We start from the raw sequence: 72,089 nt of genomic DNA, 5'->3' as shown, positions 1-72,089 counted from the left end.
CTGATTGCTGGAAATAAGTCATAAGTAGCAAAGTTGAAAAGGAAATAAAATAACTAACTCCCTTTGCTAACCTCCTGGACTATCAAGCACAATAACTTAACGGAGGTCAGTACTACCGGAACTACCCAACTTAACAGGCTCAATGCTTCAACATCTGCACCTTGAGACAAACCAAAGGTTAACATTTTTTTCTCTGTCAATGGGTTTTCTCACTTCTCTATTTGAATTTCTATGTACATGTGTTTAATTAGAACACCTTATCTTCCACCTCGGATTCCTACAACCACATAGCATCAACATTGACTTCACCAGTTTCCAAATTTCCCTTTCTCCCACCTCATCGTAGATCCAACCCTCCAACTCGGCACTGCACTCTGCATCCACCTGTCACCTTCCCACCTACATTCCCCAAGCCACACGCCTGCCTTCCTATTTATCTCTCAGCCCCCTACCCTGCCCCTCCACATTCCTGATGAAGGTCTTATACCCAAAACATTCGTTCTCCTACTCCTCGGATGCTGCCTGACCTGCTGTGCTCTTCCAGCACCACATGTTTTGATTCTCACTCTCTAGCATCTGCAGTCCTCACTTTCTCCTGTTTAATTAGTATGTTCCATACATATTTGCAATGATAAACACCCTCTTTTCTGGCTCCTTGGAAAACATAAATACATAAGAAATGGGAAAGGTATGCATGAGGGAAAGGATCACTGCTCTTGAGTTAGCTTCCTGCAAATAACCAAGATTGAGGGGTGAGAGTGTAGAATAAAGACAGGGAGCCAGTTCCTTCCTGCTCACCTGGTGTATAACAATTTGTGCATTGCTCCGACCAGATTCACACAAACTGAGAACCCTTACTTGGGGACTGCTCAAAGCAACTGAGAGCGATTAAAACAGAAAGTGTAAATGCACACTCCAGTTTTCAGTCAGCTGTAGCCTCTTCTGTCTCTTCTTTAATTAATTTAAGTAGATATCAGTTTGATATAGATCTCATAAAAGGAATATGTAGAACATAAATTTTCACAGTATATCTTAATGGAACCACATTGCACATTTCACAATGCATGATTTCTACCATTATTAATATTGTTATATCTTTTCAAATATTAATATGTTAATTATTATCCTAATTCTGTGTAGTCCATATTGTAATACTTAATTAATCCAGTGTTTAAATCACTAACCTGTGATGTTACTACATTTTTTAAACAGTCCCAAGTATTTTACTATGATAAATACATATAGATAAATTACTTTTAAACGCACTTCTTTGATCTATATGCTTCTGAAGGACATCCTACACAATCAGCTGCCATCTGCTTGGAATGCCTATAATCAGCCAAACACAGAGAATGCTGGAGCAACTCAGCAGAACTGGCAGCATCTGTGGAGAAAGACACGGAGTTAATGTTTCACGTTTGGCACAACTCTACTTCAGAACTCTGTCTCAGAGCTTTGGAATAAGAGTCATTACAGAATCAAAATATTAAATCCATTTCTCACTCAACAGCTGCTATCAGACATGTTGAGCTTCTCCAGCACTCTCTGTGCTTATTCCAACATCTGCAGGATCTTGCCTTTCTTCAAGTTCATGCTTTGAATCATGCTTTGGAATTTGTTTATTATCAGTGCAGTCCATCACAGTAAGAGAACTGGCAATAACATCATGTTAGCATTTGGCTACAAACAAATCAGATTTGGAGTTAAAAATTGCACAAGGTCACATTTTAACAAACATTGTTTTTGTCTCATGATCTGTATTTGACACAGTGAGTGATTAAATTCACCAACAAATACAGGGGTGCTGCAAAGTTCCTTTGTGTTTCACTCTGAACAGTGAATACATACTTTGTTTCTCTGGTTCTCCTCTCATACCTGGTTCCAGTCAACTTTCCTTTGTTGAATCTGTTGAGTGGTGTAATCTAGGGGATGTAGCCAGGAGATGGTGTGCAATGCAGTTTGGTGATTGGGGATTGGAGAGAGATCATGAAAGAGGAACTCCACAGCTGGTAGTGGCAGGTGGCCTCACTCCGCCAACTGATCATTCTAAATATACCTTGGGTTTGTTCAATGAACAATTGAACATCATAATGAGAGAGCCATTGTGCCAATAATATAGATATTGCTGATCTGTCTGACCTTTACTCATTCATGACATTTCTGACATTCTGTTTTTCTCATTCAGTGTTGAGAATAATGATCATTTATGTGAATCCTGATTAGTTCTTCTTTTCCTTTGTTTAAGCTCTTTTGGATCTGCTGGACTGAGCATTCAACTTTAGCCTGTATGACTGAGATTTACATTTCAACACCAGTTCATTGCTTGAAACTGCAAGTTCTCAGTTTTACATATTTGTATAAGTGTATGTTTGTGCATGTTGTTCAACAAAGTAATGGTTTGAAGGGGCTAAAGTTCATTGGCTCTTGCAATTTTTCTGGTGTCACATGAGACTGTTAGTAGAGACAAAATGTTCTACTCCAGCTTTTGGAGGGGGCAGATGTATGTATACAAAATCTCTTAGCTCCTAGCAATTACATGTGACCAAATGAATCCACGCTTATTGCTCTGATGCAATAATCTTTCCTGTTCTCCAAAAAAATGCCTCTTTTGTAGATGCTGTTCAGTGGTTTATCCACTGTCACCATTTATTAGATAGGCCCAAGACAAAGCAAAGTCAAAGGAAGAGCAAATTACTGCAGATGCTGGAAACTGAACTGAAAACAACAAGTGCTGGAGATCACAGTGGGTCAGGCAGCATCCAGGGAGAGACAGAAAGCAAATGTTTCAAATCTAAATGACTCTTCATCACAGCTGAAGTGAACTGTGGAGGGAGCAGCATTTATGCTGTAGTTGGGGGGGATAGTGGAAAGCTGTGGGAGAAAGGATGCTGATCAGAATGTAAGGATGGCAGAACAATGATGTTCCCAACTGCCAGATTGGAAAGAACAGACAGTTCCACTGGAGTGGGGGCAGGGGAGAGAGGACAGTGAATGTAACCAGCAAAACTAAAAGAAAGGGAAGGAATGGGTTCACAACCTGAAAGTGTTGAACTCAAAGTTGAGCCCTAAATGTTGTAAAGTGCCCAGTCTGAAGTTGCAATGTTGCTCCTCAGGTTATCACTGTGATCTGCTGGAGCATTGCAGCAGGGCAAGGACTGACATGTGGGCACAAGAGCGGGACGCTGTGCTAAAATGACTGGCTATGGGAAGGTCGGGATCATGCTTGCGCATGGACCGTAGATTTTCTGCAAAGCGGTCACAAGGTCTGCGTTTGATTTCTCCAATGTAGACTAGGTCACCTTCATCGCACCCAATGTGGCCTACTCTACATTGGAGAAACTGAACACAGACTGGTTTTGTAGAACACCTCCCATCCGTGTGCAAGGACGTTCCCAACATTCCCGCAGGCGGTCATTTTAACATAGCGTCCTGCTCACATGCCACTTGTCTGTCCTTGGCATGCTGCAATGGCTTAGCAAATCACGGTGAAAACCTGAGGAGCAGTATCTTATCTTCAGACTGGGCACTTTACAACATTCTGGGCTCAATGTTGAGTTCAAGACCTTCAGATTGTGAATCCATTCTTTCCCTTTCTTTTAGCTTTGCTTGTTACATTCTCTCTCACCACCTCCTATCTCCCCTACCCATACTCAAGTGGGACTGTCTGTTTTTTTCCAGTCTGGCAGTTAGACACACCATTGTTCTGCCAAAGTCAAAGGAGGTTTGGTGGTGGTGACCTACATTAGACAATCCCTGCCCAGTAGCATTTGCTTATATAGTTGGCAAATAACATAAGATATTAAGAGTAGTCATCCGGGAAAATACCACATGTGTGTTTGTCTTTGTATTTGCGCGTGCACTTTGATATATGTGGGTATGTTTGTGTGTATCTCAAAACTGGTGCCAACTTGGATTTTTCACTTTACTGTCAATGAGAGCAGACAAATGTGGAATAACTCTGGTAATGTCCTTCAGTTCTGGTTCATTAATGTCCTCCAGAGAAGAAAATCTGCCATTCTCATTTGATCTGGCCTACATGTGACTCCAGACCTACAGAAATGTGGTTGACTCTCAATTGCCATCTGAAATGGCCGAACAAGCCATTCAGTTGTATCAATCGCTAAAAAATCTCAACGAAAGGAAACCAGACGGATCATCCGGCATCAACCTCCGCACCGGAAAAGGTGGAAACAGCACTGTCAACCCTACAAGGTCCTCCTCACTAACATCTGAGAGCTAGTGCCAAAACTGGGAGAGCTGTTTTACAGATTCGTCAAGCAATAGCCTGACATAGTCATGCTCACGGAATCATATCTTACAGACAATGTCCCAGACACTGCCATCATCATGTGTGGATATGTCCTGTCTCACCAGCAAAATAGACCCACCAGAGGTGGTGGTATCACAGTGGTATATAATCAGGATGGAGTTGCTCTTGGATTCCTCAACATTGACTCTGGACATCATAAAGTCTCATGGCTTCAGGTTAACCAGGGACAAGGCAACCTCCTACTGATTACCATGAACTGTCCTTCCTCAGCTGTTGAATTGGTACTCCTCCATGTTGAACAACACTTAGAGGAAGCACTGAGGATGACAAGGGCATAAAATGTACTCTGGGTGGGGGATTTCAATGTCCATCACCGAGTGTGGCTTGGCAACAGCCTAAAGGACAAATCTGCTGGATTGGGTGTGCGGCAGGTGGCGAGGAAACCAACAAGGGACCGAAACATGTTTGATGTCATCCTTATCAATCTGACAGCTGCAGGAACATCTGTCCATGACAGTTTTGGTAAGAGCGACAACCGCACAGTTCGTGAGGAAACGATGTCTCATCATCACATTGAAAATAATTTTCATCTTGTTGTGTGACACTATCACCATGCTAAATGGGACAGACTTCAAACAGATCTAAAAACTCAAGACTGTGCAGCCATGAGGCACTGTGGGCCATCAACAGCAGCAGAATTGTACTCCAGCACAATCTGTAACCTCATGGCCCAGCGTACTCCCACTCAACCATAACCATCAAGCCAGGGGATCAACTCTGGTTCAATGGAGAGTATGTTAGGGGCAGCACTATATGTACGTGAAGATGAGGTGTCAATCTGGTGAAGCCACCAAACAGGACTACTTGCATGCCAACAGTATAAGCAATCCCACATCCAAAGCATCAGATCTAAGCTCTGCAGTCCTGCTACATCCACTCATGAATGGTTGTGGATGACTAAACAACTCAGTGGAGGAGGAGGCTCTACAAATATCTCCATCCCCAATGATGGAAGAGCCCAGCCCATCAGTGCAAAAGATAAGGCTGAAGCTTTCGCAGCAATCGTCAGCTAGAAATGCCAAGTAGATAATCCATTTCAGCCTCCTCCAGTGGTCCCCAGCATTACAGATACCAGACTTCAACCAATTTGATTCACTCCATGTGATATCAAGAAACAGTTGGAGGCAGTGGACAGTGCCAAGGCTACAGGCCCTGACAATATTCCGGCAATAGTATTGAAGACTTGTGCTCCAGAGTTACAATTGCATCCTCTCTTTGAGGATCCAAAATTAATTGAGATTGTGTAACTTCAATCCAACATGCAATGAGCAAGACACTTACAACACAGCACAGACTGCAATTCAAGCAAAGTTCATTGTCAATTGGAAATCTTCCTTTGAAAAGTCCTATGAATGTCCAGCATAAAACATTGAACTCTTCTAACCGAAGACCTTTGGATCTCAACACAGGTAAATTTGTCTTGAGTCTGATCACCCTACAGCTCAGTGTGAAATGCTTAATATAGATCCTATTCAAAGCAAACATCATGAATGTTAATTAACAAATAAGTTTGTCAGAATTTATGAATTAACATGTAATTATGTTGATCGGGGGGTAGGGGAGGGGTGTCAATAAGTGGCCCTCCAGTCTTTAAGAAATAAGCAGTCTCACTGTTCGAGATGAGAGCTGCTGGATGTAGGTATGAGGATGTGGGTGCTTCAAGATTTTCCATGCTGTACATCTCTATGACTCTATGACTCTAACTGGATGATATTACAACTGACCAATGGCTTCACAGTGGGGGCTCAAAGGCATTTCTCATACCAAGATTTCAGAGATCCCTGAGATGATGTGGTTTCCCAACACTGAGTCTTTCCTTGGAGTCATTGATGTTGCTTTTCATTGAGTAGCTAACTTACAACTGTCTGATCTGGCGTGTTCCAAAATGACCCTCATAACTGCAGCCTCTGAAATTTTGATAACTTGGTGAATTTTTTGCTGCATCTTTTCTCTGGTATTGATATTTAGCAATTTATAGAGTCCCAAGTTATGCTGAACTCTTATCAGTCTATGATTTCACTTGGAGAATTTAGTCCAAAACTGACCACCCAGACTCTGAAGCCTTGGAAAGGGTATCGGGAGAATTGCTTCTTATTGCACACGAAATAATACACAGGTGATTGACATAATGCTGCTTATTAGAGAAGATTAGAACATTGCAATTTTACCATCAATATCACAGATTATGAAACAGCATCTGGACATGGAATATAGAACATAGAACTGTGCAGCACAGAAACCATGATGTTGTGTTGAACATGACGCCAAGTTAAGCTAATCCCTTCTGCCTGCCCTTGGTCCATATCGCTCCATTCCTTGCATATTCATGTGCTTATCTAAAAGACATGCTTCATGTTGACCAAAAAGGGGAACAAAACAGAATCAGAATTTAACTCCATGGCTCAAATTTTACAGCACTGTCACTTATAACTAATGTGGGAAGCTTAAAATCAGTGCTTGTGCCTTATCTACAGGAACCTGATACACTGGGTGTATTCATAAGGGAGGTGCTGGGTGAGTTTTCTTACTGAACTAAGGAATCTGCAAGTGTTTAAAAGTACATGTTTGAGTTTATAAACCTTAAGAGGTTCTGGTCAGTCTAATCCACCTTCACTTAACAATTTTCAACACTGGAGCAGACAGCTGCCTCCACAGTTCATTTATTTTCAGAAATTGTACATCTACCAGCTTGTCAAATGGGAAAGCACGTCTCAGAAAGAAATGCTCTGTACACTGCCCTGATGTACACTCCAGACATGCTCCAGCCAACTGTCTCTGAAAATCAAATAATGCAAGGAAAGAGAACCCAGCTGAATTATCTTGTTTCAATTACAGGGAAATTGAGAAAAGGATGTTTATTTAACAATCCCCCATTTGCAATCCACACCTCCCCCCCCCCCCCCCCCCAACCACCCCGACCCCCACAAAGAAAACAATAATATTTGCACAGACTTTTCGTATATCCTCTACAGAAACCACAAAACAACCACTGACATTTCACTTGGCAGGACAAAATGCTTTGAGCAACAGATTTATTGGCTCTGACTGAAAGAATCCAAAACAAGCAGTGTCTGTCCAGTGTATCATTAGCTTAAATGTAAAACAAAGATTGTATTATATATCCTTATCTGCAATGATTTTCAAAGCGCTGTTATTCTTGGATTGCTGCCAGAGCATGGATTTGTACTTTTTTTTTCAATAATCAAAGTATTTTGTGATGAAGGTCACAAGCCCAATGGGACTGTTGCAGAATTTGCTATTGACCCAGCATGAAGAGAGTATATCCAATGTCTTTGCCGTGAGATCTCAGTTTTTAGTTCCACAAATGATGATGGCTAAGTGCCTTGTGAACAATAATTTCATGTGAGATAATGGAAGAAAGTGGATATCTATTATCATCCATGTCCTATTCCCATGACAACAGCCATCAAATTTGATAAAAGTAGGAATATTGTGGGAACACTGTCACCTGCAATTTCCCTTTGGATTGCACAGCACACTGATTTAGAATAATATTGCTATTGTTTCCTTGTCACTGTATCAGAGTCTGAACACAACAGTGAGAGAATGCAGTAGTTTAAGAAGGCTCGAAAATAGAAATTGCTGAAAAAGCTCAGCAGATCTGGCAGTATCTGTGAAGTCATGATGTGGAAGTGCCGGTGAAAGACTGTGACGAACAAAATTATAGATCACACAAAACCAGGTTATAGTCCAACAAGTTTATTTGGAAGTATAAGCTTCGGTGCACTGCTCCTTCACCAGGTAGCTAGTGTGGCAGGATCATCGGACACAAAATTTATGATAAATAAATTTACTATAAATTCTGTGTCTTTTGATCTTGCCCCACTAGCTACCTGTTGAAGGAGCAGTGCTCCAAAAGCTTCTACTTTGAAATATACTTGTTGGACTATAAGCTGGTGCTGTGTGATTTTTAACAGTGTTTGTGAAGGGAAATCAGAGTCAATGTTCTGGGTCTGGTGAACCTTCCACAATTTAAGAGGGTTGTCCATCATCTTCCTTTCAGAGCAAATAGAGGTGGAAGGAAATACAATATGATGAATATCTTATGAACAAACGTTGCTAAAAATAGGAATGGTTGGTATATGTATGAGCCATATTAGATCATATATATCATATGCGAGACATATGAATTTGAAAGAATTTGATTTAATCTCAGGTACATGGAGGTTTAAATCTTCTTATTAGTCCAGTAACTCTACTATTATACTACCATCCTCTTCTCATATTTGTGTCTGTCCCAAAACACCATTAGGTTTAAAATACCTGCAATTTGACATTAAGGTCCACTTTGCTACTGTCGCTACACTTCTCAAATTACAGAGGATGAACCAATACTTTAGACAAGTGCGCTCAAACCTCACAATGGCTGGGGAATTTAAATGGCTTTAATGATTATGAATAGTAGTCTCATTGACAATGTTCGTTGCCATGCACCAATATAATCTGAGCTTCAAACAGCTTTTCATATCTCAAAACTTAGCACAAATGCCTGAAAAATCTCCTAACTTCTTTTGTGGATTGAAAGCACTTAAGGAGTAGCAAGAAAAAGAGCACTTCATTGGTGCAAATCCAAAGGGGCAACATCTGATTGAATAGGTCATTCAAGAATAAAAGATTATTAATTATCAAGACAGGATTCACATTCAGCATGCTCAGCCACTTAGAGTCATAGAGATGTCCAGCACGGAAACAGACCCTTTGGTCCAGCCCTTCCATGCTGAGCAGACATCCTAAATTAATCTAGTCCCATTTGCTAGCATTTGGCCCATATCCCTCTAAACCCTTCCTACAAATGCCTTTTATATGTTGTAATTGTACCAGTCTCCACCAACTACTTTGACAGTTCATTCACTTGGTTTAGAAAAGGACTTGTAAAAGGGCATATGAAGATTTAGCTATGTTTTCTGTTTGTTAGTACAATTAGCAAACAAAAGTGATTAAACCAACTACAATTCATCAAACTAGCTTCATTAATTAACAGCAGTGCCTTATAAATGGGAGATTCTAATAGAGATGAGGACTTTCAAATTTAAGTTTACCTGAGAAACAACCATCTAGAAATTCAGCCATATGAAGCTTCAAAGCCTGCTGAGGCTCTTCATCTTGCAAAACCTTCTCTTGGACTTTCAACTTCATTCAAAGAGCCAAGCATGCTTCTTGGGAAAGGAAGACTGTAATGCAGGGACGCAACCATGTATGCAATTGAATTTCTACCTTTTCCTGTGATCAATCTTTTAGTGTGTGAATGTGCATGTGGGAATGAGTGTGTGAGATATTGTATTTTAAATCTATGGAAGGGGGTGAGAATAAGTACAATTCTTTATTTTAAAATTTACATATACTTGCTGCTGGAACTAATTAGTTGGGAGATACACACCGATGATAAGAAAACTCACCCCTTCAATACACAACATGAAATTTACAGGCAGTAGGGGAGCAAATTCTGTCATTGGTTTACGAATTCACGTCAGTGAAAGGTAATCCTACCTTTATTCTTGAATGACTGCTTTTATTCTTGAACTGCTATCCTTATCATAGCTACATTGACATGCTAATGGGTGGCACGGTGGCACAGTGGTTAGCACTGCTGCCTCACAGCACCAGAGACCCCGGTTCAATCCCCGCCTCAGACGGCTCTCTGTGTGGAGTTTGCATGTTCTCCCCGTGTCTGCGTGGGTTTCCTCTGGGTGCTCTGGTTTCCTCCCACAATCCAAAAAAAGTGTGCAGGTTAGGTGAATTGGCCATGCTAAATTGCCTGTAGTTTTAGGTGTAGAGGAATGGGTCTGGGTGGGTTACGCTTCGGTGGATCAGTGTGGATTTGTTGGGCCGAAGGGCCTGTTTCCACACTGTAAGTAATCTAATCTAAATACCAGACCCATAGCAATATAGTTGGCATTTAGCTACGTTCTGAAATAGGCGAAAGTGGGTACTGCAGATGCTGGAGGTTAGGGTCAAGATTAGAGCAGTGCTGGAAAAGCACAGCAAGTCAGGCAGCATCCGAAGAGCAGGAAAATTGATGTTTCAGGCAAAAGCCCTTCATCAGGAATGCTCATTTCTGATGAAGGGCTTTTGCCCGAAACATCAATTTTCCTGCTCTTCGGATGCTGCCTGACTTGCTGTGCTTTTCCAGCACTGCTCTAATCTACGTTCTAAAATAGATGAACAAGCAAATCAGTTGCATCAAATTGCCACAGGGGCAAAAAAAACCACTAGGTACAGTATCTGCAACAATTCATCACTATGCCCTTCTGACAAATAAATGCTATCTTTTCAAACAATGCTCACATCCCAAGAACAAATTCCAAAAGATGGGATTGCTGCAGCTTAAAGAGAAGACATATCATCATGGTTTCAGAGTGAGCAATCAATGTGGTCTTGCCTTCTTCTGAGAACAATTATTTTTAAAAGTTGGTGAATATTGAATTAGGCTTCTCATGCCTCATTGCTATCCAAAAGTATTGCAGAGAAATGTTTCATGGAGGTATGCAACCCAGTAGCATCATATGCCTAGATTCACACATAGAATCCCTAAAATGTGGAAACAGGCCATGCAATCCATTGAATTCACAGTGACTCTCTATAGCGCATCCCACTCAGACCAACCCCCTACCCGATTGCCTGTAACCCTCATGGTTAATCCACTATGCACAATTTAGCATGGCCAATCCACCTAATCTGTCCATCTTTGGAGTGTGGAAGGAAACTGGAGTACCCAGAGGAAAGCCAGGCAAACAGGGGGAAAATATGCAAACTCCACCCAGTGCTAGAATTGAACCCAGGTCCCTGGTACTTTGAGGCAGCAGTGTTAAACATTGAGCCATGATGAACAGTGACTTAGTGCATGGTGACCAGTGCCCATAGAAACATGCCTGGCATGATTCAGTGCCTAGAGAAGTAGAGAGAATAACATTGATAGAGAAATGAAAAACCTGTTGATAAAGTGGAATATGTTATCTGCAAAGTAGTGAAATTCTGGGAAGGGGGTTTCTCCCAGATTAGTTTTGACATTTTATTTAAACGTTGGATGTTATAACTTTTGTGTATTCTTGTTTAGAGTTTTAGTGAAAACTAATGTAAGCTAATATTACTGCCCACAGATTAGGATTTTCATAGTTTTGTATAGATGTAGGAGCAGAAGTAGACCATTCAACCCTGCTCCGTCATGCAACAATACCATGGCTAATCATTTAATTCCCACCACTGCGTTCCTGCCTTTTCCATAACCCTTCATTAAAAGTTAGTCTATTTCAGCTTGGAACATTCTTAACTACCCAGCCTCCACAGCTCTCTGCAATAAAGGATTGCACAGGCTCACTACCCTCTGAGAGAAGAAATTCCTCCTTATCTCTCTCGTAAATAGGTGACCCCTTACTTTGAGGTTATGTCCTCGAATCGTAGACTCTCCTACAAGTGAAAAACAAAGGTCTGCTTCTACCCTGCTAAGGCCCCGAATAATCTTGTTTGTTTCAATTAAGTTTTCTAAACACCAATGAATACAGGCCCAACCACCTCTCCTGATCAGTCAATCCCTCTATACCTGGGATCAACTGTCTCTGGACTGTCTCACATTCCAGATTATATTTCTTAGACAGGAGAACAATAGCTGGTCATTGTATTCTAGATGTGGTCTGACCTGTGCTTTGTATTGTTTATAGCAAAAATTTCCTGGTTTCATACTCCATTACCTTTGAAATTAAGACCAACATTTCATTTGTCTTCTCTGTTATTCACTGAACTTGGATACCAATTTATTGCATGAATTTTATACAGGGGACTTCCTGAAATTCATCTATGCCACAATTCACTGGAAAGGCAGAGGTTGAGGGGTGACCTGATGAGGTCTACAAAATTATGAGAGGCATAGAGAGGGTGGATAGTCAAAGGCTTTTGCCCAAGGTAGCAAGGTCAACTATGGGAGTCAACAGTTTTGAGGCAAGAGGGGCAAGGTTTGGGGGAGAAGTATGGGAAAAATTTGCCAGGAACACAACGCCAGTGGAGGTGGTGGAAGCAGGCACATTAGCAACTTTTAAGGCACATATTGATAGACACATAAACGGGAAGTGAACAGAGGGATAGAAACCATGCATGGGTTTCAGTAGCGAGTCTCAGAAAGGATTAGAATTAGTGTGGGCTTGGTGGGTCGAAGGGCCTGTTCCTGTGCTGTAATGTATTATAAAGTAACTTTTGTGGATAAATGATATTTCTCTATAAACACAAAAAATATATGTACAAATACAGCACTTACACATGCTAGTAACTTCATAATATTTCTTATTTATGTCTCCTGAATGGTTGATGGATACAAAGAGAATTTAATGCAGAATTGCTGTAGTCCTTTTTTGTAAAAAAATAAATTATAACGTATTTGGAACAGAAAATCATTGACTTTGTTTAAACTTCTAATTCAATTCAATGGCTCCCATTTAATGAGATGTAGCTTATTTTGTTCAAAATTTGATCATAGTTTTCAAGAGACCACACTAGAGTATGGTAATACTTCATTTACAAAATTTTAACAAGAAATGCTCCCTCTTCTCAGATCACCCAGTCTTTGCTGTCCCACTGCTCCTTCCCCACACACTCCTCAGGAAGTATTACATAGGAACCAACCACTTGTGGTGGGCAAAGGTTTGCAAGTGAAACTGGATGTGTTTGAGATTTTTCTCCTTGCATTCAGGGGCATGCTCCATGTCACTGTACAATGCATTTGCAATGAGAAAGTACTTATTGGTTGAAACCTAGGAATCCTTAGATTCCTAGGCTACTGCACTACCTATCTTTTCACATGGGTAAAATATTGCCATTAATCTCTGTCTCTCTCTTCTCAGTATAAACATATCTTGCTGATACCATACATCTGTTCAAAAGTTATAATGGGAAATCAGCCACTTTCTTTTTTATCCATTTGCTATGTCTCACTTCTGTTACAGACAGGGGAGGAGAGATAAACTGAAACTCCCCAACTCCCTTCCCTGCTGGCGTAATCTGTCTGGTTTAGTTTTGAAAAGGTCAATGAGTGCGTTTTTAAACTCGCATTAGTGTATGGTCAGTTTAAAAAAAATCAGCAGTAAATGTTTGTGGGTTTAAACAAAGAAGATTATTTATTCATAAACTCACCTTGAAAGAGTGAATGTTACATCAGTCACACACCACAAAACCAGGAAATGTAGAAGTAAAGGATTAAACCAGAGGAATCACGTACCTATGACAGTTCTGAAAAGAAAAAAAACCTTTTTCTCAATTCTGGAATTATACATTAGATAGTTTCCAATGGCTGGGGTCAAATATCAGAGCTACTTAACAGAGAAGAATATTCAATAGGTCAAGAAACCAGGTAGCTCATGGCTATTGTATCAGTACAGGTGAATTTCGACCTTTTAATCAGGCGAGGACATTTGTAAAATACTTTTAAGCCTTCAAAGGCAACCTTTCTCTGAAGATAACTCATGTCAATTCTGCATTTTGGGATAGAAAGATTTCAGTACCAGATAACCAGGTTCAATTACAATCTGCAGTTTTTTTGTCCCTCTTAATGACATGATCAGCTGGTTGTTTTTTCCCCTGTATCAGAGATCAAGTTTCAGGAAATTAGTCAAAAGCCATTAATATTCAATGGAAAGTGGTCTTTCACACTTGTGGATAATTGGTCTTGTCACCTGTCCTTTATTTCTTTGCAAGCCTGGTGAAAATGTCTAGGAGTCCATCAAATGTATTTTGGCATAAACCTCGAAGAATTGCAGGCATGAATTCCATGAGGAATTTAGTATATCCTTTCAAACAGGAGATCCCCACCAATATGGTTCAGTCAGAAATATTCCAGAAGCATGATAGCCAGGGCTGCGTTTATGCCCTGAAGAGAAAATTTAGTAAATGTTGGAGTTTTTTGATTTCACATCGAATACTACATTTTTTAGATTTAAAAGTATATAAAGATTACTATCTTTAACACTGACAAAATGCAGATCAAGACTTCCCCTCTACCATGAGGCTGTTTAAGAGAATCAGCCTCTGATAGTCATGTGATCATATATCATTTCCCAATGATGATATACTATTCATAGAGGGTGTGCAGCAAAGATTCACTGGACTGATTCCTGGGATGGAGGATTGGTTGTATAAGAAGAGATTGGGTCAATTGGGCTTATATTCACTGGAGTTTAGAAGACTGACAGGAATTTTTGGAGAAACATATAGAGTTCTGCCAGGGCTGGATACCAGGATGGTGTTTCTTCAGGCTGGCAGGAGTTCAGAACAGGGAATCATAATCTCAGTGCATGGGATAGGCCATTTCAGTTGAGATGAGAAATCTCTTCACTCAGAGGGTGGTGAATCTTGTGGAATTCTCAAGCACTGAAGTCTCTGGAAGCTAAGCCACTGAAGATATTTAAGAGTGAAATAGATTCATAGAATCCCTACAGTGCAAAAAGGGGTCATTTGGCCCAGCAGGTCTGCACTGACCCTCCAAAGAGTACACCCTCAGCCTATCCCTGTAACCTCTCCTATTTACCATGGATAATCCACCTAGTCTGCACATCCCAAGTCACTACAGGGCAATTTAGCATCGTCATTCCATCTAACCTGCACATCTTTGGATTGTGGAAGGAAACCAGAGCACTCAACGGAAACCAACACAGACACAGGGAGAATGTACAAACTGCACACAGAGAACTGCCCAGGCAATGGAACCTGGGTCCCTGGCGAAGTGAAGCAGCAGTGCTAACAACAATTGGTAGATACATTTCTAGAGGTCAAAGTGTTAAGGAGTAGTGGGTAAAGCAGGTATCTGTATATGGTTTTGAGATAGAGGATCAGTAATGATTATGCCGAAGGGCAGAACAGACTCGATGATAGAAATGATAAACTCCAGCTTCGGTTTCCTTTGTTGCAACATTTATTTCTCTATGTTGTAAATTATCATTTAGAGTTCATATTTACCTTTAACTTGACATCTCCACCAAGTTTCTGCCTTCATTTCAGATTCACATTAATATTCATTGTGATGGTTGTACTAATCTACTCAACATTGTTCTTTTCTCTCTGAGGAGATTGAAAATTTGGGCTTTCCATGTTTTCTTTTGAACTCTATTAGGCAGATTGACAATCAACAGATGATACCAGTTTATCACTCAGTCTGTCTTCCAGGTTTTCTGATGAACTAGTTAACTGTCTAAGAGGTTATCTCCTTGTAGGAATACATGCTTCCTGTTTCTTTGCACGATCACATTTTCTGTCTTCATTAGATAGTATTGTGAATGTAACGTTATCTTAACAACTTGGTTTTTATCACAAATTTACACTGATTCTCCAGCCTGGAGAGCAGAGGTCTGTCTCATAACATATGTAGCTTCCAATGTATAACACACTGCAAGCCTGATTGATAACCTTAAACTGGTTGTCAGAATGATTCTTAGCACACGCAGGATTATTTACCAGACTGAATGTACATGTGGACACACTGTGCTCTTTCAATTCAATAAAACAGGCATCGGCAATTCTCTGATTCATTTCTCAGAGCAGAACCAACCAATCAGAGAAATCCTGAGAGAAGAAATTCCACTTTATCAACAAAATCTACAGAATCTATTCAGTTTATAAAGTACTAAACCTCAAGAAACACTTGTGATAAACCAGCATAGAGTAGACCAGACAGCAGATACCGAATGTCAATGCTGTGAAACAAGAAAAACTCACAAGTACTAACAGTACTACTGACACAAAGATACTAAATGATGGTCAGACATGTATGACATATACATCAGACACTGAAGCAGTCATATTCAAATGCAACAAGATGTGGCCAATATCCCAGCTTGAGCTGACAAGTGGAAAGGAAAATTTGCTCAACAGAAATGCCAAGCAATGACTATCTCCAGTAAGACACAATCTAACTACTGCCCTTTGACATTCAATAATGTTACTATCATGGAGTCCTCCACTATCAACATTCTGGAATTGCCATTGACCAGAAACTCAACTGGGTTCATCATACAAGAGCAGATCAAAGGCTAGGAGTGTTACAGCAATGCACAAGTCCCAAGTATAATGGAATGTTCCCCACTTGCCTGGACAAGTGCAGCTTCAACAACGCTCAAGAAGCTTGACACCATCCAGGAGAAGGGAGCCTAATTGATTCACATCACATCCACTCCCTCCACTACCAATGCTCAGTAACAGCAATATGCATTCTCTACAAGAAGCACTGCAGAAATTCACCAAAGATCCTCAGGCAGCACCTTCCAAATCCATGACCACTTCCACCTAGAAGGACAAGGGCAACGGATACATGGGAAGACCTCCACCTGCAAATTCCCATCCAAGCCACTCCCCACCCTTACTTAGAAATATATCACCATTTTTTAGTGTTGCTAGGTCAAATCCTGACATTCTCTCCCAAAGTGTATTGTGGGTCTTCCTTCAGCACATGGACTTCAGTGGTTCAAGAAGGCAGCTCACCACCAACTTCTCAAGGGCAAACAGGGACAGGCAATAAATGCTGGTCAGCCAATGGTGCCCACATAGAGTCATAGAGTCATAGAGTCATAGAGCTGTATAGAATGGAAACAGACCCTTCGGTCCAACTCGTCCATGCCGGCCAGATATCCTAAACTAATCTAATCCCATTTGCCAGCATTTGGCTCATATCCCTCTAAACCCTTCCTATTCATTACTCATCCAGATGCTTTTTAAAGGTTGTAGTTGTACCAGCCTCCACGACTTCCTCTGACAGCTCCTTCCAAACATGCACCACCCTCTGCATGAAAATGTTACCCATTAGGTCCTTCTTAAATTTTTCCTCTCTCACCCAAAACCTATGCCCTCTAGTTCTGGACTCCCCCACCCCAGAAAAAAAGACCTCATCTTTTTACCCCATCCATAGAACATAGAACATTGCAGTGCAGTACAGACCCTTCGGCCCTCGATTTTGCACCAACCTGTGAAACCAATCTGAAGCCCATCTAACCTACATTATTCCATTATCAGCCATATGTTTATCCAATGGCCATTGAAATGCCCTTAATGTTGGCGAGTCTACTACTGTTGCAGGCAGGGCATTCCACACCCTTACTACTCTCTGAGTAAAGAACCTACCTCTGACATTTGTCCTATATCTATTATCCCTTAATTTAAAGCTATGTCCCCTTGTGCTAGCCATTACCATCCAAGGAAAAAGGCTCTCACTGTCCACCTTAGCTAATCCTCTGATCATCTTGTATGCCTCTATTAAGTTACTTATGAACTTTCACTCTAATGAAAACATGCTCAATTCCCTCAGTCTTTCCTCATAAGACATTCCCTCCATACCAGGCAACATCCTGGTAAATCACCTTTGCGCCTTTTCCAATGCTTCCGCATCCTTCCTACAATTCGGAGATCCATGCCCTTCATGATTATATAAATATCTATAAGGTTAGCCCTCTCCCTCCATGCTCATCCCACAAGGGATGAGATAAATGAGATAGAGAATACTGCATTATAAAAGACATATGATGCATTCCTGAGCAAAATTGCTGATCTAAACAATTCAGTTTGGCAAGAAGTGATTCATGTCATGGACATCTCATTCATTTTTAGCATGGTACCAAAGCAAGTGATGTATTATTATCAGATCATATATAATGGAGAAAGGTTACAGTGTACAACAATGAAATTATATGGCACAGGGGAAATAGATTTAACATATTCTACAAATAACTCTGCATCACAAGTTGTGTAAGAGAGGAGAAATGTATACCTACTTGTAAACAAGGATTCTCACACTTGAGCATGAATGGATTCATTGACCTCAACTTTACTCAAATCGTAGAGGAATTTAACTAGTTATAATCAACAACGAAAAGGTTATAAGGCAACCACTCATGTCAAGCCTGTTCAAAGAGACATCAGTCAGAAACAATTGGTCAAAGAGCAGGCAATAATGGGACCACAGGTCAAGCAAATATTAATCACTGAACAAGCAATTCTGAACCACAGGTTAAGGGACAGCCAGTCGAAGATTTCATTGGGTTTCCTAGTCTCATGGTTGATTCCAAAAAGAACACAGAATTCTCTGACATTACCTATGTTAGTTTAAGAGAATTGTTTCATATGCAAAATTCTGTTACTTCACAGGTTGGCAGAAATGTTTTCTAATTTTATTAATACCAAAGAGAGTTTGGGTCACAAAAATCAGCAATAGTTGCGAGAAAGCGTAAGTGATGGGAAAGATTATGAGTGTTAAGAGACATTTGAGCTTGATAATAAAACATTGAAACTGTTTCAGCAGAAACGGAACGTGAACGTCTGATAATGAAATAAAACAATTTCATGAGGAACATTTCAATTCCTAATATTTCAAGGAATCAGTACCAGTGACAGATCTTGCTGAGTAAGCAACAATCGTCAAGTAGCATGATTGCAGCCTGTTGGTTCAACCATGGAAGGCAAATTAAAGTGTCCAATCTACTCAGCACATCAAAATACAGAGTCTACATCCTTTTGCATAGATTGTTTGTCAGATGAGGAATGAAGATTTGCTTGTTAGATTGAAGATGAGCTACATAAGACCCCATGGCAGCCATCACTGAGGTTGAATGACCAATGTTTAGGGTGTAGGTTTGCTAGCTGAGCTGTAGGTTTGATATCCAGACGTTTCATTACCTGGCTAGGTAACATCATCAGTGGCGACCTCCAAGTGAAGCTTCATTTGGAGGTCACCACTGATAATGTTACCTAGCCAGGTAATGAAACGTCTGGATATCAAACCTACAGCTCAGTGAGCAAACCTACACCCTAAACCTCAACCTGAGCTACAAACCTTCACAAACCTTGCAATGACCAACGTGCACAGATTCAAGACGTGGTCAAAAAGAAACTATCTGACAGCAATATCCAGAATACTGTCAAGAAGCAATAGCCTAGCGGAGAGATCGAAGAGACTGAGAAAGAAGGAAGTAAGCATTTCATCTAAGAAGCAAGCTTCCAAGGAGAAAATTCAGTAGATGAAGAGTCCACCAGATGATGTAATAGACCAATTGCCTGGTTTAGCAGGAACAATCATGTCTGTAAAGGACATCTAAGAGGCAAGGTTTAGAACAGGATCAAGGTCAACAGTTGTCAGGTCAAAGACCTTCACAATCTCAAAGTCAGAAGATAATATATTCTGCAACAATTATAAAACATTTAAAACATAAATGATTTGGAAGAAAATATTGCTATGCAAATGAATTGAAGGAAAACGTGGCTGGTCTAATTAGTAAGTTTGCGGACAATATAGACTTGTGGATAGTGAGGAGGATTGTCAGAGGATACAGCAGGATATAAGTCATTTGGAGGCATGGGCAGAAAAATAGCAGATGACGTTTAATTTGGACAAATGTAAGGTGGTGAATTTTGGATGGTCAAGTACAGGTGGAAATTATACAGTGAATGGCAGAACCCTTAGGAGTATTGATATGCAGAGGAATCTGGGTGTGCAGGTCCACAGATCACTGAAGGTGACAGCGCAGATACGTAAGGTCGTAAAAAAGGCCTATGGCATGCTTGCCTTCACTGGAAGGGGCATTAATTATAAGGATAGACAAGTTATGCTGCAGTTTTATAAAAACTTTAGTTAGGCTAAACTTGGAATATTGCATACAATTCTAGTCACCACACTACCAAAAGTTTATGAATGCTTTGGAGAGAGTATAGAAAAGGTTTACCAGGATGGTGCCTGTTATGGGGAATTTTAGTTATGAAGAAAGGTTGGATAGACTGGATTTATTTTCATTGGAATGCAGGAGTTTGAGGGGCAACCGAATAGAAGTTTATAAGATTGTGAATGATATGGATAAAGTGGAAAGTATGAGGCTTTTTCCCAGGGTGGAAGGGTCAATTACTAGGGGACACAGGTTCAAGGTGCAAGGGGGGAAGTTTAAAAGAGGAATGTTTTTTACACAAAGGGTGGCGAGTGCCTGGAACATGTTGCAAGAGGAGGTGCTCGTATCTGATACAATCGCAGCATTTAAGAAACATCTGGACAAATATATGAAAAACAAGGGAATAGTGGGATACGGATCCTGTAAGTGGAGACAGTTTTAGTATGGCAGGTCAAAATGTGTCAATGCAGGTGTGGAGGGCTGAAGGGCCTGTTCCTGTGCTGTGCTGATTGTTCTTTGTTCTTGTTCTCTAAACACCTGGTGACATTGGGACTTGACATGAGTTGGGGTAGTGGTAAATGGAAGTATATGCATGAATGCATGCATTTTAATATGGAAAAAATATTGGGAAGAGATCATTGTTGAAGATTGTATTAAGCTCTTCCTAATCTAAATGGCTTGGTTGGGGAAATAGCAGAATGTAGAACATGTTACCCTATGTCTCCTGAAAGTTATGGTAATAATGCAACTTGTATTTGATTGTCATCATACAATAAAACTGTACCTTATTTTAAACAAAAGCCTCTTCACATTTGCCAATCTAGTGGTTTTCCTCTCGCACTTGAGACCAAATAGGCCCTGCATCCCCAGTCAGAGAACAAGCATAATCTACATAGACACATATCAGCAGTGATTAACATTGCATGTCACACAATAAATGTTTCACTTAGAGTCATAGAGTCATAGAGATGTACAGCACAGAAACAGACCCTTCGGTCCAACTCATCCATGCCGCCCAGATATCCCAACCCAATCTAGTCCCACCTGCCAGTATCCGGCCCATATCCCTCCAAGCCCTTCCTATTCATATACCCATCCTGATGGCTTTTAAATGTTGCAATTGTACTTGCCTCCACAGATTCCTCTGGCAGCCCATTCCAAAGACGCACCACCCTCTGCGTGAAAAAATTCCTCCTTAGATCTCTTTTCTTATCTCTCCCCTCTCACCCTAAACCTATGCTTTCTAGTTCTGGACACCCCCACCCAGGGAAAAGACCTTGTCTATTTACCCTATTCATGCCTCTCATGATTTTATAAACCTCTATAAGGTCACATCTCAGCCTCCGATGCTCCAGGGAAAACAGCACCAGCCTGTTCAGCCTCTCCCCATAGCTTTGTTCAGCAAACTCCCGAGGACCTGACCATTAAGTGTAAAAGTCCTGCTAAGATTTGCTTTCCCAAAATGCAGCACCTCACCTTATCTAAGTTAAACTCCATCTGTCACTCCTCAGCCCATTAGTCCATCTGAGCAAGATCCCATTGTAATCCAAGGTAACCTTCTTCGCTGTCCACAACACCTTCAATTTTGGTGTCATCTGCAAACTTACTAACTATACCTTTTATGCTCATATCCAAATCATTTATATAAATGATGAAAAGAAGTTGACCCAGCACCGATCCTTGTGGCATTGCACTGGTCACAGGCCTCCAGTCTGCAAAACAACCCTCCACCACCACCCTCTGTCTTCTACCTTTGAGCCAGTTCTGTATCCAAATTGCTCATTCTCTTTGTATTCCATGAGATTTAACCTTGTTAACCAATCTCCCATGGGGAACCTTGCCGAATGTCTTACTGAAGTCGATATAGATCACATCTACTGCTCTGTCCTCATCAATCCTCATTTTTACTTCTTCAAAAAACTCAATTAAGTTTATGAGACATGATTTCCCACCCACAAAGCCATGCTGACTATCGCTAATCAGTCCTTGCCTTTCCAAATACATGTACATCCTGTCCCTCAGAATTCCCTCCAATAACTTTGCCACCACCGACATCAGGCTCACTGATCTATAGTTCCCTGGCTTGTCCTTACCACCTTTCTTAAATATTGGTATCACGTTAGCCAACCTCCAGTCTTCTGGCACCTCACCTGTGCCTATTGATGATATCTCAGCAAGAGGCCCAGAAATCATTTCCCTAGCTTCTTACAGAGTTCTAAGGTACACCTGATCAGGTCCTGGGGATTTATCCACTTTTATGCTTTCAAGGCATCCAGCACTTCCTCCTCAGTAATATACCCATTTTTCAAGATGTCACCATCTATTTCCTTACATTCTATATCTTCCATGTCCTTTTACAGTAAACACCAATGCAAAATACTCGTTTAGTATCTCCCCCATCTCCAGCATCTCCACACAAAGGCTGCCTTGCTGATCTTTGAGGGGCCCTATTCTCTCCCTAGTTACCTTTATGTCCTTAATATATTTGTAAAAACCCTTTGGATTCTCCTTAACTCTATTTGCCAAAATACTCATCTAAGGATTCACTCGATCTAGCCTAACTATACCTGACAAATGCTTCCTTCTTTTTCTTAACCAAACCCTCAATTTATTTGGTCATCCAGCATTCCCTATACCTACCAGCCTTTCCTTTCATACTGAAAATGTGTTGCTGGAAAAGCGCAGCAGGTCAGGCAGCATCCAAGGAACAGGAATCAGGCTTATCCCCGAAACGTCGATTCTCCTGTTCCTTGGATGCTGCCTGACCTGCTGCGCTTTTCCAGCAACACATTTTCAGCTCTGATCTCCAGCATCTGCAGCCCTCACTTCCTCCTTTCCTTTCATACTAACAGGAATATACTGTCTCGTTCTCTAATTTCTAAAGGCTTCCCATTTTCCAGTTGTGCCTTTACCTGTGAAAATCTGCCCCCAGTTAGCTTTTGAAAGTTCTTGCCTCATACCTTCAAAATTAGCCTTCCTCCAATTTAGAACTTCAACTTTTAGATCTAGTTTATGCTTTTCCATCAGTATTTTAAAACTAATAGAATTATGGTCACCTGCCTTGCCTTATTTCTCAAAAGTAGGTCAAGTTTTGCACCTTCTCTAGTAGGTACTGAATCAGAAAGTTGTCTTGTACATGCTTAACAGATTCCTTTCCATGTAAACCCTTAATACCATGGTAGTTCCAGTCTGTCTGGAAAGTTTAAATTCCCTACCATAACCACCTTATTATTCTTACAGATAACTGAGATCTCCTTACAAATTTGTTTCTCAATTTCCTGTTGACTATTAGGGGATCTGTAATGCAATCCCAATAAGGTGATCATCCCTTTCTTATTTCTCAGTTCCACCCAAATAACTTGCCTTGATGTATTTCTGGGAATATCCTCCCTCAGTACATCTGTAATGCTATCCCTTATCAAAAGCGCCAATCCTCCTCCTCTCTTGCCTCCCTTTCTATCCTTCCTGTAGCATTTGTATCCTGGAACATTAAGCTGCCAGACCTGCCCATCCCTGAGCCATGTTTCTGTAATTGCTATGATATTCCAGTCCCACGTTCCTAACTAAGCCCTTAGTAAATCTGCCTTCCCTGTTAAGCCTCTTGCATTGAAATAAATGCAGTTTAATTTATCAGTCCTACCTTATTCTCTGCTTTGTCCCTGCCTGCCCTGACTGTTGGACTCACAATAAAATAAAAAAGTACACAAATCTGATATCAAGCCACATACCTCAGTGCTATCATGCAAACTAACTGGTAAGTCAGCCTCTGAGTCTAAGTCACGTACCAGGCTTTTCAGTGAGCTTTAGAGAACTATCTCTACATACTTCCCAATGATAATGTTAGCTGTCATAATTGCATATTACAATAACATTTATAGTACAATGGTGAGCTGTCTTCTTCAAGCACTGCAGTCCATGTGGTGTAGGTATACAAACATTGCTCTCATGAAAGGAGTTTGAAGATTTTGAAGGAGCAGTGAAATGGCTTATGAAGAAATTTATATTTTTTTCATATTGGAGTTGTCAAATCTATAGCATCAACTATAGAAAGCTAAAATCCATCCCAAAGTAGACTTCTCTAAATTAGGTTTAGAAACTATTGTTGAATTTAATTCAAATTGAATTGAATTTGGCGTCACTTGTACTGAGGCACAGTGAAAAGCTTTGTCTTGCGAGCAATATAGGAAGATCACATAGTTAAATAGCATAAATAAGTAAATAATAGGTAAACAGTGGTAAAAGCAATTATGAAACTATTATGGGTCAATATTATTATACAAACAATTTATTAAATTTTTGTCTCTGTTAATGAGGTGCTAGCTCATTTACATATAAGATTTATGAAAGAAATCGAGTATGAGTGGTTCAACTATTCATGCGATTGCATTCTTTACCTTAAAGTAGTCAAATCCAGAAGGGGATTAGGTCAGATCCAGAGTTGGTGGGGTGTAAGGTCTGATCTGGGTTGGGGGATTATTTGTGGTAGGGGAATCAGTGTGAATATTTGAGGAGTTACGGATGAGTTCAGGAGAGAGGATGGTGGTGGTGGTAGTGATGGGGAATCAGTTTCAGCATTAGCCATGAGTTAGGACATTTTTAATTCCGAAATCGGGACTCTCAAAGTCTCCAACTCAAACTCTGAGATGGGAACCACTTCCAAGGATTCCAGATGCCAGATAATTGACCATTAAAAGTTTTAACTTCTGTGGCAATTACAGAATAATCAGTACATCAGGAATTTTGCACTGTCCAGGCATGCTTCTCCCAGTTACAGCCCGTCTCTGATAATCCAGAGACCGGAATATTTGACCAGTCACTCATTTCTAGAGGCATAGCTTCTTTAGTCATCCCTGGATGCTGCCTGACCTGCTGCGCTTTTCCAGCAACACATTTTCAGCATAGCTTCTTCTTTAGTCAAGACTATCTCTCTTAAGGTCATGGATTTACAATTCATCTTAGTTTGACCAAAGGGGAGCAATACTTATGTTTGCTGGATATTCTGCCTTGTTGTGCACATGACAATGTCCACGTAAGTGATAGACGTACAAAGCGGCATTGATTTAAACAGTCTTTTTTAAAAAAATGTACTGGGCTGCAGGGAAAGGGTATTAGCTCTTTACTTCTGGAAGGAGAGTACAAATTAACATTTTTGGAGATTTCCTCTTCCAGACTTGTCGAACTCTTGGACTCAAGTCAATTCTTTTTTGAGGAATAATTTCAATTTTTAAAAAAATGGAGGAAATTACAGCAAGTAATAAAGAGGACAAACGGAATTTTAGCTTTTTTGCTAAAGAAGTGAAGTACAAAAGTAGGGAAGTGTAGTTGCATTTGTATAAGATTTTGGTAAGAATGCCTCTGGAGTATTTTGTACAGTTTTGATCCCATAACTTGGAGGATGGATGTAATTGTATTGGCAGTTCAGAGAAGGTTCGCAAGATTAATTCCGGAGGAGGTTTGTCTCATAAGTAGAGATTGGGCAATTTAGCTCTGTACTTGTGAGAGTTTAGAAGAATAAAATTTAATTGAGATATATGGATGGTCACACGGATTGGCAAAGCAGTTGTAGGGTACATATTTTCCCCTACAGTATGATCTCGAACAGAAGGTCATAGCTTCAGACTAAGGGGTGGCAGGTTTAAAACAGAACTGAGGAAGAATTATTACTCTCACAACAGCTGGTGGAACTTAAATACAATGAACAAAAACGTCTGAAATTAAAAACAGTCTTCGTGGTAATGACCATGGAACCCGAATTTCTCATTGTTAAAAATCCATCTGGCTTACGGATTTCCTTGGGGGAAGGAAACCAATCACTTCACCTGGTCTGGATTCCAAACAACTCCAGACCCATAACAAAATAATTGATTTTTGACTGCCCTCTGAATGGGCTAGAAAGCTTAAGGACAATTAGCGATAGGCAACAAACACTGGCCTTGATATCCGTGTTAAAGAATGCATTTATGATTGTGTTATAAAAATCACACAAGAAATGTGATTCATTGAAGCTGACCAATTTTACCATGATTAAAAGTAATTTGATTACTATCAGGATGCTAAATAGGATAAACACTGTGCACATCAAGCAGAATGATAGAATTATAGAATCCCTACAGTGCAGATAGAGGCCATTCAGTCCATCAAGTCTGCAGTGATCTTCCGAAGAGTATTCCACCCAGACCCAGACAGTCAGAACAGGACGGAGAAGAGTCAGAGCAAGACAGTGGTTAGTCAGAGTGGAACTGGGGACAGTCAGAACAGGGCTGAGGTCAGGCAGAACGGAACTGAGGACAGACCAATGCTGGGAGTGGAGATGAATCCAAAGGCAAAGCTCCCAAGGTGAGGAGCCAGGTCTAGAGATTTGAGTGAATAGTATTTGGAGGGAGATAAAGTACAGAGTACTTATTTTGTTGTTGTAGTTTGTTAGGAACAGAGAGCAAGAGTGAGGAATCTGATTTTGGTGATTAGCGGATAAGGTTGCACAATTGGTTCCTTGATTAATGTCTGTGGTGATCAAGGTTTAAAATGGCAAGTGCAGTTGGCTCTGTGATGCGCTCCCCTCTGCAATATGTGGGAGCATCCATGCTGACAGTGTGTGCAGGAAGTGTGTTTAGCTGCAGCTCCTGAGTTGGTGTATGAAGTGCTTTGAGGTGTTGATGGATTCACTGTGGTGTATCCATGAGGCTGAGAAGACGCTATAAGTCCAGAAAACGTAGGAACAGAAATTAGGCCTATCAGCCCATTGAGTCTAGTCCGCCATTCAATCATGGCTGATAAGTTTTTCAATCCCATTCTCATGCTTTCTCCCCGTAACCCTTGATTTCCATGACAATTAAGAACCTATCAATCTTCGTCTTAAGTATACTCAATGACCTGGCCTCCACAGCCTTCTGTGGCAATGAATTCCATTGATTCCCCACTCTCTGGCTGGAAGATGTTTCTCCTCATCTCCGTTCTAGATGGTCTTCCCTTTACTCTAAGTCTGTGCTCTCGGGTCCTAGACTCTCCCACCAATGTAAACATCTTCCCAGCAGCCACTCTGTCCAGGCTATTCATTGTTCTTTAAGTGTCAATTAGATCCCCTCTCATCCCTCTAAACTCCATCAACTAAAGACCCAGAGTCTTCAAACATTCCTCATATGTTAAGCTTTTCATTCCTGGGGCTATTCTCATGAACCTCTAGGGCTAGTACATCCTTCCTGAGATATGGGCCCCAAAACTGCATATGAGACTCTAAATGTGGTTTTACCAGAGCCTTATTGAGCCTCAGAAGTATATCTTTGTTTTTATATTCAAATCGTCTCAAAGTAAATGCTAACATTGCATTTGCCTTCCTAACTACTGACTTAACCTACAAGTTTACCTTGAGAAAATACTGGAATAGAACTCCCAAGTCTCTGCGCTTCAGACTTCTGAATTTTCTCCCCATTTAGAAAATAGTCATGTCTCTATTCTTCCTACCAATGTGCATGACCTCACACTTTTCTACATTGTACTCCATCTACTACTTCTTCGTCCACTCTCCTAAATCCTTCTGCAGCCTCCCTGCCAGTCTCTCTACCTATCTTAGCCAGAAAGCCCACAGTTCCTTCATCTAGATCATTAATGTATAAGGCGAAAAGTTGTCCCAACACTGACACTGTGGAACACCACTTGTCACTGGCTGCCATCCTGAGAAAGACACTTTTATCCCCTCTCTCTGCTTTCTGGCAGACAGTCAAGCTTCTGTCCACCCCAGCATTATGGTTAGCATGCTTAATGAGTTGGTCATACCACTAGTATGGGCTGCCAGACAAAAATGCATTGGATAGCCACCAGGAAGATGAGTAAGCATGGGCAGGCAGTGAATAAGTCCCCTGTGACCATGGCTCTGTCAACCAGATATACCACTTTGGATACTGTTGGAAGGTTGGTCTCTCAGGGGAAAGCAGCAGCAGCAGCCAGAGCAGTGGCACCATTACAGGCGTTGTTGTACAGCAAGAAGAGATGAAATGTAAATGATCAATACAGAGGACTCGACAGGCAGGGGTACAGGCAGGCATTTCTGTGGCGAGTGAGACTCAGGAGGATGTGTTGCCTCCCAATTGCCAGGGTCAAGGATGTCACTGAGCAGGCAAAGGATATTCTGAAAGTGGAAGATGAGCAACCAACCATCATGATTCGTATTAGTATTAATGAAATCGGCAGAAAGAGAGATCAGATCCTGCAATGGGAGTTCAGGGAGTTAGGTAGGAAGTTGAAAAGCAGGCCCTCTAGGCGTTGTAATCTTGGGATTACTTCCTATGTCATGCAATAGTGAGGCTAGAAATAGATTAGACTAGGTTCCCTACACAGGCCCTTCAGCCCAACAAGCCCATCCTGACCCTCCGAAGAGTAACCCACCCAGACCCATTCCCTACCCAATATTCACCCCTGACTAACGCACCTAACACTTTGGGCAATTTAGCATGGCTAATTCACCTTTTTGGGTTGTGGGAGGAAACCAGAAGATGAATGTTGAATGCATGGCTAGGAGGGAGGGATTCAGATATCTGGATCATTAGGGCAGGTGGGACTTGTGTAAGATGGATGGGTTGCACCTAAATTGGAGAGGCACTAATATCCTTACAGGAAGATTTGCTAGTGCCATTTGGAAGGGTTTAAACTACTGTGGCAGGGGTGGTGGTGGAGGACAGGGTAAGGAGAAATAAGTCAACACGTGGAGTGTTTGAAGAGAAGAAAGGGACTAAATCAAGGAAGTCAAGCAGGAAGAACAGTCAGGGCCAGGTTAATTAACATAGTGGGAGTAGCAGTCTGAAGTGCATTTATTTTAAGGAGTGCAACAGATAAGGTAAATGAGCTTAGAGCCTGGATTAATACATGGAACTGTGATGTGCTAACCATTACAGAAATGTTGCAAAGTTTAAAAGTTTCAGGTGTCATAGCTAAGCATGTAAAAGGGATTTGGGGTGCTGCTTTACTGATTAAGGAACATGTCACAGCTGCACTAAGAGAGGACATCAAAGCCAAACGGGAAGAGCTCAAAAATAAGAAAGGTGCAATCATTTTGCTGAGGTTTACTCCCAAAAGCCAGGGGAATTAGAAAAAGAGTTATGTAAGCAGATAATGGAAAAATGTAAAAATAACAAGGTTGTCGTAGTGATTTTAATTTCCCCAATATTCACTGGGATTCTCTGAAAGCCAGGGGCTTAGACGGGGAAAAATGTGTTAGGTAATTCCAGGAAGAGTTTTTGAAACAATACACAGATAGTGCAACTTGGAAAGAGGCCGTACTAGATCTTGTCTTGGGGAAGGAGTCTGACCAGGGAGGTGAGGTTTCAGTAGGGGAGCATTTTGGGAACCATGATCATGATTCCATAATTTCAAGACACTTATGAAAAAGCATAAGACCAGTGTCAGGTGAAAGTGGTAAATTCAGGGAAGGCTAATTACAACAGTATTTGGCAGACTCTGGAAAAACTGGATTGGGAGCAACTCTTTAAAGGTGAATCATATTTGACATGTGAGTGTCTTTTAAAAGTCACACAGAGGGTAGAAGGTGGTGCCAATGAAGGTGGTAGAAACAGGTCTGATGCAAACTTTAAGAGGCATTTCGACAGACACATGAACAGGCAGAAATAAGAGTGATATGGGCCATGTGCAGGTAGATGGGATCAGTTTAGAATAGCATTGTGGTCAGTGCAGAAATGATGGGCCAAATGGTCTGTTTTATGCTGTATTGTTCTATGTTTGGTTCTATGTTCTATGATCTTTGCTCTATGTTATAATGGAGGAGCCCAGCGCATCAGTATGAAAGGTAAGGGTGAAGCATGTGCAACACTCTTCAGCCGGATGTGCCAAGTAGATGATCCATCCTCAGTCTCGATGAGAGGTTTTCACTAACGACAATCTTCAGCCAATTTGCTTTACTCCACGTGACATCAAAAAACAGGAGGAGGCGCTGGATATTGCAAAGGCTATGGGCCCTGACAATATCACACTACAGCACTTCAGAACTTGCTGCACCCCTCACCAAGCTGTTCCAGTACAGCTCCAACACTGACACCTAACCAACAATGTGAAAAATTGCCCAGGTATATCCTGTAAACAAAAATCAGGACAAATCCGGCCAATTACCACCCCATCAGTCTACTCTCGATCATCAATAAAGTAATAAAAGGGGACATCAACAGTGCTAGCAAGCAATACTTGCTCAGTAATAACCTGCTCAGTGGGCTCTGTCAGGGCCACTCAGCTCTTTATCTCAATACAGCCTTGGTTCAAACATGGACAAAAGAGCTGAATTCCAGAGGTGAGGTGAGAGTGACAGCCCTTGACATCAAGCTGCATTCAATCAAATGTGGCATTAAGTAGTCCCAGCAAATCTGGAGTCAGTGAGAAATAGGGCAAAACTCTCCTCTGGTTGGAAAACTTTTCACTGGTTAGAGTCATACGTGACACATAGGAAGACAGTCGTGGTTGTTGGACGTCAGTCATCTCAGCTCCAAGTCATCTCTGCAGAAGTTCCTCAGGGTAGTGTCCTAGGCCTGACCATGTTCAGCTGCTTCATCAATGACCTTCGATTAGATTAGATTACTTACAGTGTGGAAACAGGCCCTTCAGCCCAACAAGTCCACACCGACCCTCCGAAGAGCAACTCACCCAGATCCATTCCCCTCCATTTACCCCTTCACCTCACACTACGGGCAATTTAGCATGGCCAATTCACCTGACCTGCACATTTTTGGACTGTGGGAGGAAACCGGAGCACCCGGAGGAAACCCACACAGACATGGGAGAACGTGCAAACTACACACAGACAGTTGCCTGAGGTGGGAATTGAACCCGGGTCTCGCGCTGTGATGTAGCAGTGCTATCCACTGTGCCAACATGCCACCCACTCCCTCCACAGTAAGTCAGAAGTGGGATATTCACTGATAATTGCACTATGTGCAGCACCATTCGTGACTCCTCAGATACTGAAGTAGTCCATGTTAAAATGCAAGACAGGACAATATCCAGGCTTGGGCTGAAAAGTAAAATTTATGCCAAACCAGTGGTCAGACACTGACCATCTCTAACAAATGTGAATTTATTCATAGTCCCTTTAGGGTTTTAGAAATATTTTATATGCTGCTGACTCAAGCACACCTGCTTTGGAAAACAAATATCTCTGCTCTCAAATAAATAGTATACAAATGTGAACACAGTGTGGTACCAAGCTCCCTTAGACAAATCAGCTGAAAAGCTATTACCAAAACAGGAAGATGTCCTTACTAAAATGATTTGTATAAATGATTTTTTTTAATCACGATGATTACCTCTTCATATTTTTCATGCAAACAAATTAAGTGTCCATTTGACGACATTTAAATCGTGTAATTAGATCACCAGTGTTGTTAAGTTTTTCCTGTTAGGAATAATATCCTCAATGAGAAGAGCAATAACTTCCAAAAGTTAATGCAAAAATGGCTGTGGCAAATTTCTGAGGAGAGGCAAAACAGCTCTTGTTTAAAATAATTGTAAAGTTCATGAACAAAGGAAGTGTGATTAATTGTTTAAGGCACTGAATTGACAGCTGCAATCCATGTGCCACATGTTAATATTTGTTTAAAGGGTGGACTTGCATTTAGTCTTGTAATTGCACATCTCTAAATGATTATAAAAAATGATCATGTAATCTAATCTGTTCCCACTTGTCTTCTTAATGTAGAACAGTTGGCAGGATGTGTGGGCCATCAACAATGTCTTCTTTCTTGCCCATTATTGGTTATTCTGAATTTTATCATGACTGCCAACAACAGGCTTAAGTAGTTGAAACAAACAGTGATCATTCTTTTCTTTTTTGCCTTCCGGTCTGATTACGTTTGATTTGATTTCAAGTTGTACTTACTAATCTGCGCTTCCACTCCTGATGACAATGACTCATATTGTGGTATCATTTGTAGGCACTATCAGTTGTCTGGATTCCAACTGCCCACTGTACATTAACATGAATCAGGGTGATGATGGTCAACGGGTCTCCAGTTATAGATCATATTAAAAGCTAAGACCAATCCCATCCTCAACTGATATCCATAAATGTGTTTTGCAGCAGACATATAGGGTGGTGCTCAAGCATGGGAGCCCTAACTGTGTCTATTCTTTGATATCAATTACAAATTTATTGATTTGCATTCTGTAACTCCAAATGAGAGATTTTTGTGCAGCCATCCATAGCAGACATATCCCACATAATGTAGGAAAAGTACACATTGATTCTCACCAGTGAGAAAACTGGCCCCATCAAGCCAGCATTGGGAATCATCTGACAGAATAAGAAAACATACAGATCTCACACATAAAATATTTTGATTACAGGGAATACTAAACCACATTGTGTCCATGGTAGTAGCCTGACATAAATAATAAGCCCATCAATCTTAGTCTATAAAATTCTAGTTGATGCAGCATTGACAGCCCTTTCAAGATATAATTCTAGATTATCTTCACATTTTGTGTCAAAAAAAATGTTTCCCAACTATTATCAAAATAGCTTAACTCTAATTCTAAGGTTGCCTTTCCTTGTCCTGGATTCCTGCACCTGAGGAAATAGCTTCTACCACCTATTAATTTTTAAAAATAATTTTTAAAAATCTCAATTCAAGCATTTCTGAAGCTGCAAAACACAATGGAATACAATCTAATTTTAAACATTTTTCCATAATTTAACCAGCATACTTGTTATCAGTGTATTTCTGCCAATGTGTACCATATCTTGCACTTAGAAGGCAATGAACTTATAAACAAGTAGGACTATGATACACCAGCCAAATCATCTTCTTCCCTCACACTGATGTGGGAATGCTGATGTTGAACTGGGGTGGACAAAGTCAGAAGTCACACAACACTAGGTTATAGTCCAACAGGTTTATTTAAAATCACAACCAAATCAGATGAATGCGATGAAGGAACAGCACTTTGAAAGCTTGTGATTTGAAATATGGTAACATGGTAGCTCAATGGTTAGCACGGCTGCCTCACAGAACCAGGGACCCGGGTCCAATTCTAGCCTCCACACAGATTGTCTATGTGGAGTTTGCACATTTTCTCCCTGTCTGTGTAGGTTTCCTCTTCCCACAGTCTATAGATGTGCTGGTTAGGTGAATTGGCTAAGCTAAATTGCCCATAATGCTCAGGGATGTGTAGGTTAGTTGCATTAGTCAGGGGTAAATGTAGAGGAATGAGTCTGGGTGGGGTACTCTTCAGAGGGTCGTTGTGGACTTGTTGTGCTGAAGGGCCTGTTTCCACACTGTAGGCAGTCTATGAATCTGTTGGACTATAACCTGGTGTCAGGTGACTTCTGACTTTATCCCTCACCGTGGAGAATAGAAATATTAAAACAATGTCCTTTTTTGAATGGATGGTCCACTCAATTAAGAAGATCCTGTCTGGTCTCAAATCTCTCAAAGGTTGAAATACAACACAGGTTGAGTAATGGTCTAACCCACAACCTGGAAGAAGGACTTTGGGCACATAATATGGCAACTGGCTAAGACAGTAATTTTTGTTGCTTAACTTTAAAGAAAAACAGCAATTCTTTTCTAATCAGAAAAACACCATACCTCATTTGAACTATCATTTGAAAAGCTATTAAAAAAAGCTATAAACTGTGGATAGAAGATGAGTAATCAGCAGAAAGCAGAGAGTCAGGATAAAGGTGTCCTTTTCTGATTGGCAAGCTGTAGACAGTGGAGTGTCATAGGGTCCAGTCCTTGAGCCCCAACTATTTATGACCTATATTAATGACTTGGAATCAGGGATAGATGTATTAAAGCCAACTTTGCAGATGACACTAAAATAAGTGGGAAGGTATGGTGCAGTAAAGAAATAAAAAATTTAAAAATGAAAATGGATAGGGTAGGTGAATGGGCCAACATTTGACAGATGCAGTTTGAAGTGGATAAGTGTGAGGTTATCCATTTTGTTTGGTGGAATAGAAAGGTAACTTGGCACCTAAATGGAGAGAAACATCAGAGTGCTTCAGTACAGACGGATCTGTGTGTCCACGTGCATGAGTCACAGAAAACTATGGTGGAGCAGATGATAAATTCCACTCTTAGGACTGATCTGGGCACATCCTGCCCAGGATAGTCCAGACAGAAAGTGTGTTGCATCACCCTGATGAGCTCTGCATAACTGGAATGACCACGGGGTAATGTCTCTGAAAGCAGGAGGACTGATAGAACGGGAGATGTATTCCGAGAGGAGGACGAGGACACTGGATAAGGACAAAGCTGATGTTGCACAAGACAAAACCGAGCTGTGACAAGTGTTGCACGTCAATCACACCCGATTCCAATATAAGAGAGCTAGGTTCAGCACAAGATGAGCTTTACAGGATTAAATTAGTTTGGAACCCAACAATATCTAGAATGAATACATTCTTTCAGCATAGCTGAAGTACCAACTTGTTATCTAGGGAGTTTCTCAATGAGCGCCGTTTAGCACATGCAACATAATTGCTTTGATAATTTCATTCTATTTGAAAGTCCATAACTTTAAATAAAAGTTTAATTTCTCTGCAAATGTTAATGGCTCTGGCTGTTTATCTGCGTGTAAAAATTTCCTTTATATAAGTGCGTGGGGTTGAAATTCTGCAAACGTTTTTACAAAATAAATAAAAACAGAAAACTGTGAATGCTGGAAATCTGAAACAAAAATAGAAACTGCTGAGAAAACTCAGCATCTGGTGACATTTTGGAGAGAAAACAGAGGTTAATATTTCAGGTTCTGTAAGACCCTTCTTTAGAATTAATTTTAGCTGGGAACAGGTTGGCATAAATGCTGGTTTTCAATAGTTACATTTTTTTATATCCATGTAGTCCACCACTCAGAAACAAACATTTCTGTGGGATGCTAATCCTATTAAGGTTTGGATTGATATTGTAAATTACATCAAAAGTACTAAATTAATCCAAATGGTTCATTTGATTCACTCACATCAGTATCAACATTAAGGTACTGTTTGGCTATGTATTAGTCTATTAATGAATTAATGATATTCATACATATATTTAATTCCAAAAGCTATTACTTCCAGTTTCAGGAGTGTTTGCATTGGGTTTTGTATTCAGGAATAAAATAAATAGAAGCCTGTTTCTGATCAGTGTAACCAGTATTATAAATGCACTCAACACTGAATTGGAATGAACTGTTTCAATGAATTATCAAATCTTTTTAAGATGCTTCCTGTTGCTTGATTAGCTAAATTAGCAAAAACCTTGGATTGGAACGTAGAACATAGAACAATACAGCGCAGACAGGCCCTTTGGCCCACGATGTTGTGCCGAACATTTGTCCTAGCTTAAGCACCCATAAATGTACCTATCCAATTGCCGCTTAAAGGTCGCCAATGATTCTGACTCTGTCACTCCCACAGGCAGCGCATTCCATGCCCTCACCACTCTCTGGGTAAAGAACCTACCCCTGACATCCCCCCCTATACCTTCCACCCTTCACCTTAAATTTATGTCCCCTTGTAACACTCTGTTGTACCCGGGGAAAAGGTTTCTGACTGTCTACTCTATTCCTCTGATCATCTTATAAACCTCTATCAAGTCACTCCTCATCCTTCGCAGTTCCAATGAGAAAAGGCCTAGCACTCTCAACCTATCCTCGTATGACCTATTCTCCATTCCAGGCAACATCCTGGTAAATCTTCTCTGCACCCTCTCCAAAGCTTCCACATCCTTCCTAAAGTGAGGCAACCAGAACTGCACACAGTACTCCAAATGTGGCCTAACCAAAGTCCTGTACAGTTGCAACATCACTTCACGACTCTTGAATTCAATCCCTGTGCTAATGAACGCTAATACACCATAGGCCTTCTTACAAGCTCTATCCACCTGAGTGGCAACTTTCAAAGACCTATGAACATAGACCCCAAGATCCCTCTGTTCCTCCACCTCACTAAGAACCCTACCGTTAACCCTGTATTCCGCATTCTTATCTGTCTTTCCAAAATGGACAACCTCACACTTGGCAGGGTTGAACTCCATCTGCCACATTTCTGCCATTTGACCATCCGTTTGTGTCATCTTGTAGACCAAGACATACAGCTTCACTATTAACTACCAGACAAATCTTTGTGTCATCCATAAACTTACTAACCTGCCCAGTCATTTGTCATTTATATAAATAGCGAATAATAGGGCACCCAGCACAGGTCACTGTCGTATGCTACCGGATAGTACTTCTAGGTACTAAAGTAGCCTTCTGTCCCCACCCTTTGTCTCCTACAACTGAGCCGGCTTTGAAACCAGTTCATCAAATTGCGCTGTATTATTTGCGTATTTGCTTTTGGATGAGTCTTCTGTGTGGGACCATGTCAAAGATTTTGCTGAAATCATCACCTACTATAATTACCCTTCTGTTATTTTTACTCACCTCCTTGAATTTGCACAATTTGCTCCTCAATTTCCTGCCGACTGTCTATGATAAGCACCTAGCAATGTCGTGTGCCTTTTTTGTATTCCTAAACTCTAACCACCAAGCTTTATACAATGCTCCTTCCATGAATCGTTCCTTCCTGAGTAACTGACTCCTAACTAATAATGCAATGCCTCATCCTTTTTTAATCCTCCTCTGTCTTGCCTGAAGATTCTATATCCTGGAATATTGAGTTGCCAATCCTAATGAACGCTAATATACCATAGGCCTTCTTACAAGCTCTATCCACCTGAGTGGCAACTTTCAAAGATCTATGAACATAGACCCCAAGATCCCTCTGTTCCTCCACCACACTAAGAACCCTACCGTCAATCCTGTATTCTGCATTCTTATTTGTCTTTCCAAAATGGTCAACCTCACACTTGGCAGGGTTGAACTCCATCTGCCGCTCCTCAGCCCAGCTCTGCATCATATCCAAGTCCCTTTGCAGCTGACAAGAGCCCTCCTCACTATCCAAAACTCCACCAATCTTCATTTCATCTGCAAATTTACTGACCCACCCCTCGGCTCCCTCATCCAAGTCATTAATAAAAATTACGAACAGCAGAGGACCCAGAACTGATCCCTGCGGAACTCCACTTGTAACTGGGCTCCAGGCTGAATATTTACCATCTACCACCACTCTCTGACTTCGACCGGTTAGCCAGTTTTCTATCCAACTGGCCAAACTTCCCACTATCCCATGCCTCCTGACTTTCCCCATAAGCCTACCATGGGGAATCTTATCAAATGCCTTTCTAAAATCTATGTACACTACATCCACTGCTCTACCCTCATCCACATGCTTGGTCACCTTCTCAAAGAATTCAATAAGACTTGTAAGGCAAGACCTACCCTTCACAAATCCTAATTGAATGGTCACTTACACTTTCTTAAAAAAATCATCTGTGAACTTGGGTGTCACTGGCTGGCCAGCATTGATAGCCCATCCCTATTTGCCCTTGAAAAGGTAGTGGTGAGCTGCCTTCTTGAATCGCTGCAGTCCACTTACTGTGGGTTGACCCACAATGGTGGTAGGGAGGGAATTCTAGGATTTTGACCCAATGACTGTGAAGAAACTGTGGTATATTTCCATGTTAGGGTGGTGAGTGGCTTGGAGGGGAACTTGTAGGTGGTAGTGTTCCCAAGTACCTGCTGCCCTTGCCCTTCTAAATGGAAGTGGTCGTGGGTTTGGAAAGTGCCATCTTTGGTGAATTTCTGCAGTGCATCTTGTAGATAATACACACTGCTGCTACTGAGCACCAGTAGTGAAGGGATTGAATGTTTGTAGATGTGGTGCCAATTAAACAGGTTGCTTTGTCCTGGATGGTGTTAGGCTTCTTGAGTGCTGTTGGAGTTGCACCCATCCCGGCAAGTGTGGAGCATTCCATCACAGTCCTGACTAGTACCTTGTAGATGGTGGATAGACTTTGGGATGTCAGGAGGTGAGTTACTCGCTGCAATATCCTTAAGCTCTTGTACCCACTATGTTAATGTGGTGAGTCCAGTTGAGTCTCTAGTCAATGGTAACCCCAAGGATGTTGAAAGTGGGGGATTCAGTGATGGTAATACCATTGAATGTCAAGGGACAGTGGTTAGAGTATCTCTTATTGGTGATGGCCATTGTCTGGCATTTGTATGCCACGAATGTTACTTGCCACTTGTTGACCCAAGCTTGGGTATTGTCCAGATCTTGTTGCATTTGAGCACAGACTGCTTCAGTATCTGAGGAATTGTGAATAGTGCTAAACACTGTGCAATCATTGGTGAACATCCCCACTTCTGACCTTATGACAGAGAGAAGGTCATTGATGAAGCAGCCCAGGACACTAGATTTATGTCTTTCAAAAGGACATACATCAACCTGTGTACATGCATTCCATGTCTCTTGCATTTATAGCAGCATGAAATTCCATATGTCATTTCTAAGTCACTTGTTGCATTTGTCCAAATCATTTGAAATTTAATGGGTAAGTTTCAAAGTTATGACTGCTTGCTGATGTGAAAATTTATAAATCACACAACACCAGGTTATAGTCCAATAGGTTTATTTGGAAGCACCTGCTTTTGGAGAGCACATCGAATCACAGATCCCCTTGTGTGCAGCATCAGAGAAAGGTAGAACAAAGCCAACTTGGATGCTGCTTGCAAAAGAAGAGGATGGCTTGAGGGAATACTTTTGCTCTTTCCAACTCAGCCAGGAACAATGTGATTGGCTGTGCTTCAACAAAGAGATGGTTTCAGAACTGAGTTATCTCTGTGAAGCAGACATTCAGCTGCAGAGCTTGGTGAGCACCTTGCTGTGTGTGAGGTGGAGATGTAGCATATGACTGTAAGGTTTCAGTATTGGTTGATCTAGATTGGTGACAGACAAGTGAAGTTGGAGTGTGGTGATTAAGAAAGTTTGTGAGACTAATTATATTGGTGGTGTACAACTAAGACTTTGACACCTCAGATGAGTTCATCAAACTTCATGAGCACTACATTTAATGCTGCTTCTGGGTAACTTACTGCTGACAGTATGTTAGGACCTGTGTGGTCGCTATATGTTAGCCCTTGTAGCATATACACAAAGACTGGCTTTTGATGTGATATCATGAAATTAATTAACAAAATTAACTATTTACACTGCTATAAAATTTCAGAATTCAACATGGTCTGGGCTCTGTGCTTACTACACAGCATAATGAGGCAGTAAATGCAACTGCTGCTGCTATTAACTGATCGAAGCTGAGGTGAGACCTCTTATACTGGGACATGTTGAATGCAATGCATCCACCAGACCTGACCCCAGCTCCCCCCCACCCCCCCCCCCTCCCCCCGCTCCCAACCAGATACAATAACTCATCCATTAATGTCATGTTCAACTCCCCACTGTTGGTAGACTTTACATTACTCCACCAATGGGTCTCCACTGCCATTGAATCCACAACCCCCTGGATAGTCCCTTCCTACTGGATATGACACCAACTGTTTTGCTGGATACAACACCTAACTTCCCCTGCCCTCCCACCCCATCCACTGCCAGACATGATGCACCAATTTCTATTTCATAACATAAATGGCTGAGATCTTTGATGCTTTGGGGTGGAATCTTAACGGGGTTCGAACAACATGGGTTGTTATGGGATTTGTGACAGAATTGTTGAGAGGTCTGGTGAAGCCCACCTTGGCGTTGGGAACAGTTCTAACAATGTTTCGCTAAATTCTAGGCATTAGGTGAGATTCTCACCAGGAAGCTGAGAGTTTTTCATTAAGGGGAATTATTACCTGTAAGCAACCTTATTAAGTGTTCACCTTGCTGCAAGCAAAATAGAAGCTAAACATTCTTGAGATAGAATAGAATAGTCTTTATTGCCATGTGCACTCAATGAATGCAGTGAAAAATTTGTAATCTCGCCTCTCGGTATCATCTTGTACCTAGATACAGCTACTTTAAGTGTTGAAAAAGAAAGAGCTAAAAAAGGGTAAGCATGAGAATAGAGTTAAATAAGTCAATAATGATAATAAACCGTGATTATAAAGTGCTTAAGTTCTAGAAATTCAATTCTTTTCAGAGTCAGAGTCATTATCTGGAGACTTCAGCTCACCACTAACTGCAAAGGGCTTCCATTATGGTTCATGATACCAGCCACAAGCACTCTTCGTCCAGAAACATTGGTATCCGATAATTGCCAACCTCTCAGAGTTATGATCCACTTACAGGATCCTTAGGAAGCACAGACCAGTGTTGCGAGGTGTACTGGCAACAAGTGTTAAAAAGCTGTTGCAAGGGCGTTCTGCTTGAAAACATAAAAATAAGTGTTTTAGGATCCACATTCCAGGTATAAGGCTATTGGGATTTTGTATCTAACTTGATTGGAATTTCTAAGCTCTATTAACAGTAGAAATCATTAAATGAGCTGTGATTGTGTTAAAATACAGCAGTTATCATGTTTGTTCATGCCATGTTTGTTCATCTGTTTGATCTGATCGAATGTTTTGAACCTACTTCATGTTGTCAGATGTCACCTTCCCACGAACTTTCTACCTGTCAGTTGTGGCAGAATGATCCAAGTCTGACAAGGAATTAGTGATTAAACTTGTCCCTCCCTCATCAGGACCCCATCTCCCACCCACACAGCTGCAAATAACAGGCAGGAAACTGTCTTTTCACATGCTCTGATGATTTGCTACTGATAGTGAACCGTGATTTCTGCTGAAAAAAATCTATCCGATGAGGTACAAAGAAACCTGCAGTGACTCTTTCATTCCTGATAGCCAGTGATCAGTTAAATAAGCTGGGAAATGGGAATCAGTCTCAGTCCCTTCAGAATGAAGGAAATCCGGACGCAGATCCTAAAATAATAAATATATCCCTACAAAGAAAAGTGAAAATCTTCTACAAAAACAAGCTTGTGTGGCTTTGTCTCATTACTTAGTCATGCATATGGTCTGAATTGTACCAACTGAGTGTGGCATGTGTAAATATTGCTGCTACACTAGCCTTTCTTTGTGGCTTTTTAAATTGTATTTTTCACTCCCTCACTATTTTTCACTGAACTTTAATTTACTCCCATTGATCCAGGTCTCCCCAGCTTATGACCTCTTTTCTGGCTGAAAGGCACAGCCTTGGAGATGTACAGGAGAGAGCCATTGGAATGCACTCTCTGATCTTTCCTCACTATCTATGGACAAGTGTTAGGTCTTCCTTGTTGTTTTATCCCAGTGACATTGCCAACTGAAAAATCACTAGATGTAAAGAAAGCTTTGCCAACCTACATCATAGACTGCCCAACATTATAAATGCTTAGGTCCAGCAGAGGATCTCACTCATTGGGAGCAATGGATAGAAAATTGTGGGAAGGACTGATATATTTTCAGGTGTCAGCTCTGCCAGTGAGGTTCCTGTGGGTCAGGTCCACTTGATTGAATACAGATAATGAATAACAGAATCACATACAGTACAGAAGATGCCCTTTGTCCCATTGAGTCTGTACTGTGAAAAATAATCCACTATTTATGCTAATCCCACTTTGTCGCACCAGGCCCATAGCCTAGAATGTCTTGACACTTATCTTCACACACCTTGGTTCGCTCCATGCAGGAGCAGTCCTTTACATCTTGATAGGTGGAGATTGCCTTGTGTTGTCAGTAGGTTTATTTAAGATATCTGGTTGACATGGACGAGTTGGACCAAAATGTCTGTTTTCATGCTGTACTTCTCTATGACTCAATAACCCTTTAAGATACTAAGTCTTAAACAGCTACCACAGTTTCCCAGAGTATTCCAGCTGGTCAGGCATTAGCTGGGAGGCTTTTTTGAATAAACACACTCATACACTGAAAGATTGGGTCAGTCTACATGAATTGTATGCTTTGACCTTGAGTTTCAGATACAGCAGCAAAACAGCAATTTTACTCTTGACAGTGCTGTCACATGTACTGCTTACAGCCTATAGACTATCTTGGCTTAGTTGATGACATTGTTGCCTTTACATCAAAAGGTGTAGTTTGATGCTTGATGACTCTGCCTGAGAGAGAATGTTTGTATAAGGAGCATCTTCTTTCAGGTGAGTTTTCAAACCATAGTTAGCCTGCTCAAATGGATGCATAAGAGCATGAAACTGTTTCATGAAAAGAAGGACATTTTCTTCATGTCCAAGCCAATGTTTCATTCACAACCAACATTCCCCCAAACAAACTGCTTTTTTTGAAACCTGCTGTGTGGAGATTCAATGCTGGATTTGCATATAGAACAGTTCAGACATTTAATGAATCGTTCATGGGTGTTGCGAGCTGGTCTCCTTTTATTTTCATCCACTTTAGAAGATTTTGGTGACCTCTCTTCTTAAGCCACTCAAATTCATTGTTGGTAAATGCACAATGCCATTAGGGAGCAAGGATTTTGACCTAGCAATATTAAATGAGTAGCTATATATTTCCAAGACAGCATGGTGACTGGGTAGGAAAAGAACTAGCAGTTGTTCATGTCTCAATGTATCTGCTACGCTTGCCCAACTAGATACTGGTCATCATGGGTTTGGAAGGAGCTGTGTATGGAGCCTTAGTGAATTTCTATGGCACATTTTGTAAATGGTACACACTGCTGCTTCTGAGCGTCAATGGTGAAGAAAGTGAACGTTTGTTGATGTAAAGGCAATTCATCAGCTGCTTTGTCCTGGATGGTATCAAACTTCTTGAGTGTTGTTGCAGCTGTACTGATTCAGGCAAGTGAGACGTAGCAGTCTTGCAGCACATCATTAAGTTATTGCTAGAATATTGTCTAGTCCGATTTTGCAGTATCCAGTTTTCCAGAGGTTCCTTGATATCACTTGAAGCAATTCAAATTGACATCTGTGTTGATGGGGATGAAGCTGAAATTGAACATCCAGTCATGGCTTAGAGTCATAGAGATGTACAACTCATCTGTGCCAATCAGATATCTTAAATTAATCTAGTCTCATTTGCCAGCATCTGGCAACTTCACTCTAAACCCTTCCTGTTCATATACCCACCCCAGATGTCTTTTAAATGTTATTATTATACCAAGCCTCCACAACTTCGTATGGCAATTCATTCCCCGCTTCTTATATAAAACATCAGCCTTATCTTTTGCACTGATGTGCTGTACTTCCTAATCATTGAGCAGGGGAATAATTGTGGAGACTCCTCATCCAGTGAATTGTTTAATTATCCATCACCATTCATAGCTGGACGTAGCAAGACTGCAGAAATTGGATCAGATTATTTGGTTATGGAATCACTGAACTCTGTCTGAATCACTTGCTGATTATGCTGTTCAGCGCTCAAGTGGCCATGTTTTATAGGTCACTAGCTTGACACCTCAATTTTAGTAATGCTTAATGCCGGTCCTGGCAGGCCGTCCTGACCTGTCTGTTTAATCATGGTTAATCCCTTGGCTTGATGGTAATGATAAAGTAGAAGATATAACAGGTCATGAGTTTGCAGATTTTGTTGGATTATAATTCTGCTGCTGAAGGCCCACAGAACCACTTGGATGCCAAGTCGTGAGTTGTTTGACCTGTTTGAAGTTTGTCCCATTAGAATCGTTTTGTGTGGCACTATCACTATTCCAATTGTATATCATTATGACACCACCTTGACTGGGTCATAGAGTCATACAGCATCCAAACATCCCTTACGCTCCAACTTGTCGATGCCGACCAAATTTCTGAAACTAAACTAGTCCTACATGTCTGTATTTGACCCATATTCTTCTAAATCTTTCCTAGTCATGAACCTGCCCAAATGTCTTTTCAATGTTTTAACTCTACCTGCATTTACCACTTCTCTTGGTGGTTTATTCCACATACAAACCACCTTCTGTGTGAAAATGTTGCCCCTCAGGTGCCTTTTAAATCTTTTTCCTCTCACTTTAAAAATAAACTCTTTAGTTTTGAACTCGCCCATCCTAGGGAAGAGACCTTTGCTATTCATGTTATCTATGCACCTCATGATTTTATAAACCTCTATAAGGTCACCTCTCTGCTCGGCTGGTGGGACAGGATATATACAGAGATAGTACTAGAGTTGTTTTAGACATGGTGTGTAAAGAATATTTCCCTAAATATGACTAGGTGTGGCTATTGCTTGTCCAGTCTGTGAGACTTGACACAAGCCCTCAAGTATTGTTACAGAAGACTTAAAGGGATCTCCGGGACTGAGTTTGCCATTGTCGCTTCTGCTACCTTAGACAATGCCAGGTGAACTCTTCCATTTTTGAGACTTTTCAACATTTGTGATTGCAGTTGCCGTGGGTCTGGAGTCACATGGAGACCAAACCAGGTATGGACTGCCATTTTCCTTTATGAAGGACATTAGTGAATCAAATGGGGTTCTATGATGATTGACAATGATTTCATGCTCCTTCTGGGACTTTTAATTCAGATTTTAAAAAAGATTGAATTCAAATTCCATTATCTGCTCTGGCAGAATTTGAACTTAGGTTCTGTAATCATTCTTTGGGTCGTTGGACTATTTGCCCAGAGATTCAATCATCTCCTCCAATTTATTTATCAACGATTCATTCATGCTCGGTTAATATTTCTTGCCCAACTCTTGTTGGCCAAAGGGTGGTCAAGAATCAACTATATTGCTGTAGTTACGGAGTCACATGTAGGCCAGACCAGGTAAAGAGGGCAGAAATTCTTTTTTAAAGGACATTAATGAACCAGATGCGATTTAAAGTAATTTATTTACTTTAAAACATTTTTTAATATCCTGAAAACATGATTAGACTGTATATCAATGGCTTTTTCTTTCAGAAAGGCTTCCCAGAGGTACCATCTTTCAGATGAGGCACTCAGCTGAGGGTCCATCTGCTGGCTTGGTTGGGTGTAAAAGATTGTACTAGTTTGAAGGTGAGCAGGGGAATTATTCATGTTGATCTGGCCAATATTTCTCCCTCAGTGAACATCTCAAAACATAGATTACCTCCTTATTTTCACTTTGTTGTTGGTGAGTGTTTCCTGTGTGATTACTTGTCACCATATTTCCTATATTTACAGAAGAGACTATACTTCAAAAACACTTCCTTGGCTGAAATGCACTTTCTGGCATCTAAGTGATTGTTCTTTTCTTTTTTTTCCCTCAGTTTATGAAAGATTGTGGGTGTAAATATGTAGCTCATTAGGTTGGGCTACAGCCTACCACTGCTTCAAAATTCAGCATCGTGACCCACCAAATATATTTTTATATTCTGGATTTTCTTTCATGAACTGACCCTTGGCTGTAGCTTGCTGGTTTTTAGTTTGCGATGTGATGCTCCACACTCTGGTTGAACTGATACACATGTCTGGCATTCCCTGAGAGACAGAACCTGATCGAGCATGTCTAGGCCACCTGTGTAAAGCAGACAAGTTGCCAAAATTATATTTCTGGCAACAACTGATTGCCATCTGAGCTGGATGCACCTGACTGAAATGGATACTCTTCCAGCATGTTGTCGTCAGTTGGCCTCAATGAGAATTCTTAGAAATAATTTTATCTGTTTAATATTTGTTACAAAACTCTAACTACACTCGTTATACTCCTGCTTAATTACAAGTGAAGACTTAAAAAAAGAACATTACACAACTTATTACTGCATCTATTCTAAATTGTCTGAAATGAATGAGTTATCGGATTGTGAAAACAAGAGTTGAACAAACACCAACCATTCTTAAAATGTTTCTGAACAAGTCTTACAGTGACTGAAATTTAAATTGTGTTTTAGATATTGTTTTCTGGGAAAGAATGTATCATTTTGTTAGGGCAGATTAAATGTGAACCCGGCATCCCAGAATTCCACATTCCCATAACTGTCTGTGTAAACAAATTTCACCCAGGCTCTCTTCTAAATCTCCTATAATAAATCTTGAATCTCTAGTCCTTCATTTTTCATTCCTCAAATTGAAAAAAGTCTTTCGTTATTATCCATTCTTCCATAATTTTCAACTACCATGCCATCGTGTACTCTGCTTTGTGCCAGTGATAAATGATCCAATTTATTTTGGTCTTTCTTTTGCAGTTGTATTGTCCAGATTAGAGTTGAGCTACAGGAAGTTTTGAAACTGGTGGCTCATTGTCGAAACTCACTTTGCTGTGTTCAATAACTGTCGGTGTGAGGAAACATTCATCCGATAGGTTTGAAACTTAGATATGAAGCGCATGCTGTAATTTTCTGCAGTTGCAAATCCCATAGGGACTATCATTTCTTTAAAACTTATTCTGAATGCTGTCATATAATGGAATGTTTTGTTGACCTATGCTTGTACTATTGCATTAATTACCTTCTTCCAATACATTTCAAAATTCTATTTATAATTCATTTTGAAAAATTAATTGTATTAAATAAGTATGATAGTTTTACAATTAGCATTATGATAATTTTAAGAAGATTCAGTCTTTCATGATAAGGTTATTCTTATATACATACATGTAATTATACATAAGAATTTAAGGAATGGTAAAAGCTTAACTCAGTTTAGAGATAATCTAGAATTCAGAACTAACCAATGATCACTGTTCATTTATTGGAATAAAACTGTTGTCTATAAAATGAATCATTTCACTTAACCAATAATATGTTCAGACTGGCATATCTGTATAATATTTATGTCCTTTACTCTATCTGAATGAAAACATCACCAGTGCACAGAATTTGCAGAATGCTATTGCAGATTGTCTCCTCCACACAATGTCCACAGTCATTTTAGATACCTTGACAACATCCTACAAAGCCATAATGTTGCCTGTCCTGCCCTCAGTCACTTACCATTCTGGTTAAAGAAACAATTGTAATGTGAACAACAGACACTGAAAGAAAGACAAAAGGTATTGAAACAAGGCAAAGATTGTTTCAACATTAGATTCCAGTTCAAACTTAATTAAACCCACCCATTAAGATAAACATTGTGTTCAATATCAACACACAAATAAGCAAGTTGTAAAAGTAAAATGAATACAGATCAGTATTTCTGAAGCACCGTCAGAGCACAGATGGAAAATTTATTCTTAATTCATTGACTCCAGACTATGAGGTACTTGTACTTTTGAGGCAGGTTTTTGCTCTGCATCAGTTCCCACAAAAATGTGAAATTTGGCCCACTTCTGTTCAGAGGTTTTTCTAATATGTAGCCTGGCTGAAGGGAAAGAAGAATTAAAGGAAAAGACTTCTGTTATTAATGTTAATATTTATTCTTCTTGGAATAAATCAAATAATCGAACTTGGAAAGAAACCCATGATCGTGTGTAGACTTGTACTTCTGTACTTTTAGCAGTCACATTATATCCTGAGTTATTACTTCAGCTTTCATTCTGAGAGGAATCATTGCCATTTTTGGTATACAGTTCTCCAGAAAGTGGTTGTGATGTTCATTTCCTTTGCTAATATGTCCACCAGCTAAAGGAAATATGTTTTCCATTGTGCACTTCCTTCAGGAGGAGCAAGTAAATTTAAAGGAAGCATTACTGGAGCAGTACTTGAGAGTACCTTGTATAAGCTGGGCATTTGATAATGAAATATATAGTCCTGTGAAAGATTGACAGATCTCTGCCTGTGAATACTAAAGCCGCAACTAACTTTTTTCACTTGCTACTTATTTTTGATTTGACTGATTTATTTATTGTCATGTGTACCTCAGTAGAGTGAAAAGCTTTGCTTAGAAGCAGTATAGGCAGATCATAGTCAGCAAGGATGTACTCATCATAGAATGAAAAAAAACTTAGAGGCATACAGGTTATGTTGCACAGAGAGTGCGCTCGGCAAGAACAATATTAGCAAGATCAGCACTAGAGATTTTGAAGAAGATTTGTAGCTCAGGTTGATGATAAGTATGTAAGTTAGCTCACTGAGCTGGAGGGTTTGTTTGCAGATGTTTCATCACCATACTAAGTAACATCATCAGTGTTGTTACCATCACTGATAATGTTACCTAGCATGATGATGAAACATCTGCAAACAAACCTTCCAGCTCAACAAGCTAACTTGAATACTTAAGGTCAGCATTATTTGCAGTACAAGCCCTTCAGCCCTCGATGTTGCACAAACCTGTGGAATCAATCTGAAGCCGATCTAACCGACACTATTTCATTCTCGTCCATATTCCTATGCGATGACATTTTGAATGCCCTTAAAGTTGATGGGTTTACTACTGTTGCAGGCAGTGTGTTCCACACCTCTACTACACTCTGAGTAAAGAAAGGGAGATGCGCTCCTCCCTTCTTTGGGATCAGTTCTTTGGTTTTGCTGACATTGAGAGAGGTTGTTCTCATCGTACCACGACACCAAGCCCACTACCTCCTTTTGTATTCTGACTCATCATTGTTAGATACTTGTCCTACCACGATGGTGTCATCAGCAAACTTGTAGATAGAGTTCACTCAGAATTTGGCAACACAGTATGGGGCTGAGGATACATCCTTGAGGGGACTCCAGTGTTTAGTGTTATCGTGAGAGGTGCAGTTGTCTATCTTCATTGATTGCAGTCTGTGGGTGAGGAAGCTGAGGATCCAGTTGCAGAGGATGGAGCCGAGTCCAAGGTCTCAGAGTTTTGAGATCAGTCTGGAGGGGATAATGGTGTTGAAGACAGAACTGTAGTCAATGGGTAGATGTCTAATGTAGGTCTTCTTGTTATCTAGATGTTCCAGGGATGAATGCAGGGCTAGAGAAATGGCATCGGCTGTGGACCCGTTACATTGGTAGGCACATTTTAGGGGCTTGAGCAGGCTGGGAGAATGGAATGGATGTAGTCGTGACCAACCTCTTGAAGTACTTCATGATTATGGAGGTCAAGCCACTGGGTGGTAGTCATTACCTTGTCAGAGTATCAAAATGCAACTGTGCATTTCCTGTTCATGTTTCATACTTTCTCTCATTACATTTCTTGCAAAAACCCAAGGTATAATATTTGCATGATAAAATAATAGGCATAGCTATGATAATTATGCAATGCTACTAAAACATATTTTCCTCATTTGACATGTAACATTGTAATCGAAGAGTGTGGTACTGGAAAAGCACAGCCAATCAAGAGCAGGAGAATCGATTTTCAGGCATAAGCCCTTCATCAGGAATGAGGCTTGTGGGTCAAAGGGGCTGAGAGATAAATGGGAGAGTCATTCCTGATTCCTCATTCTTGATGAAAAGCTCATGCCTGAAACATTGATTCTCCTGCTCCTCAGGTGCTGCCTGACTGGCTGTGCTTTTGCAGCACCACACTCTTCGACTCTGAACTTCTGTATTTGTAGTCCTCACTTTCTCTTATGTGACATTATAATTATGTTTCATTCATAATGTCAGATTTATGCTGCTACTTCAGCATTTTCATCCCTGAGTCTGAAAACTAAGGGTTCAAGTCCCACTTCAGGGCTTGAGACACAAAAATCAAGTCTGAAATCTGGATGCAGCAACAGTATAGACAATGGGAGAGGCCAATTTCCAGATAGAATGTCAGTTGAGTCCCTGATAGCTATCTCAGCTACATGGAAACAGTACAATGGCACTATTTTAAATAAGACCAGTGAAAACATCTCTGGTGTCATGGTCAATATTTAGTCCTCAGTCAACATCATGACAATCTGATCACTCTCACATTACTATTCGTGGTAGCTGTTGTGCACAAATTGGCTACATTTCCTACAACACAACAGTAATTACATTTCAAAAATACCTCATGTAAAGAAATTTGATGGACAGATGGTAGAGAAAGGTCATGAATGCAAATCAATATATGTTAAAACTGTTTGCTGCCATATTAGCTGCGAGTTTAAGTCCCTTTCTTATGTAGTTATATGCTGAATCTTTCTTGTTTCTCTTTTCATTATGTCGACGAATCTCTCGACATGTCCCTCATTCTACCCTGCCATTTATTGTCTTTGCCTCCCTTTCTCCTCTGCCACTATCGATTATTGATACACTTAGTGAAAAATAATAATGCACTAATCAGCAGCCCCTGCTGAATGTGAAGGTGGGTGTTGGTTGAGGTAAGGGCAACTGTGATTCTTCCAAGGTCAAGTAGCCTACAGTCACTTCCTGTTAAGGTGTCTCTTACAATAAAATCCTAAAGACTGGTGCTTATAAAATTCAACCCCATTTAGGTGTGATGTAAAGGGTAAAAAAAAGCCTCTGTTTCTGTGGGCCTATTGCTATGGTCCATAATAGCTCAAAGCAAGCTGGAGGACCAGCATCCTATATTCTGTTTAATCACTGTACAGCTTTCAAATCTCAATGAGTTCAACAACTTCAGACTATGAACTGTGTGTTCCATCTGGATTACCATTTCCCCATGGTTTGTCGGTACGTGCATGCTCTCAGCAGAGCTGACCTACTTTCTGCTATTAACACTTACCATTATTCACAATCTCCTTGCCTTTTGCTCTAGGCACCCTCACAATCTGTTCCTTCGCTCCTCCTCCCAGCTTTGTCAACAATATAAACACCATCACTTTCCACCCCTCAGTTCACTTCCCACAAAAGAGTCACAGCAGATTTGAAACTTTAACTCTGTCCCTCTCTCCACACGTGCTGCCTGAGCTGCTGACTTTCTCCAGTACTTTATGTGCATATTTCAAAAATAATTGCCCAGAAAGGAAAGAGCTAACTCTTCTACTAATGCAGCAATGCATTTAAATTGCAGTGCTCCAGAACTGTACTCAGTTCGGATTTAGCTGAAAGCAAAACCTTTGCAGATACAATTTTGTGGTAACATATCTTTTCATTTCACTGAGTGGAGAACTCTGCTGCTTTTTGATGGGTGTTCCTGTAGAAGAATTAAAAATGTAAAATGTAAACTGAATTTGGAACAAAGAATTCTCACATGCTGTCGATGTAATTTCTTTATTGGTATCCCACAGCTGGCAGATGCTTGCACGTTGCTTCCTTATCAAATTGTCTGTTTATTTTGATATATCTGCTTCTAATGCACATTCCGAAAGTTGGATTAGCTTCATTCAAACAAGGTCAGAAAGATGCATTCTCTCAAAGGCATGGGAAGATTTTTTTTCCCAATTAAAGTAGCTCGCTAACACCTTCCAGCTTCAAATAGGTGGTGACATGAGAACGTGTTAGTGTTTTTGTTGTTAGCCATCAGTATGTCCCTACAAAGTTGTCAATGCTTGTTACAAAAGCAGGTAGGGATCAAACAGAAAGTATAAGCTGGAACCAGGGAGAGCGTTTTCTTAAAGGGGCAGACCACACAGTCCTTGGTAGAGTTTTCAGCTTCCCCAAATAAAGCAGAATCTGAATCCATTTTGATTGTTCATATTTTGGCCACAGTGCGCTCCCGCAGGGGGATGGGTTATGACAAAGTCAGCGCTGTCTGGATGAGGAAAAAAGAGACAAAAAAATGAAGCAAAAACAAAGGTGTGACAGATAGCAGCTTGATTATTCAAATGAGAATAAAGTTGAATATCCAAAATAGAGAAAGGAAGTAAAAATAAAAATGAGAATCGAAGGTAGAAAACACCAGTTAATGTGAAACGCTCACTAAAGTCTTCTATAAGCATACAATTAGTAGATAGTACACTGGGCCAATTAGGAAGAGAAATAAAAACATGCATTTTGGTAGGAGAAACAGGGAGAGGCAATATAAAACTAAAGGATAATTCTAAAAGGAACAGAGGGGTCTGGGCTTGTATGTGCACAAATCATCTGAAATCACTATCTGTTGGAGTGCTGGTCAGGTGAAGTGATGAAGGAGCAGGTTGTACTGGACTGGACAAAGTCAGAAGTCACACGACACCAAGTTAGAGTCCAACAGGTTTATTTAAAATCACCATCTTTTGGAGTGCTGGCCAGGTGAAGTGATGAAGGAGCAGTGCTCCAAAAGCTTCTGATTTTAAATAAACCTGTTGGTCTCTAACCTGGTGTCGTGTGACTTCTGACTTTGTCCAGTCCAGTGCAACGCTTGTACCTCCACATCATTTGTAAGGGAGAGAATCTATTTTATTAGCAGACAGGTTGACAACCACAAGACAAAGATCTAAAGTGCTTTCCAAAAAAAAAACAAAGATGAGAGGAAAGCCTTATGAATACAGTGTATGTTTAAAATCTGAAATGTGATGCCAAAAATATGATAACAACAGATTATAATAAAGGTTTTAAAAGGTAAGTAGATAATTATCTGAAGACAAAATGTTTGCCAGACTAGAGTGGAATTAACTGAGCTGCTTTTGCAAAGACCCAACTTGGATACAAAGGCAGAAGGTCTTCTTTTGTGTTGCAATCATTCTATAATTCTACTCTGCATGTCATTGTTGTATCGTTCAGCATTAACATCGGTCAGAGGTTGAATATTCGTTGGAGAATAACTCACCTTTGACTCCGCAAAATTTTATCACCATCAATAAGGCACAAGTCAACAGTGTAATGGAAGTCCATTTGCCTGGGTGAGTACAGAACCAACAATATAGGCAGTCTCTGAGTTGTAAACTAGTTCCATTCTTGAGTCTATTCGCAAGTCGAATTGTACATAAGTCAGCACACAATACAGGGCAATATAAAATAGCAGTTTGTTCGTATGAGGAAATGTTCATGTTAGATCTTTAAAATTAGTATTAATATACCTCTGCATGGGATCACTTTCATTTGTATGAGAGTTCATAAGTTGGATGCTTGCAAATCGGGGGCCGCCTGTGCTCAGAAAGATGACCACCATTCAGGACAAATTAACCTATTGTATTGACATAAAGGCAAGATTCCGTGGTTCTGGAATTCTGAAGAAAGCACAGAGAAAACTGAAGAAACTCAGTTGCTGCGGCGGCACCTGTGGACAGAGAAATAAAGTCTGCTATGACTCTTCTGAAATGAAAGATGTTGTAAATCCCAGTACAAAAGAAAAAAGTGCTGTTAACGGTGGAGCAAGAGAAAAACCAATGTAAAATTGATGCGAATTAAGGTAAATTCACCCATCTTAAAGAGACTTTTTATTTGCTTTTTTTTGGTAAAATTAGAATGACTGCAGTGCTACTTTACCAATGTAGGGGCCTGTGTTTCTTACCTCTAACTCCTCCAATGGTGCTAACACAGTTTTAAAATTACGCAGCAGACGTGAAACTAAAAGTGGATTAAGGAACCTGGAACAGTCTAGCTTTAATTTGTTCTTTCCTTCACCCTATTCGTCATATTCATTGTCTGAGTGATTCATTCCTCTGGAAGTTAAGATTTCCACGTTGCATTCTGATCAGGAATTTTGTGAACCCAGAATAATTTGACTCAATGAACACAACAGTTTGTCTAAAGCTTCCCGATCTTGTTTCGACAAAAACCAACAGACAATTTAGCCATCAAGATATTAAATGATGAACACAACTATTCTGTCTAATGATCACTAAGTCTCATTTACCTTCTTGCTGAATTCCAGGTTTGAGCAGAAAGTTTTGAAAATATCAGTTTTCACAATGTACCCATCACACTGTCATTTTCATTTATCTGTATGTGTGACCTTAATAATTTACCAACACATGACATAGAACATTATTGATTCATGCAATATTTAGCTTCAATTGGTCTGAAAGTCAGCCAAGCTGCTCAACAATACAAGCCTTCCAGCATTATATTACATCTCACCATCAGACTGTTCGAAAACATGTTTGCAGCAACCTCATTCTTGAATGAAATAACCAAAGAAGATATCCCTCTTCCCTTCTTTGGCAGCCATTTTGGTCAGGCCTATAATTTTGGCCAGTAGAATGCCAAACACTATGGAGTTGATGGATTCTTTATGAGATGAATATTCCTTCCCCCTTAACCTTGCCTCAGTGTGAAATTGGATTTATATTCTCATGCTTTAGCTATTAAAGATCAAATACTCAGCTTTATGCTGGAAGGACTTTATTTTCCAAGCTTCCTCTCAATTGGTGTGAAGACAGAGGGGGTTTGAATTCACAAAATTATGGCAGAATTAAGGTCTGACTCATTTTTATGCCAGGATTTCTACAGATTTCATGCCAAGATTACAGCAGGTAAAAGCTGCACAGAAATTTAACAACTTAGTTTCATCAAGTTATTCAACATCACAGACAGGGCTTTACATTGTAATCACTTGAAAAGAGATGATCAGATTGTCCCTTTATAGTGTTCTAATATTGATTGCAACAAAAAAAAAACTTTTATTTGTAGCACATTGCTATCATATTTCTATTAACATACAATAAATTGGTTTGAAATGAAGGAGACAATTCTAAGGTTCACACACACACACACACACACATACACACAAATGTACAGCCCAGGAACAGGCCCTTCGGCCCTCCAAGCCTAAGCCGATCCAAAGCTACCATCTAAACCTGTCACCCAATTCCTAAGCATCTGCATCCCTCTGCTCCCCACCTACTCATGCATCTGTCCAGTTGCATCTTAAATGAATCTACCGTGCCTGGCTCTACCACCTCTGCTGGCAACGCATTTCAGATACCCACCGCCCTTTGTGTAAAGTATTTGCCGCGTGTATCCCTCTTAAACTTTTTACCTCTCACTTTGAAAGCGTGACTTCTTGTCATTGAATCCTTCACCCTGGGAAAATGTTTATCTCTATCTACCCTGCCTATACCATTCATGATTTTGTAAACCACAATCAGGTCCCCCCTCAATCTCCTTTTTCCTAATGAAAACAAACCTAACCTACTCAACCTCTCTTAATAGCTAGCACCTTCCATACCAGGCAATATCCTTGTAAACCTTCTCTGCACCCTCTCCAAAATGTCCACACCCTTTTGGTAATGTGGCGACCAGAACTGTACACAGTATTCTAAATGTGGCAGAACCAATGTCTTGTAAGATTTTAACATGACCTGCCAGCTCTTACACTCAATACACTGTCTGATGAAGGCAAGCACACCATATGCCTTCTTATCCACCTATGCAGCAACCTTCAGTGTACAATGCACTTGCACTCACAGATCTCTCTGCTCATCAACTTTTCCCAAGGCTCTTCTGTTCATTGTATAATTCGCTCTAGAATTAGTCTTGCCTAAATGCTTCACCTCTCATTTGTCTGGATTGAACTCCATCTGCCACTTCTCTGCCCAACTGTCCAGTCACTTTATATTATCCTGTATTCTTGACAGTCCCTTATGCTTTCTGCTACTCCACCAATCTTTGTGTCATCTGCAAACTTGGTGATCATACCAATAGTACCCTCTTCCACTGGTCACCTTTCTCCATTTCGAGAAAGTCTCCTCAACTACTACTCTTTGTCTCCTGTTGCTTAACCAGTTCTTTATCCACCTAGCTAGACCACCCTGCACACCATGTGACTTCACTTTCTTTATTAGTTTACCATGGGGAACCTTATCAAATGCCTTACTAAAGTCCATGTATATGACATCAAAAGCCCTTCCTTCATCTATCAAATTGGTCACTTCCTCAAAGAACTCTATTAAGTTGGTAAGGCACAATCTCCCCTGCACAAAACCATGTTGCCTATCACTGATAAGCCCATTCTTTTCTAAATATAAATAGATCCTATCCCTCAGTACCTTCTCCAGCAACTTTCCCACCTCTGACGTCGGGCTCACTGGTCTGTAGTTACCCGGAATATCCCTACTACCCTTCTTGTACAGGGGGACAACATGAGCAACCTTCCAGTCCTCTGGCATCTCACCTGTATTTAAGGATGCCACAAAGAAAGCTGTCAGGTCCCCAGCTATTTCCTCTCTTGCCTCCCTCAGCAACCTGGGATAGATCCCATCCGGTCCTGGGGATTTGTCCACCTTAATAACCTCTAGCATACCCAACACATCTTCCCTACTTATGTCGCACACACACATACATTCACACACATGCATGTACACACACTAATAAATTAGGGTTTGCGTGTTCTTAAGTTGTTACATTTTAATTCATGATGAATTAGACTTCCAACACTCTCTTATTGACATTCTACATTTCTGGCTGGGTTAAAGCAGTCTGAGATAAACCAAGCTCAGGGCAAAAATCACACTCAGTACTTGGCCTGTTGAATTGGAAGGACATCCTGCCAATTCCTGTCATGATAGACCTGTCCACCAGCTGAGGTGTTTCATCAAAATGACAGACTTGTCACAAAACTGTGAGTAATCCCCTTTTGATTTGTTTTAAGATTATAGATTATAAATGGAGAAGGTAATTGGAGCAGAAAATTCATCAAATTATATCTGCTACTCTCTCAAGTTATGCAGTGTTATGCTTATTGGCAAATATCGACAATTTATCATTAGTAATGTAATTGTTTATGGTAAAAAAAATCTGGTGTGCAATTCTAAGTGCCCATTATTGTTAATATAAACTTTTGTAGATGTAGATTGTAATAACAGCTTGAATTTTATCTTATGTTCACTTTCAAAGACCTGTGGGGTATCTTGGCAGTGTGTTTTGCTGCTTATGTTACAGATTCCTTACAGTTCCCATCCAAATGTAGTACTGACACCTACCTGGCCTTGCTTGCTTGATTGTCATGCTGCAGTATGCACTTAAAATACAAGATACACTGCAGCACCTGCTATGGCTTTTCAATGGTCCCTCTAAATCCGTGACCTTTACTGCCTCTAGTGCCAAGGGCAGCCCACGGGGCACAACTTCACTCCTAAGTTCCACTCCAAGTTGCTTATAATATTGATTTGGAAATATACCACTGTTCCCTCATGTTCACTGCATCAATAGTCGAGAAGTTACGTTTAATAGAATTGTAGGAGCACTTTCACCATATGGACTGCAGCACAATGGGAAGGTAGCTCATTAACACCTTCTCAAGGGTGATTCAGAATGGACAATCAGGACTGACTTTGCTGATGATGTTCACATCTGACAAATGAATCAAAAAAAATCAAAGAAAGTTTTTTAAAAATATGGTTTCAATTTATACCAGAGTTGTAAATGCTACCAATCAGCTGATGGTCAATAAATAATGAATAATTTTAATGTATTTGGATTGCATGCAGAAGGTTTTTTTTTGAGTTTTAACTAGACACAGTGACTCCAGGCTTATGTCAGTGGGGTGGGAGTGGAGGTGGTATTGAACAGCTTAGATTTGTAGAATCCTTACAATGCAGAAGCAGGTCATTGGCCCAACAAATCTACACCTATCCTCTGAACAGCACTCCACCCAAATCCAAACGGCTCACCCCACCCTGTCATATCCCATAACCCTGCATTTACCATGGCTAATCCACTTAGCCAGTTCACCCCTGGGCAATTTAGCATGGTTAATCTACCTAACCTGCACATCCTTGGGCTGTGGGAGGAATTTGGAGCACCCGATGAAAACCCACTGATACATGGGGAAAGCATGCAAATGCCACTCAGTCACTGAAGGCTGGAATCAAACCTGGGACCCTGGTACTGAGAGGAAGCAGTGTTAACCATTGTACCATCATACCATCCGATGTCGTCCCTTGCATCAGTTGAAGTTTATGAGAGGCTAATTAATTGCTGGCTAATGGACACTTCTTGCCTAGCCATATTTTTTTACTCAGCTCCCACAATCTCCTAGAGGAGATTGGTGATGGGCAGGAATCCAAGTAGGTGCATTTGGTTGGGTCTTGGGTGGGAAAAGGAGTATGATGTTTCATTCAATGGCAATCCCAAAATCTATCTAGCTCCCACAAACCTGGATATCCCCTAGTTTAGGTACCAACCCCAAGCTCCATGTTTGCCATTCCTTAATTCATTATCAGCTGTCCAGTTCCTGGTGAGAGATCCCACCAGTAACCCAGCCATCATTGGGCTCTTGGCTCTTCTTCCTTAGGGTTGGATGCAGCCCAGCAGTGTTCGCCATGACCAGATGGCCTGAGAGGCAGGATCTCCTCCCCAGTTGGGGTAGAAGATCCCATTCAACCCAATTACATAGTTGTGGGACAGCCTCAAGAGTGGTGGAGCAGCTTCATGGTGACTTCATTGGTGGGAGGACAGGTAAATCCAACCCCCATCTCCCACCGCCTGAAATATCCAACACCCTGTTTACCAGCATCATGTTGTCTGATTTTTGTCAGAATTTCACATTCAGTGGAGGACGAAAATTATAATTAGCAAAACTTTGTTTCTGTGAAGATTGTCATAACCATCATTTGAATGATTTAATCTCATGCTTGGCAACTGAGACTGGATGTGGTTGTGCTGAGTTTGTTGATCACAGCTATGACAACAATTACTGTGCTAGAATTGTCCTCAGTGCCACTAGACTAGAAAGGGCAATGTGAGTCAGAGTTCTCAACTCCTCTAGATATTTGGAAATTGGGTAAGGACATGGTTAGATCTTTAACTTTCAGTTAATATCCCATAATCGCTATAATAATCCTCCCACTCTCATAAGGTCAGAAGCAGGGACATTTTGCACCATTCCTGGCTCCTCAGAAACTGAATCTGTCCATGTCGAATTGCAGCAAGGCTTGGAACACATCCAGGTGTGGACTGAAAAATATCAAGCAAGATTTGCGCCCCTCAAATGCCAGGCAATGGCCATCTCCAACAAGATAGAGTTTAACCATAGCCATTGACATTTAGTGGCATTATAGAGTTCCAAGCGCATTGGAAAAAGGGCAGAACTAGTTTACAAAAATGTTTCCTGAGTGAGGAACACCATTTCTGAGGACAGATTGAAGAAGTTGTGACAGTTGTCCTTGGACATTGGCATGGACAGGAATCACAGTAGGTAAATTTAGTTGGGGCTTGGATGGGAAAAAGTGTATTGTGTTTCCACACCAAGAAGGGAACTGATAGAGGTTTTTAAAAGCTTGAGTGGGCTAGGTAGAGCAGATAGGGAGAAACCGTTCTGGCTTTGTAACAGAAAAAAAGTCATAGATTTAAAGGGATATGCAAACAAAGCAAGGGGGCATGAGGATTCTTTATTCACTCTGTGAATAGTTAGGGTATGGAATGCACTGCCTGGAAGTGTGATTGAGGTAGGTTCAATTGAGGCATTCAAGAGGACACTGCTTAATTAGTTAGATAAAAATAATGTGCAAGGATATGGGGCAAAAGCAGGAAATTGGTACAAGGTGATAATCTTAATTTAACAAGCTGGTACAGATATCATGTGCTGAATGGCCTCCTCTTGCCCCCTCCCACACCCCTGTAATTTCTGTCATTCTGTGATTTCCAGCTCTTACATGCAGCTGCATTCAACTGCTCAATCTGAAAACAAGCTCTATCTGAGCTGAATTAATTGCTCAGTTGATCCACTTTTCTAACTATGACTGATAAATGTCCCAATGTTTTTCATTCAAATGAAAAAAAAACTCTCTCCACAGCTGTTGCTTGACCTGTTGAATGTTTTTAGTATTTTCTGCTTTTATTTCAGAATTCCCTGATTGTGGAGGATTATGCCTCTGCCATTGGCTGATTATTCAGGGGCTATTTGAGGATATGTCTCTCAATCACAAATTCAAATCATGTGAAAATTGCTATTACTTTAGTGTAAGATTGTCATAAATGCCCAGAATATAACATTAATCATCACTCTAATTTATGGATTCCACGTGCACTTTGCATGACTGAATTTCCAAGGTACAACCTATGTCTGCACACAAGTATTCAGCATTCTCTTTATTGTAATTTTTCTCCCTTCACATACTCTGAGTATCTTGTGTATAAATAGTGGACCAATAGCCCTGTCTGTTTATCATAAGCTCATAAACCCATGTGACAAAGAGCTTAACACTTCATATTGCTTCATTTGTACTTAGTGCTAAGAAAATGAACGCACTGGCGAGACTTGAACTTGGTCTGTTCATAACCATAGGGGATAAAGCATCCTTTGGGCTGTTTAACACGAACAACAGGATGGACTCATCCAATAAGGACAGGAGTCTAAAATGGCAATAAGTTCAGGGAGTTGGGTTTATGGAAGTTCACCAATAAAAATGAAAAATAAAGCAAAATAATACATTTAACAACAAGGCAAAGTTGATTTCCTGTTAACATCTAACTTCCCTTCTTGAAAAATGATCACACAAAGATAATTCATTTTAACATAAACAAGTACTGATCTACTGATTCCCAAAAGCAACATCATTGCTCATGACTGAATTAGTATTTATATTGCTTGGACAGAAATGAAAGATAAAATGATGAAATTCATAATTGACACAAAATTACATTTGAGTAATAAATGTTACAGGATACAATCATAATTGAGTAAACAAAAATGTTCTTGAGTTTAGTGCTGTTATTTTGAAATAAATCCATAAGTCAGACCAACAACCTGCATATTTTGAGAATACAAAAACATTGGATTTTATGACTTTATACTATGTAAAATATAAAAGGCTTCTGCAAGAAAGCCTCAGTTCTATAGCAATTAATAATCCTTTGTATGTTAATATTCCCATGGAGACAAAATAATGGATGAGCAGTTAAAAAGGAGCACATGACAGATGTCTGCTTTACTGGCAAGGTCTGCATTTGTTGGCCATCCTTGATTGCCTTTGAACTGAAAGGGTCACTAGGTCATTACAGAGGGATGTTCCGAATCAGTTGAACATAGGAATTAGAAATGGGAGTAAACAGCTCGGCCTCAAGAACCTACTGGACTATTCCATGAAATCTTGATTGATGTGAATTTTCCACACTCCCACCTTCCTATTCATAATCCTCTCAACTCTTTACTTTCAAGGATCAAGATCAAAAATTATTCAAAGATTCAGCTCCTTCCATGTTTTGAGGAAGAGTGGCAAAGTTTCATGATCATCTTTGATTAAAAAAAAAGCTTTGCTGTTTTGTCTTAAATGGGTGAACACTTATTTTTAAATCATAATACCTAATTGTAGATTCTCCTACCAGAGGAAACATCTTTTCCACATTCATCCTGTCAAGGCTTCTTACACTCTTAAATGTTTCAATCAAGAGGCCTCTAACTCTTTAAAGCTCTGACAAACACAGCCTTACCTGACCAAACTTTCTTTATAAGGCAACCCACCAATTGGTATTGGTATTGGTCTGGTAAATCTTTCCTGAACTGCTTCCAATACATTGAAATCCTTAAATAAGAAAATTATTGCTGTGCACTGTATTGATCTCTGCAATGTTCTATCTGAAGCATAACCTCCTCCAATTTTGTATTCAGTTCCCATTGCAATAAACAATAATAATCTATTAACCTTCCTAATTACTTTATCCAGCTACATACTACTTTTTTGCAATTTACATACTAGACCACCCAGATCACTCTGCATCTCTGAAATCTGCAAACTCGCATCATTTAGCTTCTATGTTTTCATTTTTCCTGACAAAATAGATAATTTCACATCTTTCACATTTTATTCCCTTTACTAGATTTTTGCTTACTTACTTCACATGCACACACATATTTTATATATATATATATATATATATACCTTTATATGTTCTCTTCACAACTTATTTTCCTGCCTATGTCAAGTCAACTACATTGCTGTGGATCTGAAGTCACATGCTGGAAGACAGTTCTTTTCCTCTGAAGAATATTAGTGAACCAAATGAGTGTTTATGACGATCAATGATTATTTCATGTAATTATTTCTGAGATGAGCTGACAATTCTAGACTTTTCTTGAATTAAATTTCAGTTTAATCAGTGTGAGTCCACAGGTTACTCATCCAATGATATTACCATACTAATTTTCACCCCTCTTCTTTTGATTTTAATGCTACTAGTATGGTCTGATGATCTTAGTAATGGGTGAAAAGCCCATCAACCTTAGCTTCGATGTTAATCAGGGTGAATGAGTCCCTGATAGAATTTTAACTGAAGTAAAGGAACTCCCACAATTTTTCTACCGCATTGAGGCATGTAAACAAATGCTGGTGATAACAAAGAAGCCCTTTAGTAGACCAAGATATTGTGCAGCTTTTGAATTTCTCCAGAATCCAAAATGAAAATCATAGTCTCCATTATTCTTATCTCACTGTCTTCCCTCTCAAGCAACCATCCGCACGCCACACCCTTCTACCTATTTACAAGCCTTCCCTTGCCAAAGCTGCTCAGTGTTGTCTTCCTGCCGTCACCACATGGAAAGAAGAGGTTGTAGAATCATAGAATCTCCACAATTCAGAAAGAAATTGCTACAACCTTCCGACGGGCATTCCAACTCAGACTTGCCACTTCCCCCGTCCTACCACCACCAACCCCCCTCCCCGTAACACCATGCTGATCCAGCCAGCTTACACATCCCTGGATACGGCAGGGCAATTTAGCATGACCAATCCAGCTAACATTCCCATCATTGGACTTAGTTCTCATTGATGGGACCTCAGGTTCTAATTTCCCTGCACCTCAAGTTTAGATATTTCCATCCCACTCAGCACCCCTGTCAGTTCAAAACACACTTGTGAAATTGATTCAATAATTCTTTCTGAGACAGAGATGATCTAGTATCCTACAATTTAACTACTCCATTAACAACAGGTCTTTTCAAACATTGTGTTGAAGATGATGTGGGTTTATTTTTTGTTACTGTAAAGACTAAATGTACTGAGTGATTAAATTTATTTGGAGATGAACACCAAAGTGCTAACTCCTTCCACATGTAGCAACTGTCTCCATAAAGGAAAATCTGTTATTTTCTTGGACTTGTGTCACTTCCAGCATCTGCAGTGATGTCGCAGGCCAAAAGTAGAAATCTTGTCAATGAAACTAGCTCAGTCCCAAGATGGAACTCCAGCTATTTCCTTCCACCGGAATCACAACACTAGCTGCAGAGGGTCAATGTTTATCTGAGGCAGTTCGGAAATCTGCTGTTGACCTGTACAGGAAGCCGTAACAGAAATTTCTTTTATGATTGTATGACTTCCATCTTCCTAAGTCAGTAATGAAACACTTACATCTTGAAATTCACTCTGAGGTGAGGAAACACGTGTCGGTAGTGTTTTTTCACAAATGACCAATCCAATCTAACAATCTCAGACTGGAGCGTTTACAAAGCTATGGGGAATGAATTCATTTGAGCTTTGTGAGGTGACATCACAAATGTAATCAGAGAACATTTCCTTTCACATTTGCCCAACAATGAGCTCATGTGAATTTCCCTGATGAGTGTTTCATACAATGTTTCAACCCACATGTTTTAAAAAATATATATGCCTATGATATCACTGGATGTAATGACCAGGAAGTTTTCATAAAGCTGCTCACAATGTAGTGATACAAATTAACCAGAGAATTCTGAGGTCATGAAATGCACATCCAAGTTTGTAATTGAAAGAAAACTCATTGTATTGACATCGATGTCAATGTTTAAGAATAGATTAGAAAGTTAGTTTAAGGACTGAGGAATAAAGCCAAGATTGTATTAGTCCCCATCATGCTCTCAGGCAATATGCGCTAAATCCTAACTAGCCACATGTAAAAAAAACTATTCCTTATGTCACCATTGCCAATCACCTTTAATCAATGCTTTTGTGCTCTCAATCATTCCACCAACTTGATCAGTTTCTCTACGTTTATTCTGTCCAAACCTCTCATTATAAACCTTTACCAAATCTCATCTCAAGCATACCTTTTCCAAGAAGAACAGTTTCATATTCTCCAGTCTGTGTAACTTACTCATCATGGATTCAATTCTTGTGAACTTTTTTCACCACCCTCTCTCATATCTTCACATCCTTCTTAAAGTGAAGGTCTTTCAGTTAATCAGAACTGCAGTCTTTGCCACATTAAAGTACAAAGGCACACAAAGTAGATGTGAGTGCTGCTTGGACTTTAATCTAGTGCTGATATTCTAAATGTTGTTGAGTTATGATTTATGGGGCTATCTGGAAAATGCTTACATTTCCCAGAATTTGTTACTGTGTTTGTTTGCACTTTTTACAGTCATTATTTTATTTCCTCTTAAATTATGGCTGTAACCTGAACCAGTCACTTTCAAATGCATAAGTGTCACAAGGTAACTGCCTCATTTCTGATGATTCCCTGGCCACTTCCCCCCCACCCCACAACGTGACCCCCCCAACCTTCCAAAACCACCACCTCGCCAACTACATCCTTTCTCACTTTCCTTCTCAAAGGAAAACTCTACTATTGTATCGGGTGTGTTTTTTTTCAATATAAATAAAGTAGATGAACCGCAAAAATGCAGAAGACCAGCAATAAACAAAGAAAACCAAAGATCTTGCAACACTTTTGTCATCTCTTTGTGGTTGTCCAGTAGTTTTGGGAACATTAGCCTGAAAAGTTTATAGCAGTTACTATATCTATCCTGAGAGCAAGTGAGGACTGCAGATGCTGAAGTTCAGTCAAAAAGTGTGGTGCTGGAAAAACACAGGAGGTCAGGCAGCATCCGAGGAGCAGGAGAGCCCAAATTCCAGATGAAGAGCTTATGCTTGAAACATCGACTCTCCTGCTCCTCGGATGCTGCCTGACCGGTTGTGCTTTTGCAGCACCATACCTTTTGACTCCATATCTAACCTGGCAATGTCAAGCTTAAAGTAGATTTATTTTCTTTATGTAAATGACTGCAGATGTAGGAAATCTGAAAAAAAAAACAAATGTACAGGAGAATCTCAGCATGTCTGGCGGCACCTATGGGAAGAAAGCAGAAAACGTTCCGAGTCCAGTGACACTTTTTCAGAATGAATTGTGGTGAGAAATGGGTGGTTTATACGCTGAGGACAAGGAGTTGGAGGTGCGAGTGAAGGAGTAAGTGATAGGTGGAAATGGAGCCTAGAGGAAAAGAGAAACATGTAGACAGGCAAAGAGGCAGATCATGGTAAGCCAGAGGGCAAGTAAAGCTGCTAATGGGCACTATAAGTAGGTAAAAATGGGCCGGCTGTGCTGAAAGATAATGTGATAACAGAGCTTGGGTCTAGGCTGGGTAAAGGATATGAAAGAAGATACTTGGGCCCTAAAATTATTGAACTTGATAATGAATCCTGAAGGCTGCAGGGTCCCCAAGCAGAAAATGAGGCGATGTTCGTCAGCATGCACTGAGCTTCACTGGAGCACTGCAGCAAGCCTGAGTCAGAGGTGTTGGCCAGGGACATGGTGGGGTGTTGAATGGACAGACAACTGGAAGCCCAGACTCACTTTGCAGACAGAATATAGATGTAGATGAAGACATCACCCAGACTACGTTTCATTTCCTCAATGTACAGGAGACCACATTGTGAGCAGTGAATACAGTAGATTAGCTTGCATGAGGTGCAGGTAAAGTGTTGCTTCTCCTGGAAGGTGTGTCTGGAGCTTTAGATGGTGAGGAGCAAGGAAATCAATGGGCAGGCGTTGCACTTTCTGCGATTGCATGTGAAGGTGGCGTGGGGGCTGTAGGGATGATTGGGAGTTGAGGAGGAGTGGACCAGAGTGTCCCAGAGTTATCTCAGACACCACCTCCTATCTTCCCCCGGACTATGACTCCACCATCAAACATCAAGTCGATACCTCTTCCTATTTTTCCCTTGTTATCCATACTTTGGACACCTTCACTGGTTTATGTATGAAAACACTTTACCCAAGCACACATATCGGTGAGGCAGACAAATGGACACAGAATTTGGTTTGTGGTTCAAGTTGATTTTAGTAACAAAATGTTCCTTCTTAAAAACACAATGTGAGCATATCCCAAATTCTCACAATATTTGCTTTCTATCTAACTCTATCCATCTGAGAAAGGATATGATCCTCAATGATCGGTGTGTTTGAGTTGAGCCATTGGAATCTCCATCCTGTCCGATGTAGGAAGGTGGATCCTATAGGTCAGGGTGGATCTTCTCCTGGGTCTTTGTAGGTTGCCACAAGTCTCGCTGCTAGTCTGCCCTGCTAGTCTTCACTGAGGAGGTGGTTTCTAAGTATGTATGTTTTAGCCCCCTCACATCAGACCTTCCAGAATGTTCTGTGGCCTTTGGCCAATGGGATCATGAGCTAGGTCCAAATCATCCAATGGTGTCATGCAAATATCCTTCATTGTTGTTGTGCCAGGAGGTTAAAGTGCATGTACTCAGGCAGTCAGGGTTCCGAAAGCCTGACCAAAGTCCTCCTGATGACAGCCCTCGGGCTGGTTGTAACTGGTTCCCCTTGAATATTTGTGATCTCTTTGATCTTGTTTTCTACTGTTGTCTGTAGCTGATAGCTGGTGGCTGCTGTTTAATTTAGTTTGACCAATGTTCTGTCTGTCCTGATTTTTCTGGTGTAGTTCAATTTAGAACAAGCAATTTGGGGTCAAAGATCACTTAACTACCAGAAGACTATAAGATATAGGAGCAATCCATCCAGTATACTCCACCATTCAATCATGGCTGATATGTTTCTCAAACCCAATTTCCTGCCTTCTCCACATAACCCTTTAATCCCCTTACTAATCAAGATCCTACCAATCACTTGTGTTTAATACACTCAAGCACTTGGCCTCCATAGCCTTCTGCAGCAATGAGTTCCACAGATTCACCATCCTCTGGCTGAAAGCTCCTCATCTCACCCTGGACTATGACCCCACCATTAAACATCAAACTATTGTGTCCAAGACAGTCAGTAATGTCATCTATCTGGGCATGACCCCCTGCATATCCTTCAAGCTCACAAATCCCAATTTTATACAGACTGTTTCTACCTTCTTCCCAAAATTCACAAACAAAACAGTTCGGGAAGGCACATTGTTTCTGCCAGCTCATACCCCATGAAGCACATGTCTCCTACCCTGACTCGATTTTCCTTTTCCTTTTACCAGCCCCTTGGCACTGACATCTGCAATTCTTCAGACAATTCACATCAGTTTAAGAATTTCCAGTTTGTGGGCTCCAGTTGCCTTCTCTTCACCCCGGTATGTACAAGTTCTTTACATGTCCATCCTCCAGCAATGTCTTAGGGCTCACTACTTCTTCCTGGAAAAAAAACACCTGAAACAATCCCATCCACCACTACCACCATCCTCTTCTGCCTGGCTGAGCTCACTTTGAACAATGTCTCCTTTAACATGTGTCAGTTTTGTCACATCAAAGAGGTGACCACGGTTATCCACACAGACCCCAATTATACCTGTTTGTGAGGTGTGTGGAACTTTTCTTGCTCCAGTCCCACTTGCATTCCTTCCCACAAATCTTTCTCCGGTACATTGATTGCATCGTCAGTGCTAGTTCATCTGGAATTGGGAAAAGTCAACAAGTCACCATACCCACACCTGCCTCTGTCCATCGTTCCTTTTTCCGATATTACTATTTGTATTGCTGGGATAAGCTGACTATCAATATCCACTACAAGCCCACCGACTGCCACAGTTCTCTTGACTCTGTATCCTCACGCCCTGCTTCCAATAAAGACTCCATTCCATTTTTCTAGTTTCTGCATCACATCTTTCTGGTGATGTTACCTTCTGCAAGGGGAGCTTAGAAACGTTCGCCCTTTTCCACAATGGAGGATTTCCATCACTGTGGTTGACAGGACCCTCAGTCATGTCTGACCCTCCCTTCCCTCCCGCAATGGCGATAGGGTCCCCACTCATTCTCTCCTATCACCCCACCAGCATCCACATCCAGTGGGATGCTACCAATAGATGCACAGTTCCCTCTCCTCCTTGTCAGTCTTCTGTAGGAACTGTTCCCTCCAGGAAACCCTGGTCTACTCTTCCTCCACATTATCAGGTTCTCCTCAAGCCTCTGCACTCCAGAGGAAACAATTCAAGCTCTTCTAGCCTTTCTTCATAACTGAAATATTCCATCCTAGGCAACATCCTGGTGAATTTCCTCTGCACCACCTCCATATCTTTACTAGCTTGCAGTGACCAGAACAACACATAGTTTTCTAGCTGTGGCTTCAGCCAAATTTCTACACAATTCCCTGCTCTTATAATTTATGCATCATGATGAAGATCTACCCATTGCTTATACCCAAAATGTTATTACAAAAATTGGACATTGGAAATATTCGCTTATTGTTATTGAAACAAAATACCTCTCATACTGACGTCTCCTAATTTCAGTTCAAACCAAAACTCAACTGAACCTATCAGTATATTAGAAATTTTGCAGGGATGACCAGAAAAGTTCACTTATGAATACTTAATATTTAATTCTGTTTGTGCTATTTTTATGCAGACACTATCCATTTAATTTAGTGCTTGTTAAAAACAAAATTGCATATAGGGATAGTAACATGATAAATAGCAGAAGGGTAAGCTGTCCAGCCCATTAAAGTAGCTTCTGCATTCAATGGGATTCCCACCCCAACCCCAGTTGCTGCCTCATCTCCTCATCCCTTGATGCTTTTTATGTCTGAAAATTTATTAATATTATCCTGAATATGACCGGTGACTAAATGTCCACAATCTGCGGAGTGAAAAACTCAACAAATTCCCAACTCTCTGAGTGAAAAACTCTTTCTCCATCTCAATCCTAAATAGCCAATCACTGATTCTGAGATTGTGACATCCTTTTCTGCCCCAGTTACCGATTGCTCTATTAGAAGAAACAGGGTCTTAGCATTTAACCTGTCACAACCTTTCAGAATGTTTTATGTTTTAATGAGGACCTCTCTCATTTTTCTAAATCCCAGAGTACAGGCAACTTTGCACAATTTCTGCTCATCAGACTGAACTTGCATCTCAGGGTTTCAATTTAATCTTCATTTCATCACCTCCAAGTAAAACACAGCTTTTCTTTATAAGAACACCAAAATTGTACCATGATATGTCAAATGTGGTCTCAGCAAATCACTGTATAAATGCGGCAAGATCTCAATCTCCTATGCTTCAACCCCCCTTGCAATAAAGGTTACCATTTGCCTCCCTAATTGATTCTCTACCTGCATTGAGACTAATAAATGTCAATCATAGGTTCTACCACATTTTGTCAAAAATGGTATTCTCCTTTTAATTTTTCTCCATGATCTACTCAATTAGATCTGGTGCTAATTTGATTTTCTATTTTTGGTGATAGAAATTATGAGACATTTCATTCAAATTAAAAAGAATTAAATTCTACTTGGCAAATAGGTTGAAATTACAATAATGTTAGCAACATACTTGCATGTACAATGGTTTGCTGTACTTATTAAAGTACAAATCTTCGCACAAACCTTGAACTTATTAAAGTGCCGCAACAACATGTATATTTATATGTTACATTTGGTGCAACAAAATCTCTTAAGGCATTTGAAGGCATCAATAATCAAAAAGGTGACTTGATGACTTAAGGAAGTATTAGGCTTGGTCAAGAGCTAGATTTTAAGGGGTAGCTAAAAAGAGAACAGAAAGAATAACAATTTAAGGAGGGCTCCAGCATATAAGACTTTGGAAAAGTCCATATGGTAGAACAATTTAATTTTTTCCTAAGCCCGAATCGAAGAAGTGTAGAGGACTGTAATATTAGAGGAGATTACAGAAAATGGGAGGGACAAAAAGAGTGTTGTGTGTGCATCTGATGGACTTAATACTGAGGACTACCAAGAGCATCATCGATTGTGAACACGTCATATGGATCTGTAGGCAGAAAAGCTTAAGATCTTGAAACTTAACATCCTGTCTCTGTAACAATGTCTATCATTGTAGTCTGTACCTAGTTGCTGACATATATTTAACAATACCTTGTTACCTTAAAAGAAGACTTTGACAACAATAGAAGCAAACATAGAAAATAGCAACAGAACTACAGCATTTGAACCCTTGAGACTGCTACATCGTTCATTATAATTATGACCGATTATCAAACTCAGTACCTCCCTTCTTCCACATCCTTTATCCACAAGAGCTATATGTACCTCCTTTTTGAAAACACATAATGATTTGGCCTCAACCACTTTCTGTGGTGGTGAATTCCACGTTCTCACCACTGTCTGTGTGAAGAACTTCCTCCTCATCTCAGTCCTAAAAGATTTATCCCTTATCCTTAAATTATGCCGCCTCATTCTGGACACCCCCCGCCCCCTCCATCAGGAGCATCTTTCCTGCGTCTGATCTATCTAGTCCCATTAGAATTTTATAGGTTTTATCTGATCCCCTTCATTCTTCTAAACTCCAGTGAATACAATCCCAACTGACTCAATCTCTCCTCATACGTCAGTCCTGTCATCTCAAGAATTTGCATTTCCTCTATAGCAAGATCATTCTTCCTCTGAAAAGGAGACCAAAACTGTATACAATATTCCAGATAATTGCAGCAAGACATCTATGTTCCTGTACTTGAATCCTCTCATTTTGAAAGCTAACATACAGTTTGTCTTCCTTATTGCCTGTGGCACCTATGTGACTACTTTCAATTAAAATGACATGAAGTTCTGTGGGTGCTGGAGATCTGAAACAAAAATAGAAATTGCTGGAGAAACTCAGCAGGTCTGGCAGCATCTGTGCGATGAAAGCAGAGTTAATGTTTCAAGTCCAGTGACTCTTCATCAGAATTGCTTTCTAGTCACAGATGCTACCAAACTTGTTAAGTTTCTCCAGCAATTTCTTAATTTATGCCAACTTCCAGCAACATCCAGGTCTCATTGAACGTTCCCCTCTCTCAGTTTACAGCCATTCAAATAATAATCTGACCTCTTATTTTTGCAACCTCAGTGGATGCCTTAATATCTGTTCACACTAAACTGCATCTGCCAAGCATTTGCCCTTTCACTCGGTCTGTCCGAATCACACTGCAACATCACTGCATCTTCTTACACCCCACCCTTCAGCCAGGTTTGTGTCATCTGCTAATTTTGACAGATTATATTTAGTAGATCTTCAGCAGCAGCTTGTATAATGTAGCGAGCAAGCATGTCCATACAACAGACAGATTGGAAAAGAATCACAGCACGGCAGGCAGCATCCATGGAGACAAAGCAGGCTAATGTTTCGAGTCTGGATAACTCTTCATTTCGCTGAAGGGATTTCAGCTTCAGCTCTGATGAAAAGTCATTGAGACTTAAAACGTTAGCCTGCATTCTCATCTTGGATGCTGCATGACCCATTGTGATCGCCAGCATTTTTTGTTTTCAGTACAGATTCCAGATTCGGCTCTGGCTTGGAGGGCCGAAGGGCCTGCCCCTGGGCTGTAGATTTTCTTTGTTCTTTATTCTATCTGCAGTAAATTGGCCCTACACTGGAACCGAATTGTTTTAAAATTGAGTCATTGCTAAACATTGCCAGTGTGCTCGGAGACATGGTTGAGCAGGACTCAGTAATAATGACAACATGGGCAGCAGAGTATTGAATCACTTCAAAATACACCGAGCAGAAATAAGGAATCTCCTCAACTGTGTGTTAGAATAGTGAACTCTAGAGATAATAAAAGGATTTTTGAAGGTTTCAGCAGCTCACTCAGAAGAAATAATATTTGTTTGTAACATTGAAGCCAATTACTAACTGATCAACTAGCAGAGGTCTTCTCGCACATCTTCAACCTCTCTCTGCAGCAGTCCACTGTCTCTCCGTGTTTCAAGAGGGCCAACATCATCTCTGTGTCTAAGAAGGCTCATGCAGCATGTCTCAATGACTACCGTCCATGGGCTGAACTTCGGTGGTCATGAAGTGCATTGAAAGGCTGGTCATGGCATTAATCAACTCCACACAACTCTTGACCCACTCCAATCTGCTTATTGGACCAACAGATCCACATCAGATGCCATATCACTTGCCCTTCACTCCTCGCTAGAGCATCTTGACACCAAGAACAACTAAGTAAGGATCCTACTCATTGACTACAGTTCAGCCTTCAACACTATTATCCCCTCGGGACTGATTACTAAACTTAGTGATCTCGGACTAAGCCCCACTCTCTGCAACTGGATCTTCAGTTTCCTGACCCACAGCCACAACCAGTAAAGATTGGGGGCAATATTTCATCCTCACTAATACTCAACACTGAAGACCCCCACCCCCACCCCAAGGTGCATACTCAGCCCCCTTCTGTATATCCATGACTGTGTCACCAAATACCAGATTAATGCCATTTACACACTTGCTGATGACACCACCATGGTCAGTCGAATCTCAGATGGTGATGAAACAGTCTACTGATGGAAGGTGGAAGACCTGGAAAAATGGTGCACAGAGAACAACCTAGCTCTCAATGCCGACAAAACCAAAGAACTCATTATTGACTTTCGGTGGGATGTTACTCATGCCCCCCTACACATTAACAGCACAGAGGTGGAACGAGTGGAGAATTACAAGCTCCTGGGAGTGGTCATCCACAACAAGCTTTCTTGGACTCTTCACGTGGACGCACTGGTTACAAAGGCCCAACAATATCTCTTCTTCCACAGGCAGCTGAGGAAATTTGGCATGACAGCGAAAACCCTTGCCAACTTTTGTAGGTGCGTCATCGAGAGCATTCTGTCTGGA

This window comes from Chiloscyllium plagiosum, chromosome 7, assembly GCF_004010195.1.
Source record: "Chiloscyllium plagiosum isolate BGI_BamShark_2017 chromosome 7, ASM401019v2, whole genome shotgun sequence".
NCBI classification, from domain to species: Eukaryota; Metazoa; Chordata; class Chondrichthyes; order Orectolobiformes; family Hemiscylliidae; genus Chiloscyllium; species Chiloscyllium plagiosum.
Note: the sequence above shows the minus strand (reverse complement) of the source record.